Source organism: Arachis hypogaea, chromosome 1, assembly GCF_003086295.3.
Source record: "Arachis hypogaea cultivar Tifrunner chromosome 1, arahy.Tifrunner.gnm2.J5K5, whole genome shotgun sequence".
Classification (NCBI taxonomy): Eukaryota; Viridiplantae; Streptophyta; class Magnoliopsida; order Fabales; family Fabaceae; genus Arachis; species Arachis hypogaea.
Window position 1 is genome coordinate 37,780,373 of NC_092036.1, and position 72,089 is coordinate 37,852,461.

The 72,089-nt window shown below is 33.8% G+C and overlaps 4 protein-coding genes, 2 long non-coding RNA genes and 1 pseudogene across 32 annotated transcripts in view; 5 read left to right on the forward strand and 2 right to left on the reverse strand.

Annotated features, from left to right (window-relative positions):
- LOC112802418 (transcription factor KUA1) overlaps positions 1–1,464 on the forward strand; it is a 5,160-nt gene extending 3,696 nt beyond the window's left edge. For all 4 annotated transcript variants that reach the window (XM_025845635.2, XM_025845643.3, XM_072197632.1 and 1 more), the window contains 2 exons: positions 53–261; positions 650–1,464. In XM_025845635.2, coding sequence (XP_025701420.1) covers positions 53–261; positions 650–1,177 — 737 coding nt within the window. In that variant the 3' untranslated portion in view covers positions 1,178–1,464. The remainder of the gene's footprint in view (positions 1–52; positions 262–649) is intronic.
- Positions 1,465–17,711: 16,247 nt separating this feature from the next.
- LOC112802428 (peroxisomal acyl-coenzyme A oxidase 1) lies at positions 17,712–25,187 on the forward strand. The gene is made up of 14 exons (XM_025845647.3): positions 17,712–18,034; positions 18,627–18,735; positions 18,865–18,926; positions 19,010–19,219; positions 19,465–19,552; positions 19,629–19,791; positions 20,101–20,299; positions 20,597–20,794; positions 21,490–21,621; positions 21,976–22,096; positions 22,251–22,361; positions 23,980–24,049; positions 24,338–24,521; positions 24,608–25,187. Exons 1-14 carry the CDS (start codon positions 17,897–17,899, stop codon positions 24,815–24,817), a joined length of 1,995 nt encoding a protein of 664 aa, XP_025701432.1. The 5' UTR covers positions 17,712–17,896; the 3' UTR covers positions 24,818–25,187.
- Positions 25,188–25,470: 283 nt separating this feature from the next.
- Positions 25,471–27,435, forward strand: LOC140173533 (uncharacterized). Its single transcript, XR_011862712.1, has 2 exons — positions 25,471–26,177; positions 26,864–27,435. It is a non-coding gene; the product is annotated as an uncharacterized lncRNA (long non-coding RNA).
- Positions 27,436–27,590: 155 nt separating this feature from the next.
- Positions 27,591–28,523, reverse strand: LOC112802435 (uncharacterized). The gene is made up of 2 exons (XR_003202406.3): positions 28,146–28,523; positions 27,591–28,043 (listed from the first exon to the last, which is right to left on the reverse strand). It is a non-coding gene; the product is annotated as an uncharacterized lncRNA (long non-coding RNA).
- Positions 28,524–34,422: 5,899 nt separating this feature from the next.
- On the forward strand, positions 34,423–35,602 carry LOC112802441 (ethylene-responsive transcription factor ERF034). Its single transcript, XM_025845667.3, has one exon. It carries the CDS (start codon positions 34,528–34,530, stop codon positions 35,206–35,208), a length of 681 nt encoding a protein of 226 aa, XP_025701452.1. The 5' UTR covers positions 34,423–34,527; the 3' UTR covers positions 35,209–35,602.
- A 5,542-nt stretch (positions 35,603–41,144) lies between these two features.
- On the reverse strand, positions 41,145–47,020 carry LOC112802447 (dihydrolipoyllysine-residue acetyltransferase component 1 of pyruvate dehydrogenase complex, mitochondrial). Of its 24 annotated transcripts, none has more exons than XM_072197704.1 (12): positions 46,655–47,020; positions 45,895–46,022; positions 44,465–44,515; positions 44,176–44,348; positions 43,941–43,992; positions 43,718–43,797; positions 43,557–43,632; positions 43,298–43,347; positions 42,878–42,947; positions 42,267–42,414; positions 41,954–42,034; positions 41,145–41,748 (listed from the first exon to the last, which is right to left on the reverse strand). In XM_072197704.1, the coding sequence occupies exons 10-12, from the start codon at positions 42,315–42,317 to the stop codon at positions 41,245–41,247; spliced, it is 636 nt and encodes a 211-aa protein (XP_072053805.1). In that variant the 5' UTR covers positions 42,318–42,414; positions 42,878–42,947; positions 43,298–43,347; positions 43,557–43,632; positions 43,718–43,797; positions 43,941–43,992; positions 44,176–44,348; positions 44,465–44,515; positions 45,895–46,022; positions 46,655–47,020; the 3' UTR covers positions 41,145–41,244. The 24 variants fall into 24 exon arrangements, with proteins under 24 accessions (XP_072053805.1, XP_072053795.1, XP_072053790.1 ...); XM_072197694.1 differs by having other exon boundaries at positions 46,283–46,865; XM_072197689.1 differs by having other exon boundaries at positions 44,465–44,536; positions 46,283–46,863.
- A 5,729-nt stretch (positions 47,021–52,749) lies between these two features.
- LOC112714788 (small nucleolar RNA snoR2/U65) lies at positions 52,750–52,860 on the forward strand (annotated as a pseudogene).
- Positions 52,861–72,089: the final 19,229 nt, after the last annotated feature.

Here is a 72,089-nt window from a genome sequence, read left to right on the forward strand (position 1 = left end):
ACACATTCATGCAGCATTTTCTCATAGTTTAATTATAATTTTTAATATGTAGGGGTTCCATGGACTGAGGAGGAACATAGAATGTTTTTACTTGGATTACAAAAGTTGGGCAAAGGTGATTGGCGTGGAATTGCAAGGAACTATGTTATATCAAGGACCCCTACTCAAGTGGCCAGTCACGCTCAAAAGTATTTCATCAGGCAAAGCAATGTGTCTAGACGGAAAAGACGCTCCAGCTTGTTTGACATTGTTGCAGATGAAGTTTGTACTCTTGTCTGCAATTACTATCCATGAAATAATTCTTTTTTTTTATTTTATTTTGCATCAGATGAACATTTATGCCACATAATCTACTCATGTTCATTGATAAAATTACCCAATTGTTTTTATTTCTTTAAAGATATAGTGTTTTCTGTTCTAGCTTCTATCATGACTTGGTAGTCATTTGTGATTTGTGAAAATTATCCATTTCCGTTGTTCTTCTGCTTCTGGTTTGACAATTACGAATCTTGGCCGATTCAATGTGCATTAAAATAATCTTGTTAAGACTACTCTAATATCTCAGATTCAATTTGCTCTTTTCTCTTAAACTTTTAAGATTTTCTTTATTTCTTATATTTATTTATATATTTTAATCTTGATTTTGCAGGCAGCTGATGATACTCCAATGGTACAGCAAGACTTCTTGTCAGCTAACCAGTTACAGGCTGAAACAGAAGGCAATAACACCTTGCCTGCGGTTCCCACCCTCGACGAAGAGTGTGAATCCATGGATTCCACCAACTCCAATGATGGAGATTCTGCGCCATTAAAGCCTGAAAACTCTCAACCACCACAACAGCAGTCATCTTATCCGGTGCTATATCCTGCATACTATTCTCCTTTCTTCCCATTTCCTCTGCCCTATTGGTCAGGGTACAGTCCAGAGCCTAATACTGTGAAGGAGGAGACACACGAGGTACTGAAGCCAACTGCAGTGCATTCCAAAGCACCAATCAACGTTGACGAACTCGTTGGCATGTCAAAACTGAGCTTGGGAGAGACTATTGCAGACTCAGGCCCGTCCTCTCTGTCCCTGAAGCTTCAAGAAGAAGGGCCATCTCGGCAGTCGGCGTTTCATGCAACCCCAACATGTGGCAGTTCGAATATGAATGAGAGTGCCATCCATGCAGTTTGAGATGTTTGTTTGTGTTGCAAGGAGGGCATTGTATTCATGGCTCATGAAATGTGGTTCTTGTCTTCTCATGTATGTGGTTGTTGGGATATGTATAACCTTAATAATTGTTTCTTTGCCCCCATGATGGGAATTAACCTAGTTTATTTCCTTTGCTGGTAGGGAATAGTGTCTAGGAAATTACTTAGGTCTAAATCAAAACTCTTTAAAATATGTCCAGTTATTTGTATTTTCAATGTTATTATGTAAAGTTGATTATGCAGTGTGACAATCTATTTCTCTACCCTGAAGTAGTTTTTGTTTTCCGGATTTTGTTGGATGAATAATACACTAACACGAGTACACATTGTCTTAAATACAGTTGAGGGTAAGTAGATATCTATAACAATATATAAAGCCAATACAGAGAGTTGACCATGACTTTGGTGTCCAATTTTTTTGGACTATATTAACCCTACAATAAACTATTTAATAAAACAAATTATAAGGACAAAATAGACATAAAATTTATTTTAAAAAATCTAATAACTTCCCACTAAAATAAAAACAGTTTTGTTACTTCTATTAACTTCCCACTAAAATGAAAACAATTTTGTTACTTCTATAAATATAACAACGCATCTTCCATTGCCTCCATCCACTGCAGTTTGGATTTTACTTTCTATATTTTTCTTACTGTTCTGTTCTTCTCCTTTCTTCAACACTCTCGCCTCCATCCTCTTCCATTACATTCATCCATTGCAGTTGCAAATTTCATTGAGTTACTACTTTTACGCATAACATTTACTTATATCTCTTCTCTTTAGTTTACTTATCTAATCTATATTTTCAGTTATTTCTCTGCTTTTTTTAATTTATTCCCAACTTTTGACGTATGAAAATAGTACTGTATCTCCTTTTATTTTTATCAATTTAATGTAAAAAAATAATTTTTTTTGTCTTATCAATTTGATGCAGAAAGAAAACAGTTTCTTTTTATTTGATATCTGTTTTTATATTTTTATATGTCTTTGACTATTAATAATTGAATGAAAAATTTCATAAATATTTTGTTAATTATTTTTAAATGCTTTGTAATAATTTTTTTTTAATTTTCTAAAATATTGATTATGTAGAGTATTATGTTCGAAATTTGAATACATAAATATTTACTTTAAAACTAAATTAAATTATTAATTTTGTCTACCACAATATTATTTTTTATTAATTATTAGTTTGACAGATAACACAATAAATGTAGCAATATAAAAACTTTGTTAATTGATTTTTCAAATAATTTGACGACCTAAAATAAAAATTTTGTTAATTGATTTTATTAATTTCTTTTTTATTTTTAATCTATTTTACATTAGATAATATATTATTTTTTATTAATTATTAGATTGACATATAACATTTAAATGTGGCAAGATAAGAACTATGGTATACATTTTTTTATTGTTTCAACCTTTATGATTATTTTCTTCTCTTTATTTTTCTATTTCATGAGCCGTGTAAGTTTTAATTTATTATTTTTTCTATATAATATATATATATATATATATTATATATATATATATATATATATATATATTATATACGTCTAACAACAATATATAGAGCCAATACAAAGAATTGACTATGATTTTGGTGTCCAATTTTTTGGACTATATTAATCCTACAATAAACTATTTTGGAAACTAAATTATAATGACAAAATAGACATAAAATTTATTTTGAAAAATCCAATAACTTTCCACTAAAATGACAGTTTTAAAAAATGTAAGACAGTCTGTAAATTACTAATAAATAAAAAGAAAATGGACTGGTATGAATATCAATATCTTCACATTCTTTATCATCTTCATGCTTTGTTTAATTCTATGTTAGTTTTAGTTTATATCGTTTGTTCTATCAATATCTTCATGCTTTGTTTAATTCTATGTTAGTTTTAGTTTATATCGTTTGTTCTGTCATTGTCTTCATTTTTTATCATGTTCATATTTTGTTTAATCTTATATTAATTTTAATTTATATCCTTTTGTTTTGAGTACGTTATCCTTTCAGTAGTTTAGTTTTTACTTTTCTGTATTTTTCTTGCTATTCTATTATTCTCCTTTCTTCAACACTCTCGCCTTCGTCTTCTTTCATTGCCTTCATCAACTGCGGTTGTTAATTTCATTTAGTCTTACAGCGGTTACTATTTTCACATATAACATCCACTTATATCTTTTCTTTTCTTTAGTTTACTTATCTAATCTATATTTTCAATCATTCATCTGTCTTTTTAATTTATTCTCAAATTTTGACATATTAAAATACTACTATGTCTTTTTTTTTATCAATTATAATGTAGAAAGAAATATTTTTTTTGTCTTATCAATTTGATGCAGAAAGAAAACAGTTTCTTTTTATTTGATATGTGTTTTATGTTTTTTATATGTCCTTACCTATCAGTAATTGAATGAAAGAGTTCTATAAATATTTTGTTAACTTATTTTTTTTAAATTATTTTGTAATAATATTTTTTTATTTTTTTAAATATTGATTATGTAGAGTATTATGTTCAAAATTTGAATACATAAATATTTATTTTGAAAATAAATTAAATTATTAATTTTGTCTACCACAATATTATTTATTTTACATATTGGCTAAGTTATTTGATTGGCATATATATAGGACGCAAGAAAATTTGCACCCATCAAACATTCGTTAAAAACATTAATATGTTAATTTCGTAAACTATCTAAGCTATTAATTATGTAGAGTACTGGATTTAATATTTAATTATATAGAGTACTATGGTTGACATTTATTAATTTCCTAAATTGTATTGCAAAAAAATTAGTTAATTTTATATTATTTATTTGTCACATAATTAACATATAAAAGATAAAAAAAAAGCCTACACCTATCAGTAGAATGAAAATTTCTCACACATATTTTGTTAACTTCTTTTTTTTATTTGTATTCTATTCTACATTGGATAATATTATTTTTATTAATTATTAGTTCGACATATAACACAACAAATGTAGCAATATAAAAACTTTGTTAATTAATTTTTTAGAATTTTGTTAATTGATTTTGTTAATCTCTTTTTTATTTTTAATCTATTTTACATTAGATAATATTATTTTTTATTAATTATTAGATTTACGTATAATAACATTTAAATGTGACAAAATAAAAATTATGTTATACATTTTTTATTATTTCAACCTTTATAATTATTTTCTTCTCTTTATTTGTCTAACTCATGAGTCATGTAATGTAAGTTTTAATTTATTATTTTATATATATATATATATATATATATATATATATATATATATTCTATTTTGTAAACCATTTTATTTTAATAGATTTTTTAATTAATTTATTTTATTGTATTTTTCTTTTACTTTAAAAACTTTAAGGGTCTAATAATCTTCCGTTTAAACGATTCTAATTATACGATCAAGAAGTAGTTTAAGAGAATAGGTTTGAATTTTGGTAATTTATTAAGTCTAACCTTTATACAAAAAGTTAAAAATATTCTGAAGTCTGAACTTAAAAAATTATTTAATAATAAAATTGAGTTTGTTCAAGATCGGAGAGAGAGAAAGAAAAAGTTAAATTTTTTTAACTAATTACAAAAATTCACCACCATCAAAGCCATTAAATTTGAGTATATTAAGTGAGGATTAATAAGAAGCAAACCAGAACGATAAATCTAAAAGTTTTTTTATCTCTCTTTATATAGTGTTTCACTTTAAGTAACTATTTTAAATAGATAGTATTCAAATAACAAACAAAATAATAAAAAGATTCGCATTAGATTATGAAAGTTAATCTCATCCTTATAATACAATGGCATTATTTCAAAACATGTAAAATAAAATAATAAAGTACACTTAAATTAATGTGCACAATAAAATAAATGTAAAACTTAGATAATAGCAGTCAAATATGAATAGCAATGGTTGCCTTTTTGTCCCAATGTACTATATTAAATTGCGACTTAAATTTATAATTATTAGTTTAAAAACTTACAATTATTATTTTTTTATTATTTTAGTTAAAAGTAATATATTTTGATATTGTTTTTTAGAATTATTGACATCAAATTTTGATAATTTGAAAAAAAAATTTAAATGCTTTATGTCTTACTTCTTTTAACAAAACTTCAACAACTCATAAAAGTTAACAGGATAGATAGTTATAAATCAAAGTGATAGACAAGATTGAAAGTTGCAATAATAATACTTGGTGATAATTAATTACGGTCGGGTGAAGAGAAGGTGGAAGGAGAAGAAAAAAAAATGAGAAAGGAGAACAAGGTAATATAATAATGGCGATGAGACCATAACAAGTATGTGTATAAAGAATAATAATAAGAAAAAAAAGTGTTTGATATAGTAAAAGGATATAATAAAAATATAAAGTAATAATTTTGAAAAATAACAAAATTAAAGATAATTTAAAAAAATTAAATATAAAATTAAAAAGAAAATTAAAATATTTTTTATCAATTAGAAATATGCATGAAGATAAATAGTGTTTTAAATATAAATTTTTATCTCAACTTCAAATTAAATACTATTAAAAATAAATAACTAAACTTAATAACGTTTATAAATAGTTAATTTGTAAATAATGCTTTTAAATTTTTATTTTGATTTTGTTACCTATAATAACAACATACTAAATTTGTTTAATATCTTATTTAATTTAAATTTATAAATTTTATACGTTCTAAAAGTTAATTTGATAATTTGGATAAAAATTTTAAATGCTTTATTTCTTACTTCTTTTAGCGAAATTTCAACAACTCATAAAAGTTAATATAATAGATGGTTATAAATCGAAGTGATAGACAAGATTAAAAGTTGCGATAATAATACTTGGTAATAATTAATTACGGTCGGGTGAAGAGAAGGTGGAAGGAGAAGGAAAAAATGAGAAAGGAAAATAAGAAAATATAATAATGGTGATGAGACAATGACAAGTATGTGTTTAGAGAAAGATAGTAAGAGAAAGAATAGTGTTTAATATAGTAAGGGGATATAATAAAAATATAAATTAAAAATTTTAAAAAAATAATGAGATTAAAAAAATCTAAAAATTAAATATAAATTTTAAAAAAATAAAATATTTTTTAACAATTGGAATTATGCACGAAGATAAAGAGTCTTTTGAATATAAATTTTTATCTCGGTCTCAAATTAAATACTATTAAAAATAAATAATTAAACTTAATAACGTTTATAAATATTAAATTTGTAAATAATATTTTTAAATTTATATTTTGATTTTGTTACACATAATTTTTAATTGAATAATATTGAAGCGGTTATATAATTATTTTTATGGTCAATAAATCTGACAGTTTTTCAAAACTCGAAAAGTTATTGATAAGAAGATGTATAATGAATTATGAATGATTTTTTCTAAATACACAATTTTTATACTCTCCTATTTTTTTTATTAATTATTCTTACAGTTTGATATTTAAAACGAAAAAAAATAAGCATTCATATTTCTTCTATCTTTCAAAAAAAATGAAGGCCTCTTCATATTTTGATTCATATTTTGACCTACCACTTAAAATATACGAAGACAAATATGAATATTCATGATATTTAAGTAAAAATTATTTTTTGTAAATAACTAACATATATTTTGGTTTATGTATACTCTTTTTAAATTAGGATAATGTTATTATCATTTTTTAAATTATATTTTTTTTGATAATATATATACCTCTCTATTGCGAGCTCTTATAATTTAATATTTAAAGATTTTTTATAATAATTTTAATTTTAATAAAATATGATATAAATAAGATCATATCAATATTAAAATAAAAAAAACTTATCTAATAAATTTAAAAAAAAATATATTAATAAAAAAATAAAATTAATTTCTTAAAAATAATAGAAAAGCGGCTATCGTGCCTGTTGAGCCGCTAGTATGAATAAGGCAGATACCAACGAACCTACGAGTTTAATGGGCTATTTAATGCATATGAAAGCTTTATGGATATTAATCAGTAGAAGTGTACGGTAGTAATAGCGTGTCTCTTGTTAAGTCATGCCATCTTACTGTTTTGATAAATACAAGATGTAAACTACCACCAATAGATTCTCTTTTATTATTAGATATTATATAGTGAGCACATAAGGTGTTTCAACGCCACATGAATTTAAGAATTTTAATACCTACACGATTATTTTATGTAATTTTGAACCAATGTTTCATGTTATCTAAGGAACAAGCAAGTGTTGAAAGGAACAAAGTGTTGAAATGGAGTTCAAAGTTGGTGGTAATAGGAATAGGACTTTTTGAGTTTTTCTTTTACTAACTCACGTACTTGTAAAGCTACTCCCAAGGACAAATTTGTAATACTTTATTTAGAATGAAAAATCAGTCTTTTTCTGATAAAAAACAGACAAATCTACCTTCGAATTAAAAAAATAAAATAAAATAAAATAGAAGAAAAGAAAGCAAAGTACGAAGCGACTTTGGGCTGGAGATATCATCCAGTGTCCACTATACTATTTTCTACTATTTTCTGCCTTATCTTATCCCCGTCTATAGTACTGCTAGCCCAAAAAATAAAACATCTTTTATTTATTTATTTTATCCCGTTTGTGTTGTTGATCTTATCTTTTGATGTGTACGGTATTTGCTCTTTCTATATCCTTTCTGCTCTTTCCAATGAAAATTTTATTTTATATGTAAAGATGTAAAAATATATCTTATTTAAAGAGTTTTAAGTATATCGAAAATACTAGTGTTTCAGTTGTAACATTGGTGTTTTAATTATTTTAACCGTTGATTTAAATTATAAAAATATATATAATATATATTAATTAAAATCAACAGTTAAAATAAATGAAATAATGATGTTTTTGATATACTTAATATTTTTTCTATTTTATTAACCAACGAGTTTTAAATATAATTTTTTTATACTCACGTAAAAATTGTGGGTTCAAATCTCCTTATTTTTGATAATATATATATATATATATACTATTAAATTATTATTAATAAAAAAATTTATTTTAATAAAATGTATTAAAGCTGGTTTGTATTTTTCTTATAAAAACTTTTTTAATTTTATTTTGTAGTTTAAGAGCATATATTTGTTAATTTTACAAATATCTTTTTTTTTTTTGAAAAAGTAGTTGAAATTTGAGAGAATCACACACGTATACTAAAACACTAAATAAATATTGAATTTAGCCAAAAGAAGTTATTATTAAATAAGTTTTTTTTTTCATCCTTTCTATGACCCACTCGCAGAACTATTTTTATGATAGCAAATATGATGTTTTACGAGAAAACGATGCATTTTGATGTTTTATAAGTATGTGATGCAATATAGAAATTATTTTTTCAATAATTTTTTATTTAAATTAAAAAAAATAAAATTTTCATCTAACTCTGCCTATGTTACACTTGCGTTATATAGCCGATTCTAAGTCTGGATAAAGGAGGAGGGTTGTGTTAGATTTTCGACAACCAATATAAAAATATAGTCGAATCCCCATGACATGAATCAAAGACATTATTGTGCAAAAGCTAGGTCGTTATCTGGGAGCAACGTGCTGTATGACTCGAGTACGGTGTCAAATGAGTAAGAGCCGCTGCATCGGTGCCCGGATGTAGTGTTAAATGAGAAAGAGTTCTCTCGTTTTCGTGAATGGACAAGGGTAAATAAACTAGTTCACAAAATAAAAGGATCGAAGGTTGAGATTTGGGACATGGAACATAGGCATTCTAACAGAAAAGTCCATGGAGGTGGTGGATACTATGACAAGGAAGAAGATTAACATTATGTGCCTACAAGAAACAAAATGGGTTGGTGCAAAAGTTAGGGAGTTAGATACTTCTAGTTTCAAACTTTGGTATACAGGAAAGGTGAAAAATAGGAATGGGGTTGGAATTATTATGTATAAGCAGTGGAAGAAGGACGTAGTGGATGTCAAGAGGGTGGGAGATCGGATCATCTCTATCAAACTTGTGATGGAGGGGGGTGCTTTCCATGTGATTAGCGCTTATGCACCGCAAGTGGGTTCGAACGAACAATACAAGATAAGGTTTTGGGAGGATCTAGAGAGTTTGGTTCAAGACATACCTTCAGGAGATAAGATTTTCTTATGAGAAGATTTAAATAGTCATGTTGGGTGAGAAGTGACTGGGTATGGGAGTATTCACGGAGGTCATGGTTTCGAGGTGATCAATGACGAGGGTAAAACTATTTTGGACTTTTCCTCAACCTTTGATCTTCTCATCGTAAATACATATTTTTAAAAGAGAGACAAACATCTTATAAGCTATAAGAGTGGCATGACAAGCTCTCAAATCGACTTCTTCTTGAGGAGAGTCGATCGAAAATTTTGCATTAATTGTAAATTTATCCCGAGAGAGAGTTTGACAACATAATATAGGGTGCTCGTCATGGATTTTTGTGTTGAGCAAAAGTTGAGGAAAAGACATCATACGAAGAACCCAAGGACGAGGTGGTGGCGGATAAAAGGTGATGAACAAAAAAACTTCCTAAGACGGGTAGGAGAAGAGGCAAAGTGGGATGGGAATGGAAGCGCGGAAGAGATGTGGAGGGAGATGGCAGAAGTTATTAGAAGAACAGCAAAACAAAGTTTTGGTGAATCTAAAGGAATAGGACCAAGAGATAAGGAGTCCTGGTGGTGGAATGTGAGTGTATAAGAAAAGATAAAGATAAAAAGGGAGTGCTTTAAAGAGTGGTCTTTATGCCGCAATACAGATAATTGGAAAAAATATAAGGCGGCTAAGAAAGAGACAAAAGCGACTGTAATTGAAGCAAGAACAAGAGCATATGAGGGTCTCTACCAGTCTTTGGGTACGAAAGAAGGAGAAAAAAGTATATATAGAATCGCAAAGAGCCGTGAAAGAAGAACGAGAGATTTGAACTAGGTTAAGTGCATAAAGGATAAGGATGGAGAGGTGTTGGCTTAAAAGGAGAAGATTAATGAAAAGTGGAAGAGCTACTTCTACGAGTTATTTAATGAGGGACAGAAGACTCTTCCGAGCCTTGGTCGGTTATGCACAAGGGAGGAAGATCAAAACTTTGACTACTATCAAAGGTTTTGAGACTTCGAGGTAAAAGAGGCTCTAAAGCAGATGAAAAATAGAAGGGCAGTAGGACCTGATAATATCCCGATTGAGGTTTGGAAGAACCTTGGAGAAAAAGACATCAACTGGTTAACCAAGCTTTTTAATGAGATTTTAAAGTCAAAGAAGATGGCTGATGAGTGGAGAAATAGCACCTTGGTACCTATCTACAAGAATAAGGGGGATATATAAAGTTGTGAAAACTATAGAGGGATCAAGCTCATGAGTCATACCATGAAGTTATGGGAAAGGGTGATAGAACGGAAGTTGAGAAAAGAGACACAAGTAACAGAGAACTAATTTGAATTTATGCCAGGCAGAGCTACCACTGAAGCGATATACCTATTAAGAAGGATGATCGAGAGATATCGTAGTAATAAAAAGGATCTACATATCATGTTTATCGATTTGGAAAAAGCGTATGATAGGGTACCAAGGGAGGTCTTATAGAAGGTTTTAGAAAAGAGGAAAGTAAGGATTGCATATATTCGTGCAATTAAAGACATATATGATGGGGCCACAACTAGTGTGAAGACTCAAGGTGGTGTGATAGAGGAATTTCCTATTGGTATATGATTACACCAGGGATCATCCTTAAGTCCATACCTTTTCACATTAATCTTGGAAGTACTCACAGAGCACATCCAAAAGCCTGTGCCATGGTGCATGCTTTTTGCCGATGATATCGTCCTTATAGGAGAGTCAAGGGAAGACCTAAATAAGATGTTGGACTTATAGAGTGAAGCTCTAAAAGTGTATTGTCTGCGTATAAGCCGTAGCAAGACGAAATATATGGAATGTAAATTCAATCTGAGAAGGGAAAACTCTAATATAAAGGTGAAGATTGGAAAAAATATCCTACGAAAAGTTAAAAATTTTAAGTATCATGGGTGCATCATACAGGATAATGGAGAGATTGAACATGATGTCATAGGATCCAAGCACGTTGGTCCAAATGACGGAGTGCATCTGGTTTTATATGCAACAAAAAAGTGCCTTTAAAACTTAAAGTAAATTCTATCACACCGCTATAAGACCAGCTATGCTTTATGGTACGGAGTGCTGGGCGGCCAAAGGGGAGCACGAACATAAGTTGAGTGTGGCAGAGATGAAGATGTTGAGATGGAAGAGTAGTCATACACGATTGGATAAAATAAGGAACGAATATATAAGGAAGAGAGTTGGAATAGCACCCATTATGAAAAAGATGGTTGAATCGCGTCTCAGGTGGTTTGGGCATATGAGAAGAAGACCGATAGAACACCTAGTCTGGAGGGTGGATGAGATGGAAGATGGATAAGGGGCGAAAGGCAGAGGAAGACCTAAAAAGACCATCCATGAGGTGGTCAAACAAGATCTACATATAAACGGTCTATCTGTAAACATGATACATGAAAGAGCACAATAGCATCGTTTGATTCATGTAGCCGACTCCACCTAGTGAGACAAGACTTTGTTGTTGTTGTTGTCTCATCCAATAATTTTTATTTAATTTTAAAAAAATCACTTAATAATTTCTGATTTAAATTCTTTTCTAAAAAAAAATCTCATCCAAAAATTTCTAACTTTAATTTTTAAAAATAAAAATCTCACCAAATAATTTCTGATTTTATAATTTGCCTCCATATTTAGTAAAACCCTAAAAAACTTCTATGTTTTTTAATTTCACAAAAAAAAATTTCAGATATAAAATAATTTATCACACACGCACCCTTTTGTAAAACGAACATTTTCGAGTCTCCTAATTTTATTAAAATAATATATTTTATTTTCTTATGATTTTCATGGTGAATTGATTTGTGTATCCAAAAATAAAAGATTTTTGTGCTAATTTTAATAAAAAAATTTGAAAAAATATTTCAAGAAAAAAAAACAATATAATAAATATAACACATTAATTTAATATAATTTAGCCTGCAAAATAAAAATTTATAATTAGTTTATTAATAAAAAGATAATACAATTAAAATTTTAATAGACCATAATAAACATATAATGTGCTACACTTACAAATATGTATCACACGGTTCTTTTCTTTTGAGTTTCTTTAACATAAAAATTTTTATATATAACACAAAAATTTATTAATATAACATAGAAAATTTTTTTATATAATCTAAAAACTTTTCCTATACGGCTTAACAATTACTTTTATTACTATTATTTTTTTGGGCCCTTTTTTATATTAATTTTTTTATTTGTATCTAATAATTTTGTGTTGAGTTTTGATGATATTTGATGTCTTATTTTTTGTTTTGTTAAGTGAATGAGTTAATATTCTAAATATATGATCCTTAAAAAAAAATTTGTTTTGTGCACTAAACTTTTTATCTTTAGTATTTTTGCTGAATATATATAGGAAAAAATTATATTAAACTTTTGCATTTTGATAAATACAAATTAATTTTAAAAATTATTTTTTAAATAATTTTAAAAGTACCCTTAACTTTAAAAGTACCTTTAAATACAAATATTTATACTTTTAAAAGTACAAATACTTCTCTTAAAAATTTTACTAAATAAAACCTAAATAATCATGCATAATTGTTGTATAGCCTCAATTTGTCATTATTATTATTTTTCTAATTAGTCAATTTAGTTAACTTAACACCGATCACAAGGTTTGTCTATCAATTACAAAAATAAAAATAAATTATTATTTGTATTTACAAAAAAAATACACATTAACAAATTTATTCATAAAATAACGAAATCAAAGTTGTATTTATAAAATATCAATTCCGTACAACATAACTATCAAAACTCTAATAAACTACCCAAAAATTTTAAAATATTATTTGTACTCACAAAAAAGTTATAAATATTAACAAATTTACTTTTACTCTCTCTCTCTCTTATCAATCTATTATCTCCTTTCTTAACAACCACTAGCTATCACTCTCATCTTTATCGCTACTGTGAATTTCAACCACCTACATCGCAACCTTCTCCAATCCCAACCAAACTATTGTAGTCCGACACCCACTCGCAACCCAATTCCAACCGTACTACTGTAGCTCGACCTCACTTCAACATTAACTGCGATATTCTCATCACCACCGTTTTTTTAGTCCCACAATTTTATCTTTTCACTATTACTAACACCTTTTTTTATCTCCAGCTACAATCGCGTAGTCCTACCATCACTAGCATCTTATCATTCAATAATAATTTGCAACAACATTCAATTTTATATTTTTAATTTATTTTAAAGAGAAAATATTGAGAAAAAAGAAAGAGACCAAGCAAAGAAAGAAGAGAAAAGAGAATAAGGAAGAGGGCCATATGGTGGGGAAAGGAGTTGGAGAGAAGATCTAATATGGAGAAGGAAGAAGGAGATGGTTGTGGCATATGAAGGTGATGTCGGTGACGTTGGTGTTGAGTCATGGGAGAAGAGGGACGGTGCTGAAGACCCAACCTTAACAAACCCGAAACGCAATGTTAGGTCAAAGCTCGTGAATCTCTTGGGATGACGGTTTTAGATGTAGACACAGAAATTGTCAGAATTTCGACTTCAAGCGATATATTTGGTAAGGTGAGTTATCATTGCTTCCGCCGTAAAGAGGCTGGCAAGCGAGAGTGCTGAGGTTAGAGTAAAGCTTGCAATATTCAGAACGATTCCTCAACCTAGTGCCACCACTGTATTACTTTCACTTTTTTAAATTTAAGTCCTAACAAATCTGCTATCTCACTACTTTAGTCTTTTTTTACATTTAATTTTTTATTGTATCTAAAACTATTTTTGTTTTTATTGTTGTTCTTTTTATTACATTTTTTTAAATTTTAATATAGAATTATTTTTATTTTTATTATTGTTATTGTTATTACATCTTCTTCTGAATTTGATGTTGTATTTGGTGGTGATAACGGTGATGGTTGAGAGAGAGATAACAAAAATAATCATGCTAATGATGCACTTATTGATTCAGTTAATGGTGAAAGGTGTTATAGTGATGACACTTAGTTTTGGTGGTGATGATGATAGTGTGTAAATAATTTATATAACTATGTTATGTGTATATAAAATATGTGTTAAAATATAAAATATATAGTAAAAATGAATTTACAATATTTATTTTTATATATAAATATACAATTATTAGGGTAAATGACGCATATAAAAAGTATAGGGTGGGTTTGCACAATTCCACCAAAGTAAAAAACATTACAAGGTTCTATCAAGAGCAGTAGTTTTTTATATAGTTTAAATTGGTGCAATTCGAATCACACATGCATAGTAATTCGAATGATACTGATTCAAATTACACACTCTCACATACTAATTTGAATCAACCTAATTCGAATTACACACACTAACACACACTAATTTAAATCACTTTGATTCGAACTAGTCAATTTGTCGTGTCCATAGTAATTCAAAAACAGACTGTTTCGAATTACACCCTAAGGAGTTCAAAGTAACCTCATTCAAATCACTATTCCAAATCCATACCCTATTAAATCTTAGAGAAAACGACCTAGTACGACTCCAAATCTATACCCCATGCATGATTCGAATCAGTACAATTCGAACTATCAAGAATGCAAACTCTCTCACTAATTCGAACAGCATTGATTCGAATTACTAAACTTTTTAGTTCGAACAGCATTGATTCGAATTACATAGAGACATGCTCTTTGTTGATCCATGTCTCTTTTTTCTGTTTGGGTTAATCATGTAATATCTCATGCAAACCGGCTTAATACTGTCATTTGTCCTAATTATTAATTTAAAAATTAATTTTTGATTAATAATTTTATAATTTAAAGGGTAAAACCAAAAATATTAAATTTAGATTGATTGATAAAATTATAATTTAGTTGAAATATTAAAAAATTAGATAATAATAATATTTTTATAATTTTTTGAAAATTTTAAAAATAAAAATATACTTTACCTAATTAAAAAAATTTATATATTTTAATTTTTTAATTCTCATAGATATTTGATACGAACCAAAAAAAACTTATTCAAGATAAAAAAATTTAAAACTTTAAAAGTTCATCTTTATTAGGTAGTGTTTGGTAGAGAGACAGAGACAAAAAGATTGAGACTGAGAGATAGAGACTAAGAGACAGGGATTGAAATAAATCTCAGTATTTTATTTAGGGCAAAATGGGAGACAGAAATTGAAATAAGAATGAAACTCTAATTTAATTTGCACAAAGGATAAAATTGAAATTAATTAATTGAAATAAAAATATTTTAGGTATAAAATGTTATTAAAGTTTAGTTTCTATCTTTAAAAATTTCAGTTCCTTGTGTCCTTATTTTTAGAAGTATTGAAATACTGAAATTTTAAAGACAAAAACAAAAATTTTAGTATCAATTTCTGTTTCAGTTTCTATCTTCAAAAATTTTAGTTCATTGTGTTCTTATTTTTAGAAGTATTGAAATACTGAAATTTTAAAGACAAAAATAAAAATTTTAGTATCAATTTCTGAACTAACAAACATGATTCTGAGTAATAACAAGTCAATGAAATTTTTTGCGGGGAAATTTTGGGAGGGGGGGTTGGTTTGGTTTTGGTGGATAATAATATAGATAATTATGGTAATGATGACAATGATTGGTTGTATTAATGGTGAAAGAAAAAGGTGTTATCGTGATCGTGCTTGTCTTTGGCGGTGGTGACTATAATATGACTCTGTATAATAATTTTTATATAATTATGTTATCTGTATAAAAAAATTAATTGTTAAATTAATTATTTTTATAAAATATGTATTATAATATAAAAATACGATAAATTATATTTATATATAAATAAATAATTATTAATTTAAGAGTTAAATTTTTTATTAACAATTTTATAATTTAAAAAGTAAACTAAAAAATATTAAATTTAGGTTGATTGATAAAATTATAATTTAATTAAAATATTAAAAATAAATAAATTAAATAATAATATTATTTTACATTTTTTAAAAAATTTTAAAAATAAAAATATATTTTGCCTAATTGAAAAATGTATGTATTTTAATCTTTTATTCTCATAGATATTTGTTACGAACAAAAAATACTTATTTAGGATAAATGAAAATTTAAAGAGTATATACCCATTTTGGTTTTTAAAAAAATTCAAATCAGACATTTTAGTCTCCAACTAAAATTAATTACTCGATTGGTCCTTAATAATTAATTCCATCAGTCAAATGATCCATGACAATTATAACAAGGGACAAAATGATCCGTGACCCCTTTATTCGAAAACGACGCTGTTCTTCCCCAATTTTTATCATATCTTGCATAACACTAACATTTATACTCTCCTTCACCTTCACAGCCTTCTTTTCGATCTTTTCTTTCCTCCTCTTTAACTCCAAGATTAAGCCATGGTGTAATTGTCACACATGTCGCACCTACCTCAACATGTCATGGACCACACACTTCCTAAATCATTGTGACTGGTACATCCACCTCCTCTGCACTTCACCCACCAAAAGCATCCACTTTCAAGTCTGATAACATCACCTCCAACCCCAACAATGTTCACGACATCCTCAAGACCAAGTTCCACAACTACTCCAAGGGCACGTCTTTCTCCACTCTCCGGCAAGCAATATAGATTGTTTGGACATTAGGACATCATGAAAAGATTCTCCTTCGACATCATATGCAAATTTCCAATTGAAATAGACACTGAGTGCTTCATTCCTTCTTTCTCGGAGTCCAAGTTGACAGACAACTTCGACCTCGCATCCAAGCTATTACAACGAGTAATGTCGTCGTTGCCGCTCATATGAAAACTGAAGCAATTATTGAACATTGGTTCAGAGAAGAAGCTGAAGGAAGCGATCGGAGTGGTGGACAATGTGGTCATGGAGATGTTAGGGCAGAGGAGGAGGGAGATAGCATCGACGACGACGAGTCTTAACAAATCAGATTTGCTGTCTAGATTCATGGGATCCATCGAAGATGACAACTAGTTGAGAAACATAAACATTAGTTTCCTGAGTATGAATTGGTTGAGAACAAGTTGATAATTTTTTTCCTTGTGAACGTTAAATTTATAAAGTGTGCATTGTGTAGTTTGAAGTTACAGTGTTAGACTGTTCGTGTTACGCGAGATATGATGGAAATTGGGAGAGAACAATATCATTTCTGAACAGAAGAGATCAGTGATCATTTTATCTCCTATTAGAGTTGTCAGAGACTGTTAGTAAAGGACTTAAATGACTGACAAAATTAATTGTTAAAAATCAATCGAATAATTAATTTTAGTTAGAAATTAAACTGTCCAATTTAAATTTTTTTAGAACCAAAATGGATATATACTCAAATTTAAAATTTTAAAAGCACAACTTTATCAATTACTCCAAAATGACAAGTCAACCATTATTTTTTGGGTTGACAGCGACACGTGTAAAAAAAAAGTTCAAAAGCAATATTAATTCAATTCAACAAATTAAAAGCAAAAATAATGAAGGGAGCCACTAACCCTTGACGTCATTGCACTTGGTTTGGTTGTTGGATCACCTTAAAAGCGTAGCAGAAGGTCGTTCGTGAAGGTCTCTCTCTCTCCATAATACAACTCTCTTCTTCTTCTTCTTCTTCAGTTTCATTTTGAACAGTTGAGAGAAAATAAAGAAAAAATGGAAGGAATAGATCACCTGGCACCGGAGAGGAGCAAGTCGCAGTTCGACGTCGATGAGATGAAGATCGTCTGGGCTGGCTCTCCCCACGCCTTCGAGGTCTCCGACAGGATGTCTCGTCTCGTTGCCAGCGATCCCGTTCGTCTCTCTCTCTCTCTCTCTCTCTCTCTCTCTCTCTCTCTTCCTTTTCCTTTCTGATTTCCTTTGTTCTGTTCTGAATTTTTATGGTTATTTTTTGATATGATTTGCTCCTTGTTCCTCTATTATCTTGCAACGGTGCATTTGCTATATTATCAGATTTTCTGCTGATCCCTCGGTATCCCCCGGAGTTTTCAACATTAAGACTTTTTTCTACTGTTGATGAATTTGATTTTATTTTTTTTAATCAGTGCACGCAATTTCGATTTTGAATTTTCATTTTGAGAACAAATCATTTATGAAATGTGGGAAAATAGAGCGTGGAATTTGTAATTGGCCGGTTTGTCTGGCTACGAGATTTTATTCTGAACCGGAACGTGAAAGCATGTTTTGTTAGCTAAGCTATTTGTTATGAGAATTCAGTGTTTAGTTAATATTTCTAATGTCACTGTACATAAAAGATGCTTGGCACCCGTTTCTACATTTTTATTATTGTTATTATTATTTTAAATTTTATTGGAGTTAGCTCATAAGTGATTACTTTGTATCCAGTAGTAACTTAGAACCTTGAATTTTTTGTTTTCGTTTATAGGCATTCAGAAAGGATAATAGACCCATGCTTGGTAGGAAGGAGTTATTTAAGAACACTATGAGGAAAGCAGCTTATGCATGGAAAAGGATTATTGAGCTTCGTCTTACTGGTGAATCTTCTCTTCTTTATTTGTTTTGCAATTGTGTTTGGTATAATTTTCATTTTATAGAATAGGAGGCCTTTTTCACCATTTCGATATTTATCAAACTTTATAATTCTGTTAGTTGTATTCTTACAGAAGAAGAAGCTTCCATGCTTAGATCCTTTGTGGACGAGCCTGCTTTCACGGATCTTCATTGGGTACAATACAATTCAATTTCTTGTCTTGGTTGCATTTTTTATTTTTTTATTAGGATAGATCTAAGCAGTTAGTTCTTCTGCAGGGAATGTTTATTCCTGCTATCAAAGGACAAGGCACTGAGGAACAGCAGAAACAGTGGTTGCCTTTGGCTCAAAAAATGCAAATAATTGGTTGCTATGCTCAAACTGAACTTGGCCATGGATCTAATGTTCAAGGGCTAGAAACAACTGCAACGTTTGATCCAAAAACAGATGAGTTTGTAATTCATAGCCCCACATTGACTTCCAGCAAAGTGAGTAAAATCAATGATAGATCATAAGAGCATTTTCTGTTAATTTACAATGCATTTTAATGATTTAAGATCCACTAATCTTAAGATCTTATTTTGCCAAGTCATAAGCAAAATCAGGGGATAGCGGGTTTGCACTTTTTGAAACTGGCTTCAATTTTAAAATGTTTTTGCCTTTTTGGAAAACTTGCTGTTTCCACAGTGTTATTTGGATATTATTATCACTCTTTTGATGCCATTGTAAACAGTGGTGGCCTGGTGGATTGGGTAAAATTGCAACGCATGGTGCTGTCTATGCTCGTCTACTTACAGATGGTCGAGATTATGGAGTGCATGGTATTTGTCAACCTTAATCATCCAAAATTCTTATTTATATTGTCTCAAATTAATTAACAATATGTCCAATTTGAAGGCTTCATTGTCCAGCTCCGGAGCTTGGATGATCACCTACCACTTCCAGGCATAACTATTGGGGATATTGGAATGAAATTTGGAAATGGAGCATATAACACCATGGACAATGGGGTTCTACAGTTTGATCATGTACGAATTCCAAGGAATCAAATGTTGATGAGGTTGGTTTCTCTTTTGCTGTTTTACCTTGCCTCAATAGGGTTGAGTCTAATGATCATACTTGGGAGGATTTTTTAATTAATACATGATCTGCAATGATTGTCAAGTCCTCCATTCTTCATCCACAAAATAATAATAATTACCATGAACTATACTCTTTATCTGTGGGGGAACCTCTCATCCTCTTCTGGAAGGTGGAGTGGCAAAGTTATTTTTGCTTAGAATTGAGTTAAATGGCAAATTCTAGAGGAGGATCCATGACAATATATGCTTCTAGCAGCCTGACTTTCATCTCAATATAAATTGGACAGGGTTTCACAGGTTACAAGAGAAGGAAAATATGTACAATCCAGTGTTCCGCGACAATTAGTTTATGGTACTATGGTATATGTGAGACAAACCATTGTGTCGGATGCATCAATTGCATTGTCTAGAGCAGTTTGCATTGCTACAAGATATAGTTGTGTTCGCAGACAGTTTGGTGGAAAGAAAGGAGGCCTTGAAACACAGGTAGGCTTCAAAAGGCCTTTCTTGGAAAAAAAAAGTAGTCACACTTTCGACCAATATATGCTCTTCTATATAGTTTGTGATGTTGGATTACCTACTCATCATGGACATGAATTGTGTGACATTGAAGTGTGCATTAATGCCAGAAAACACATAATAATAACCGGGCATTCAACATTATCTTCATGTGTTCAAGAGAAAAATGAGAAGTCTATGTTTTTCCTGTCGGTGACTTTTTCAGTTATGTTTTCTTATCAATAGTATAACGTTTCTCACTTTCTGCTATATGTTTCTGTCTAGGTGCTTGATTACAAAACACAACAAGCTAGGCTATTCCCTTTGTTAGCTTCTGCTTATGCTTTCCGATTTGTTGGTGAATGGTTGAAATGGCTTTACATGGATGTCATGAAAAGATTACAAGCTGGTGATTTTTCAACATTGCCTGAGGCTCATGCGTGCACTGCAGGCTTGAAATCCTTGACTACTTCAGTGACTGCTGTATGTGACTCTTAATCACTAATGCTTATTACAGGGACAATTGGTCTTAGTTACTGACTTTGATTTATTATTTAACAGCTTTATATAAAAACCATAATAATTAGAATGTAGAATGTGTTTATACTTTTGAATGTTGATCATTGTGGGGCACTATTTTTGCAGCCATTTGTGATGTGAAGTCCTTTATTTAAATTCTCACCAGTAACATTCACAAGATTTATTCCTGGGTTTTTCGTGATAATATTATACTTTGATAGTCCTGTTGATGCCTCGTTTCTTACTCTTTACATGTTGAATCATATTTTCTGCCATCATATCTTACGTTTCATGCTTTATCAGATTTCTGATCTTTTACTGCTTATTTCTTTCTGTTGTCTGAAATTTATTGATGGAATGAAGGCATTAACGTGTGTGATTAAGAGTTAGGAAGAAAACTTTTATATGAATTGTGATTCATCATGCATATTAGTTCTACATCTAACTCTCTTTCAATTCAGGTGCATAGCATGCGAGCTTAAGATATTTTGTTCACTTAATAGTAAACAATAATTATCTTATTTTACTGCATTCTGTCTAAAGATGTTATTGTTGTGCTATTGTTATTCTTTTATAGTGCTCTGATACACTCCATTCACTTTGGAGCATACATGAATTCTTTGAAATTATAACGTAGTTAAATTCATATCAACTTGCAGGATGGGATTGAAGAATGCCGTAAATTATGTGGTGGCCATGGTTACCTTTGTAGCAGTGGTCTCCCCGAGTTATTTGCTGTCTATGTTCCTACCTGCACTTATGAAGGAGACAATGTTGTGTTGATGTTACAGGTTTGTTGAATGTCATTTAGCTTATACCATTGCCTGATTTTTATTCTCTAGTATTTGACATGCTTTCATAAATTGCTGTGTGTGTATATATGTATATATAATATATAGTCTGTAGTGTATTGATATTAACAAAAGAAAAGTAATTATCATTGTTATTCTAATATATTCTCCCATGTCTGGGTGTTTTCATGGTTGAGCTTGAATAAGTCTCTATTGCGTGCCTGTGTGCCTTCTACACTTCTGTGCCTTAAGTTTTTACATCATGGTGCTCTCTGATTTGGGAGGTTAATTGAATATTATTAACTGAGAATGACCGTTGAATCATTTTAACAACTTTTAGAAAATCCGATGTAGGTGGCGAGGCATCTCATGAAGACTATAGCTAAATTGGGCTCTGGAAAAAGGCCTGTTGGTACAACAGCTTATATGGGACGAGTGGAACTACTGATGCAATATCAATCTAATGTTCAGAAAGGTATAAATGTATAACAAAATATTAAATTAGATTTTGTTGCGAAATTTAGAACTCCATGTTGATATCCTAAAGTGGATGCAGTTTGAGATGTTATTAGTTACTCTAGCTGTGTCCTTCAGAAGCAAAATTACAGAGTTTTTTGGATTACTTGCAGCCGAGGATTGGTTGAAGCCTAATTTTGTCCTGGAAGCATTTGAAGCTAGGGCTGCTAGGAAGTCGGTTGATTGTGCTAAAAATCTTGCCAAGTTTTCCAATCCTGAGGAGGGTAAGTAAACCCGTTTGTAAATAGATCTATAAATCCTTTTATTTCTTTGAATTTTTGGTGGTTGAAATTGGTTGCATGGGCCTGGGAGTGGTTTGTTATAATGATTTAACCTGTGGCATAGAATTAAATAGTAAATTTAATAAGTTTCATAATTACAATATTATAAATTATTTTAGTGCATATTGGTAAGAGCTAGGTCACACTAGCTACAAAATTGTAAATTGTAAACCAAATTACACCATAATTAATGAAGTCACAGTGTGATTCAAGTCGTCTCTCAAAGAAGGGGGGTGTATTGTGGTTGGTTGAGTCTAGAAGTGGGGGTTTTAGATTTTTGCAATAAAATAAAAACGATTTTAAGTAAGGTTGAAAAGCAAATAGAGTCAAAAACGAAGGTAATTCAAGAATTGAAAACACTAGCACAAGGGTTCTCAAGGGTTATCAACTCGGCATTTCATTAAACACAGCATGCATAAATCAACTTCCTCTGTTATTATAACCTCTTGATCATTAGTCATGTCTAGAATTCGCGATTAGCAACCATGAATCAAAATCTCAATCCCTAGGAATTGATAACCAATCCAACATGAAAGATAATTGTATTGATAATTTTTAATAAAGAATTCCTACCCTTTACAATTTACCAAGTATATGACAATTAATCAATTAACATACACCTAACAAATTAATTCATTATACTTAAATATCCAAAATCATGAATAATGATGCATAACAACCCTAATCTACCCACATTCTCATATTAATGAATATAGACGTATAAATAGAGTTGAAGGAAGATAGTAGAGAAATAAAATCATGCTTTAAAATGAAATGGATTTTAGGGCATCTCTGTAAATCCCTTGTAATCCTTGAGCCAACATGTGTTTATCCCTCCATTTCCAACAATTTACAAAACTTTATGAAATCACATTCATAACGAGAAAACTATGAAAGCTAGAAATTTAAGCAGAAAGGGTGGTGTAATAACTATGTAGAACACTAGTTCAACAAGAAATTCAAGTGTTGTAAGTGCGAAAATGGAGAAAATTAAAGAATATTGGAAACTCAAAGCAAAGTGCTGAAAATACCAATAGTGACAAAGAAGCAACTCTTCCTAAGTTAAAAATGGCTAAACCTAATTGCCCTCCTCTCTTTGTTGGAGGCTCCAACCCTGCAAAATTAAAAGACAGATCCCCTTGATTCTGGGCGAGCTCCCTCAAGCCAAGTGGGTTAAGCACCACCTGAGAGATCTTGTCCAGAAAGCTTACCCTTGCACTCTGCTATGCTGCTTTGTTCCTTGCACTTCCTTTTGCTTCTGCACTCTATGTCTGTCAAAACACTTGGAGAAAGCATATTACGGGCCTGCGTGTGAGGTAATACAAAATTAACTCAATTATCAAAGCAATAAATGCACAGTTTAATCATTTCAATCAACAAAGAGGCAAAACACAAGAAGTGAATCAAGATGATGAATGTGGGAAATGATGCATATGCAATATTAATGCGCCCAAAAAATTTATAAAACCATGCATCCTACTACATATGTTTATGAGTGAGTAATTGTTTGAATGCAACATCAGATTGCTCTATGTACACTTAATGGTTTTTATTATGGCAGGTTTCCTAGAACTTTCGGCTGAGCTGGTTGAGGCAGCAGTTGCTCATTGCCAGTTGATTGTTGTTTCCAAGTGAGATTCTTCCTGTTTCATACTGGTCCTACATAATATTTGTAGTTTATCTGTAGCTGAAGAACCCTTTAGGTGGTGTTTGCAAGTTTTGACTTTGGATTATAAGGGAAAGAAGAGAAGGTTATGAAGTGTAAATTGGAAATTACTCCTTTGACCCTTCTCTTTCAAAACTCCAACTCGCAAACACATCTATAGTGCAAAGGAAATTGGTAGTTCACGATTTCTATACTTGAAGCTAGTATTTGCTTGAAATATTCTATTTGTAAGTTGATGAAGGTTGTGTTTCAGATTTATTGAGAAGTTGCAGCAAGATATACCCGGAAAGGGAGTGAAACAGCAGTTAGAAAATCTTTGTATCGTTTATGCCCTGAATCTTCTTCGTAAGTATTTGGGTGATTTTCTTTCAACTGGCTGCATCAATGCCGAACAGGCATCACTTGCCGGTGAACAGCTAAGGTCCTTGTATTCCCAGGTTTGTGTCCTCAACTATTGCAGCCTTCCGGTGTCTAGGAATAGTTTATTATATGAAACTGACATTATTATATATGCTTGATTTAGCTGCGTCCGAATGCTGTTGCGCTAGTTGATGCGTTTAACTACACCGATCACTACCTTGGTTCGGTTCTTGGCCGCTACGACGGAAATGTGTATCCAAAGCTGTACGAGGAGGCATGGAAGGATCCATTGAATGATTCAGTTGTGCCAGATGGTTTTCAGGAATATGTTCGACCCATGCTGAAGCAACAACTTCGTAATGCTAGACTGTAACAAGTTTATGACTAGATAGTTTAATGGCAAAAAATAAGGTTTTTTCTTTTAGGTGAAGTGGCAAAAAATAAGTTATCGATACTTTAAAAGGTAGTGAAGGGAGGTTGTTGTGACTTTGGGTCGGAATTCTTTATTCGCCCATCCCCTTCCAAGAACCGGAGAAAAAAAAAAAGGAAAAGAAAAGGTTTCTGATTTAATTAATATTATTATTTGGGAGCACTAATAAAAATGTTGTCATAGGTATGTTAGAAATTCCTAGCAGATTTGTTTCCATTCCTATGGTGACTACTATACGTGATAAGGACTTACAATTCGTTTGCACTAGAAAACAATTATCTATTTATTTATTTATTTATTTATTTATTTATCACATCTATTTTTTCAAACATTATTTATTCCTTGAGTAATTACCTAATTCAGTTCTGAAGATTACTTTAGTTTTCGGAGAAAATCAATACAAAAAAAATATCTCATCAGTTCCTGGTAAGATTTCTCTGATTGTAAACGGAAAATGATGAAATGGCACAATTTGATGCTTACGACGTGTCAGAGTGACATAAATGGATAAATCAGTCCCCGTCCAGATTAGCAAAACGACGCTGTTTTTGGTCGTGGACGATAAGTCTCCCTTCTCTTGTGTACTTGAGTCATTCATCTTGAAAAGATCCCAAATCCCACTCCTTTTTCAGTTCTTTACAAAGAAGTCCTACCTCGTTGGAACTCATCTCTAGGACGGGCAATTGGTTTAAAATTCTTTTAAAATTCTATCCTATCCTACTTGCGGGTTGGAACTCATCTCTAGGACGGGCAATTGGTTTAAAATTCTTTTAAAATTCTATCCTACCTTACTTGCGGGTTGAGAATTTCTCAACTTTAACCCTACCCGCACCTTAAGGTTCTAAATCCTATCTAATCCTACCCACAGAAAAATAAAAAAATAATAAAAAAAAGATTATGGGTTCAACATTTACATTTTCTTTATTACATATATAATTTTTACATATATATTATATAATATAAGGAGTGCGGATAGAATAGGGTATACCCTGAACCCGTACCCTATTCTACCCATAGGTAAACCCGCACCTTACTCGCACCCTACTCTACCCGTAATGGGTCGGATAGACAACCCTACTCGAACGGATTGGTCCGGATTTGATACCCGCCGCAAATAGGGTATAGATTGTCAGTCCTACTCATCTCCCACTTCATCTCTATCATTATCATCTTCACCAACGTTGATCAATTTCAGCATTCCATTACCGTTAGTGACGCCGCGTTCTGAAACCGTGAGTACTGAATCGGGCGCAAGAGTGACTGAATTGGATGTGAGGACCATTCAAGACTCGCATTGAACAAGGTGAGAATGGTTTATATTCTTATTCTCTAAATATTCTCTGAATTTATTTATGATAGTGTAGATTTGTTTCTAGTTTTTGGTTTCCCTAAGAAAAGGGGCCATGGTTTCTGGTTCATATTCCAAGTAATACATGATCCCTCCCATGTAGAGACAAAATAAGAAGACCAGTACCAGTTGAAAACATAAAACGAAGTAACCCGAAAAATGACGAAAACATGCATCAGAATGTGGCATACATAAATGAGTGGTTTAGCCACGGATAGAGAATTAGCTCCCTTAGTTACATTTTTAGTTCCTAATAGCTGGGCATGATACAATGGTTAGGTTGTTGTTGCCTTGCTACCTAAGGCTCGGAGGTTCAAAATCCAAGATACACAATTTATGTCCTCAACCTCATGCATTAGGTCACCCTTTTGTTACATTCTTGTTTTTTATTTCTTAAATCCCCTTAAATAAAGTTCGTACATCATCTGATTACCTAGATGGACACTCAAACTAAGACAAATACCATAAGGTCTCAAAACCAAAAATGAGTTTCATAACAATTTATTGTGAAGTAACTTGAGGAAAGGCATGAAACCTGTACAGAGCATTATAGTGTATATTCGATTTTGCATGTATGTTTCTTGCACTTTGTCTGACTGTGCTAGTAGGCAAATTAACGTAACTTTGTTTATCTATTGTAGAACACTAATTGCACCTTCTTCGTCACAAGGTGCAGCAAATTTTGGAGCAATTGTTTCACGTAGTGCAAGACCTAAGCAGCCAATCATTAGACCACATCGTCCTGCACAAATCCAATCTAGCACTCCGCCCCCTATTCCACCATCTAGAACAACTGAAAGCGACTCAGCAGAAACACTTGCAGCAACAAGTAACAGCACTGCATCAAGAATGTTCCGATTTATTCCAAATCCTGGTTTCAAGCATCTGTGGAAGAAATGAATATGCCTTGGTTTTTGATGTAACAGTTTGGTTTGTATTTTGGTTATGATGTTTCAAGTTCATGGATCTAAACTTGAAGTACTCTTTATGGAGGGTTTGATGAGAGATTGTTATGGATAAAACTCATTTTTTGGATCTGTGTTTCGGTTGATGTATGCCTTAATTCTGATTTTAGTTTAAGTTGGCTACAATATTGTTAAGTTGCTACTGTGACAACTTTGCTTTTTTTACTAAGTATAATGCGTGGCTTGCATGCTATGTTTTGAAGTTGCAACTTGACATTAGAGCAATATATTGGCTGTTATAAATAATGGTGCAAAGTTTTTTTTTCTTCTATATTTGCTGTTATAATAATTAATGATGCAATTTTTTTTTTCTAATTCATTTGCTCCTTTTAGTTTAATTTGCAACCTACCATAGCAACATCATTAAGTACTTTTGAATTTACAATGGTCATCCAGAAAACAGTTTTGAAACAAAGTTTATTAGGGGATATATTGCTTAAATTTACTGCATCTCACAATCATTCAATTCACAAAAGAAAAGAGAACAAATTTAGATACAAGACTCAGTTTCAATCAACTCTTAGAGTGATTCTAAAATATAACTTACAAAATAGCTATTGCAACTGACAAACTCAACACTAATAATGAAAAGAATATGATAACAAACACCACAGTCCAACACCTACTCTTGCCCTCAACTTTTGGGACTATATTTTTTTGAATCTCTAACAAGTCAATTCTATTTTGTTACTCCATAACTTTATGTTCCAAACTAGCATCATCAGCAGAACACATGGTTGAAATATTAGCAACAATCTCACCACAACCTATGGCAACATTATCCACAGCATCATCATTTAATTTGATGTCAAAATATGATCAATCCATATAAAGAACTTGCAATGGGAAGCTTTTCCTGTTCAACCAAAAATATTATTCAACACAAATCTTCCAGAATGTAAATTACTAGAAACCCTACAATTGTTTACTTTATATAGTAGGGATAAAAATAGTCTACCCGAATTTTCATGAGTCCTTGAAATAGAGATTACTGCATACAAACCGCATAGACATTTCGGTGTTATCCTTTGGTGATTGCAACTTTGCCTAGGCTGTTAATGTCACTGTCTCTGAGACCACTGCAACTATAGCCACCCCATGTCTCCCTCCATGTGATTCGAAGAAGCCGAGCTTCCTTTGCTTGGCGTTATTGCAACTCAACTTGCATTCCAATTAGAATCACTAAAATCAAGCTGCTGAATAACTAGGGCTTCAAAATCATTAAGGAAGAAGATGGAGAAAACACTTTGGAGAAGATGGAGAAGACACTTAAACGACAACATCTCTCACTTTTTCCCAGGATTGTTTTGTCCTTCTTGTAATGTGGACACTGCCACATGTGCGAGTTAACGAGCCAGCTTAACATTTTTCATTGGTAGGTCACGCCCGAGAAAAGGTCCCATTGATTTATCTACCAGAAAAAAATTTCGGAAATGTTTTTGTGTATTAGTTTTTTTTGGAGACTAAAGTATTCGCTTTTAAAATCCTCGAGAAATGACTTGGATAATTACTCTTATTTCTTTTGATGTCTTTTGTCAAACCCAAATTAAGTATTTGTTCCATATTTTTTTTTGTTTTTAAGGTAAACTGGAATTTAATGAATATCAGATGCTTCAAAATATTTAAAAGGGCTAAATAACAAATATTTTAAGAAACTCCTTCAACCCATGTATCATTTAGTGTGATAAGAATTTTATAGCTAGGAATGCACAATCAAATTCTCATATTTTTTTACATGAAAGTACTGACAATTTCTAAATTTATTTAAAAATAAACTTCCATTTGTATTCATAAATTTTATAAATATTGACAAAAGTACCCATCAAACAAAAAAAATTAATATTGCAACGAAGAAAGATCGATTCTATATAACAACAGTACACAAACTTTAATTTTTTGTTAACTTTTTTAATAAAATTCTCAAATTATCCTCCTTTATTTTTTTTCCAAATTTCGATCATTCTCGTCCCTCACTACCACTAGCACGTTCCTTGATTACTACTGCCTCTCCTTCCTCTCTCCATTGCCACCACTCATCCTAGAAAAGCCTCCATCAATCATCAAATGAAATCTTAGAACAAATCCTGGAACCGGTCCCAATAAGCAGAGCCAAACAAGCATTGAATGAAATTAATAACCGCATTCAACGCGACAATCCTCACATCAAAATTCGTGGTTGGAGAGATCAAGCATTAGAGAAACAATCTGTGAAGATGCTTGATGTGAGGCGTGAGTGACTCTTTGATGTACTGCAGCAATTACGCGAAGATGAGGAACGAGGATTTTTGAGTAGGTTTGGTGCCGGAAACGGAGTTAGTTCGATTTCATGATATGAGAAAGATAACTATCGACTCAGTCGCGGATTCTTGACAAATCCTAAGAACAACAAAGATGCGTCGAGGCTTGAAGACGAATTTGAGGCAACTAAAATTTTGAGGGCAAAATTTCTATTTAGGTGGGTAGGATGTAAAACTCCGATTAAACAAAAATTAAATAAATCATTAATCTAATATAGGCTGACGGGGGTGGAAAATGTAGCCATCGTAATTTAAAAAATTAAATATGATATTTGGATTCAGAGGATTTTTTCCGAGTGAAAAAATATAATTTTCTGCAGAAAAATATACTTTTCTGTGAATGGTTATATGATGATATGACAGAATACTAACCCTGCAAGAAATACAAGCTATCTTACCTACGAGGTGTACGGAGCACTCAACTCTGTGAGGTGTACAGGGCACTCAACCCTGCGAGGTTTCCTCTGTCTGCGAGGTGTACAGGGCACTCTCCCTGCGAGATATACAGAGTATTAACTCTGCGAGGTGTACAGGGCACTCACCCTGCAAGACTATGCAATATAGCGAGTAAACTGCAGAGAGAACAATGTCCGGGTTAGCTACTGGATGTATCGGATTCGGCTGTATAACCGATAGATGATATCATTGGCCATAAGACAGGCATACATCATTTGCATATGTTTTGATTTGTTTGGGTTTGTTTAATTGTCTGGTTTGCCTAATTGTACATATTACATGATTATATGCTATTTGTTTTACTTGAATCTTACTTGTGTATTACTTGATTGCATCACTTGTGTTTGTACAACTGAGAGGTCCCTCATGCTGGTGTTGGTTGATGCTGAGGGCTGGTATTTGTTCTGGTTATGATGCTGTTTGATTAGAAAGTTGAAGAAAGGCGAGAATCGTTGACTTAGACTTAAAAATCCCTTAAGATAGTTGCCAAGTTATGGAGTAGAGAGAATAATAAGATGGATATGATGAGGTGTGAAGTTAAGATGCTTAGTGAGTTCTTATTATAATGCATTGTATTTATTTGACACTTTTACCGTATTGGGAACCCATGGGTCGGTGGTTCTCATTCTGTATATAATCCCTGTTTTTCAGATGCAGGTCCAGGTGCTCAATAGTGAGCTGTGGTTTATCTGAAATATAGCGAAGATAATTGGATTCTACTTTACTTTTGTTTAGAATTTCTCCGTTCTAGTTTTGAAAAAAAATTATTATATGTATTTATTCCTTTTTGAAAACTTGCCTATAGAGGCCTTGATATATATTTTGGGAGAGAGAGAAAACTACTATTGTCAATTGATTTTATTTCTGTACCATAGTCAGCTTAAACTTCGCAGGTCGCGACTAGTGGCTATTATACTTATGTCTAAATATATATGTATCTTGTCTCTATTCTATTCTTCCTTACCATTATACCTTATCTTGATTCGCTATCCGAATATGTTTTATCTTATGTTTTAGCGATATGTGAGCATCCGGATTTGTGATTTTATTTTACTCTTTTCAGACTTCTCGTTAATACTTCCCTTCAAGTCATATATAATTATGTATTATAATCCACTTTGAGAGTCGTACCACCTTATTATCATTGACGTATGACACGAGTATAAGGATTTGAATATCAGGGTGTTACATTCCACCACCTAATAAAAGCAAATCTGGCAACGGATATATTTTATGTCACTAACGCAACATCTATTCTAGTCATATAAAATAGTAATAAATCTATAAAAAAAACCCTAATATAACTGTATGACTATTTATTTAAAAGAGAAAAATAACGACATTAACTTGGAAGTCGATCGCTCCAGCAATATGTCATGTCATATTCAGGCAGTTGATATCGGCATCTCATACAACTAAGCGCGTCATAATGTCTAAATACTTCAATAAATAAAGGGTTAAGTACAATTTTGGTCCCTAAGGTATAGGCCGAAAATTTTTTTCGTCCCTAACCTTTTATTATATAGAAAATCATCCATAAGGTTCAACGTAATTTAAAATCGTCTTTCGGACTAAAATACCCTTCTCTTCTTCTTCTTCATCACATTATCTCTTCTTCTTCCTCAGAAAAAAAGAAGATACAGAGCCCAACCACCGCCACATCCATCTCTTCCCCTCTTACCTGGACTCCCCCTCCTCCCTCTCCCCTACCATTAAAATCCTTTGTCACATCATCGCCACCACTCCCTCGAGCAATCTCTCTACGACACGTAGCACCTAGCCTTGCAGCACCTTGCTTCACAGCACCTTACCCTCGCCATCGCTTAGCCCTCGCCCTCGAAGCACCGCAACTCACGCCCTAACCTCTCCGCGACTCACCCTCACCTTGCAGCACCTTGCCCTCGTCGTCGCTTGGCCCTCGCCCTCGCCCTTGCACCCTAGCCCTCCCTCCCTTCCCTATCCCCTCCCTGGCTCCCTGCCCTCTGCTGCCCTTCCCATCCTCTCCCCTTCCTTCGCTTTCCAAACTTGCCTCTTTCCAAATCTGTTGAAAGTGCAAACTCTCAGTTCGATAGTATTAATGACGAGGGTTCTAAACCATACGTCCCTCACAATTTCATTTTCTTTGGGGCAAAATAATGTTGTTGTTGTTTGCTGGGACATTGGGATGTGTGGTTACTGTGATATAGCACAACCTCTTCGAATCAAATGCTAACTCTATGATGAATTCCTCGAATTCAATCTATTCTCTATTCACTATTCAATCCTAATCCTAATAGCTCATTGGGCCTTGGCGTGTTTCGGGGGGTTTCTCTTTGCTTTATTTTGTTTGGCTTGTAGGGAAGTGAAGTTTTAGGTTAGTTATGTGGTGAGTCTTTGGTATGATCTGTGTTATCGGTTTTTGTGTGCTTGGTGCCTTAGTATGTTTATGTGGTGTCATTGCTGAAGGAATTTTGGAGATGATGATAGTAGGTGGTGGTTGTGTCTCTCGTATTTCTTGTCATCGTTGGGGAGGTGGTGGTTGTATTTCTCGCGTTTCTAGCATCACCGCCGCGCCTCCCTTCTCCTTCCCTCTCTGCCCTCTGCCGCCCTTCCCCTCCCTTTCTTGTTAATGTTTGTTTTGACAATGATGATAATTATTTTCTTATTTTTTGTTAACGATGATGGTTTTGGTGATGAATTGATGTTTTATTTTGATTTATTTGAGGTTGTTGTTGAAGGTTGTTTCTTGGTGCATATGGTGATGGAGTAGTAGTAGATGGAATAGTGGTGGTAGTGGTGGTGGTGAAAAGAGAGAGAAGGGGTAGTTTTGTCATTTAAAAAATTAATCTATCTAAAAGGATGATTTTAAAAGTATATTGAATTTTAGGGACAATTTTGTATGTAAAAAAAGGTTGAAGGCTAAAAAAATTTTCAACCTATACCTTAGAAACCAAAATCGTACTTAACCCTAATATAAAAAAATGTCTAAAAAAAAGAGAAAAGAAATAAAAAAGTGAATGAATGTGACAGAAATCACGCCGTACACGAATTTTTTATATAAACAACGATTATGCATATCTCATTTATATGATAAACGAAATAATTTTAAACATATCTCGTTTACAATTTATCTCATTTATATGGTAAAATTGAATATATATTATGGGAAGCATTTCAAGTGCACCGGGAGTACCGGTGCACCAGTTGTTTTAACCATTGATCTAAATTATAAAAAATATATATAATATATATTAATTCAGATCAACGGTTAAAACAACTGGTGCACCGGTACTCCCCGGTGCACTTGAAATGTTTCCTATATTATGAGACCCTAAGGCCCATTTTTGTTTTGGATCCCCACTTTGATTTGGAGCTAAGGATAAATACACGGATATGGACAGTGTGACATCTAAGCTATCATCAATTATATGATATGATGATTATACAAAGAAAAATGCCACTAATAATGTAAGATCCACTTGAAGATTAATATTGGACACTAATTAATCAAGCTGTTAAATGAATACGATCGAAATGACGTCACACCAAGAAAATAAATGAACAATATCGCTACAGGAATAGTACATTTAATTTGGATAATCAAGAGAAAGCTAGAGAGCTTAACAAAGTATTTTCTTAGCAATGTACACGAAAATTTAATTTGTACAAGAACGGACCAAATTTGAGGAAATTATTTATATAAAACAAATTTTTATGCCTTTCTGTATGGCCACTTTTACGTTTGGTAATTGTCATTACTCATACTTAATCCAAAGTTGTAGTAAATAGTGTTATTTGTGTCATTTTTCTTCTTTTTCATGTTTTTATTTGGATAATTCTTCGATTCACTGTCTCACGAAAAAAGATCCTCTAAAGTGACAATATTAGTAAAGTAGTAAAGTGATGTTTTAATCATTTTTAAATTTATAATATTTATTTTTTCTAAACTTCACTATCTTAATTCAATGGTAATTAATGATGTCTAAAGGAATAATAAAACTTTAAAAGAGTCGGATTCTTGCCTCACAAGGAGGAAAACAGATGATGACTCAGTTTAGTGTAAGTTGTGTATAGATTAGTCATTAGTGTGTATTGGACAAAATATTTATAAGAGAGAATGATAGTGAAAAAAATAGTATCAATATTTTATGTAATATATTTTAGATGTGTAATTTAATTGGTCATAAAATATTTATACATTTTTAGAACAACTACTTGTTTGGTTTTTTATACAACTTCAACCACAATTTTTTCTCATTGGTTTCAAATGACACAATTTAAGAAGTATTTGTGCTACTAAATTACCACGTTAAAATTATCCATAAGATTAATCTGGTTTATAAATGTCCAAACCGTGACGGCAGAAAGAAAGTGAGATAAAAGGAATACAATGCAAAGTGCACACAGAAGCATTTGTTTGTTTCTTTTCAGCCGGGCCCATTTCTTTAATTAATATGTGAAAGAATTATAAGTATAGTTCACAGCTCCACCCACCTCAACTTAATTCAAAGCTCTCGCTTACTCACCACATATATTTCCCCTTCACTCATTCCATCACACACATACACACACAACAATCTCTCTTCTCACTTTCCATTATTTCCTCCAATGGACATGGAAGAAACTGTCCCTTTAGAGAGCGAAACACAACCAACTACGTCCTTCTCTTTCCCCATTATACCCTCCACGTCCTCCTCTTCCTCCTCCTCCAAGAAGAAGAAGAAGGTAGTTTTGAAGAGGAGCAATGATGGGAGGCACCCAACTTATAGAGGAGTACGAATGCGCCAATGGGGAAAGTGGGTATCCGAAATTCGGGAGCCTAGGAAGAAATCTAGGATTTGGCTTGGAACTTTTCCCACGGCCGAGATGGCGGCTCGAGCTCATGATGTGGCGGCTCTAACAATCAAGGGCAGCTCAACTTACCTCAATTTTCCTGAGCTAATAGCCGAATTGCCTCGTCCGGCTAGCAATTGCCCTAAAGACATTCAAGCAGCCGCAGCCAAAGCGGCCGTCATGAATTATCACCATGAAAGCCATGACATAGAATTAGAAGCCGAGTCCGAACTAAGCCAAGTCGAGTCTTCTTCAAGTCAAACTCAAATATCATCAAGTTCTACTTCATCATTATCGAAGGGTGAGGATGACATGTTCATGAATCTCCCTGATCTATCATCAGACTTGAATCATAGTTCTGATGAGTTTCATTACCTCTCGGCTTGGGTCATAGCTGGAGCCGAAGCCGAACATCTAGACTCAGATTTCCGGCTTGAAGAACCGTTCTTATGGTAGCCTTATTAAGTTACTTAGTATGGACAACCTATGTTTCCCTTTACATTTTGTTGATTGTGCTGCTTCTTTTTCCTCTTTTCCTTTCGTTCCTTTCACTTTTTTGGTGGTACTCTATCCACTACCTAGAACCTTGAAGCCCCTAGCTATAGCATCTACTTTAATTTGGTCCATGGCATGTCATGCGTCATCGGCCAATTGCCAATTGCCAATTGCAAAGTTTATTTCCACCCACAAAATGGTCAAAATTTGTTACTATAGATTGATTGATGTGCCTCTTCACTTGGCTGTTTCCTTAATTCCACAACGTATAGTGGGGTTTTCATGCAAGGATTTTGTAAATATTAGTCCTAATAAAAATATTGCACTCATCAATTGTGTTTGATACGGTAATCGAGTTGTCCATCATCGTCTTTTACATTTGGATCTCTTAATCTCCAGATTCTCATGTCTTAAATTATATCAAAATTACTGAAAAACAAGTGTTTTTTTTTATTTATTTTAAACATTATTGGTCAGAATTCCATTTAATTATGTATGAGGTTAGTTTGTGGAATAAGATTCTCAAATGGGTATTTCCTTTTACGGATTCCCAGTTGTTGTTTCTCCTGGCTTATTTAGAATAATAAAGTGTTGATGACCACGTTTTGTTGTGAGAATTCTTTAAAGTTCTAATACTAATGTTTGTCGTTATAAAATTATTATAGCACTATTTTTTAATTAAATATACCAGCTTTATGCTTTTATCTTTGACTTAAAGCTGAAAGGAGAGGCATATCATAAGGTGATGATATATCATTATGAAAAAGTACAAGAGGCCAATTAGTGGTAGAGCTAATTGTAATAAATTAAAGGTGATTACTACGGTGTCTAAAAGTGTTTGTCTAATTTATAAAAAAAAGTTAAAAATTAATATTTAATTTATAAAATATAAAAATAAATAATTATTAAATATTCAAAAGTTGCCATAAAAAATAAGTTAGGCAAACATTAAGCATCATATCATTCACCTAAATTAAAATAGTACTCAAAAAGTCATTCTAATCGTAATTTGTCTTTCACTCTCATTCCCAGTTGAAAAAAACAACCACATAAACTCTTATCTCTCTTTATAGTCGCACGCTGCGCTGTCCAGCCGCTGAGTCTCGTTCCACCTGTGCCGCTGACTAACAACGCCATCCTCCTTCCGCCGCAACGTCTCTTTTGCAAAGCCTAACACGTTTCAATGAAGAAGGTCACAAATCACGCTTCCTCTGCGATATGCACAGGACAGCGTGCATTGTTCTAAAAATCAGATCGAACCAACCAGTTCGACCGGATTATTGAAACCAGTCATCTGACTGGTCCGGTTTGACTCCCAGAACTATTTTGCAAAAATTGGTGAAAAAAGTGGCTGAACCAATAATTAACCGACAAACCACGCAAACCGAACAAGTTTTTAAAGGCTCCAATTTTTTATTTTCCTTAAAACGGCATCGTCTTGATGCTAAAAAAAAAATCTAACCTAATGTGATGTTCCCCTCCTCTAGCAAAGACACACACCACGCCTCTTTCTCTCAACCCTAATTTCCTCTTCTTCTAACCAATGAGAGAAGGCACTCTACCATCGTTACCACAAGCGATGCCGGTAGTGACCACTAATGGTTGCCACCGTCATGGGTCGAAGCTTCTATCGGCAGCATCGTCGTCTGAACTCAGCAGCCTCTGTCGTCGGTGTCGTCTGGTTGTCAGAAGCAAGATCTGAAGATTCTGTCACCGTCATCGTCTAGTCAGTTCGAAACTTCTGTCGTTGGCCACCTTTGTCCTGCGAGCTTTTGTTCTGTCGCCGTGGACTTTAGGCCTCCTTTATTCTCTGCCGTAGTTTTTTTTATTTCAATTAATTTTTTGTTAATTATATGAATTGATTATTCTGTATTGTGGATTTTGGATTCTGAATTATATGAATTAATTATTCTGAATTTTGGATTTTGTTGTATGTAATTTGTAATTTGAATTTCTAGATTTTGGATTCAAATCCGCTTCTGAATCCATGGCAAATTCCTTACTCGATTCAATCAATCATGACATCCGCGAACATGTTCTTGCATTGATCTGCATATTCTTCCTTTTGTTAATCTCCCTATATGTTGTGTTCTTTCTGGCAGCATAAAGTCACTCTTGGTATATGGTGAAAATTTTTAGAATTAGGTCATTGTTGAGAATGTAGTTTAGAGAGTTTTTTTTTATTGGTACCATTTATATCTAAATAATGGAAGAACCTTGTGTTAATTACTATGAATGTGTTATTACTATTAGTACTTTTTTTGAGCATCTAAATGTATCTAGTGTTAATGCTTCTGGTTTCATTGTAGAAGAGAATTATATTATGCATTAAGAAAAAATTGTATCCACTGTACTTATCTCTCTAACTTTTAATTTAGTGTTTTGAGTTCTTATAATTGTGCAGTCGTAATTTTACCCGTCTTTAACTAGTGTACATTAGTTGACCAAACCTTATTAATAAATTTTTAAGAAAACTACTAATATCTAATCTTGAGGTGTAGCACCTTTTAGTCTCATGTCGAGGTATAACTCTAAAATTAGTTTTATATTAAATTTTTTTACTTAGAAATTATTGAATTTAAATATTTAAAATTATAGATTAAATTTTTAATAATTTTATTAAATTTTTAATAATTTTATTTAATATTTAATTAAATCAGTTGAATTTTGGTTGAATTTCGGTTGAACCATTGAATCAGTAAACCAATCGTCTTATCGATTTATTGACTGGTCCGGTTTTCGCAACCTTGACGGCGTGTGAAATCGTCACTGCTCGTGGCACCGACCAACGACGTCCCTCCTTCCTCCGCCATCAATTGCCGCAACACTTCTTTTGCAAAATCGCACTTGCGCTCGCGTTTCAACGAAGAAGAAGACTGCGGATCATGCCTTCTCCGCGACTCGCTTTTCTTCTTTGTCGTCTTCTTCTTTTTGGTTTCGGATAATTCTTTTTACTAGTTTTGGAGGTTTAATTTCTTTTTTGTTAAGTTTTGGATATTTTTTTTCTTATGTTTTGGATGATTTTTTTAAAATTTTAGATGTTTCTTTTTATAATTTTCGGATGTTGTTTTTCCAATAATTTGTTGGATGTCTTTTTGTTAGTTTTCGAAATTTTAAAAAGATTTTGAATATGTCATTTTTTTAGATTTTGAATGTTTTTTTATATAAGTTTCAAATGTTTTTTTATTTAGAAATTTTTAAAATAATTTTGAAATTTTTAAATAAATTTTACGATAAATTTAAATGTTTGTTATTGTTTGGTGTTAATTTTTTTTAAATTTTAGAATTTTTTTATTAAGTTTTGATATTTTTTATAATAATTTAAATTTATGTTTCCTCCACAAAAATTAAAAAAGTTTTACTAATTAACTACAATTAGCTACATTCCTAAGTGATTACCTAACAAGATTACAACATTATTATATAACGCATAATAATATTGCCATTAATTACTCATTTGAATCTTTTTGGCCGCGTGTAATAATTTATTATTCATATTTATAGACCAAAGCTGAGATGTTCCACATGAAGCAGCATGAGATATATAGAGGAGAATATCTTTTTCCTTCTGACCCGAATAAAGACGCCACTGATATAAATAACTTTGCTAATACTTTAATAATGCACACATAAGGAATATATATGCTTTCTTGTGAAATGGGTAACTTCTTCTATTAGTACTTCACCACCATCTGGCTTCATCATATCTACGTACATTTCTGTTTCAAGTATTAATTGCTGAAATAAATTGATATAAATATAGGATGTTTCTTTTTCACCTAATAATAATGATAATAATAATAATAATTTAACTTTTATACATTATTAATATAAAAGAAGTATACAAAAATAACTATTTGAGTATTGTTATCTAAATAAAAGTAATTAATTTTTAAACTCATAACTTAAAAAATATTTAAACATATGAATCTGATAAAATAATCGTGTGTAAAATTTTATATATTATCGGTGCATTAAAATTAAATTTTAATTAAAAATAGTCTTTTAACTTCTTAAATATTAACCGGAATATAATAGTGTTTCGAGAGTTAACTGAAACGTTGATTTAGACCTAAACGTGAGGTCTAAATCTCTTAATATAGCAGTGTCCAATTTTTTTGGTGTCGAGGTGCCGTCTGTCCGAGTTTCTCATGAGGAGGTGGGGGTGATACCTGCAAGAGACTTTGATGCTTAAATTAGAAAGGGATTTAAGCAGGTTTTTAGTAGATTAAAACGTGAATATACCTGAGGGGTATCAGTGTATTTATAGTAGAGTAGATAACTACCTTTATTGGAGTAGTTCCATCTATATTGATGGATAACCGTTTTCTTTATCTTGGGAGTTTGTTAGGATCTATCTTTCAGAAAAGATAGAGATAGTTGGAGAGATTCAAGGAGGTAGTTACTTACTTAGATAAGCATAAGCTGTCACTTTTTATTGTGTCCAACCTCTTTAAAGAGGTCGGGTATGCAGTAGAGACCACCCTCTTAAGTGGGCCTTTCATCCTTATTGGGTCTAGCTTTTGTGTTTTGGGTCAGGGTATGAACAGTGCCCCTGCTTGAATCCTGAGCTTTTCATAGGTCGGGGTCGAGCATTTTGTGACTTCTGCTTGGCCATAGTTTGCTTGACTTTGAGTCTTAGCAACTTTGTTAGGTTATTAGTTTCCTTTCCTAGTTCCGACTTCGAGTAGTCGGTCTTTATTAAGTTACTTTTACAGTTCGTTTTTTATCCGATCTCATTGTGGTCTCTTTGTACAAGTTGTTTATACAACTTCTTACATTAATTTGTGCCTTGTTGCTTCATCTTGCCGACCATTCGAGGTCAGGCAATGATTTTTGCGATTTGTCGAGCTTAAATTAATGTGTTCTAAATAGGAAACTTTTGAAAAAAGAAATAGAAATTTTTTATTAAAAAATTTCTTTATAAAAATCTGTCTACTAGGGGATTGGGTACCCCTAACCCTCGTGCTAGTGCCTCGTTAAAAAACCCTTATAGTCGGAGAAAAGAGTACACCAATACGCGAGATTTGCTACTTAGCTGTAGTACTTCTTTACGTTACAAGCGTGTAACAGCCCAAACCACCCGCTAGCACGATATTGTCCGCTTTGGCACACAAGGCCTCAAGGTTTTGCCTTTGACGATAGGGATGATAGCGGAAGCCCCCTACACTCACTCGTCAAAACACATCATGCTAGGGAGAGGTATCAACACCTTTATAAGGCATGCTTCGTTCCCCTCTCCAACCGATGTGGGACCTTACAATCCACCTCCCTAAGGGAATCCAGCGCCCTCGCTGGCACATCGATCTAGGCCTGGCTCTGATACCATCTGTAACAGTCCAAACCACCCGCTAGCACGATCACTACAAAAAAATCTGGTAAAAACGGCGGTTTTTTTGGGTAATTACGGCGGTTTGAACCGCCATTATTACCATGTACGGCGGTTTCAAAAAACGCCATAATTCAGAGTGCCATTTTGGTTATTACGGCGATTTTTTGAAAACCGCCACAATTTCCTGTGGTTAAAATGGCGGTTTTCTGCTGGGTTAAAACGGCGGTTCAAACCGCCGTTATTTCCAGGTTAAAACGGCGATTTAAAGGTGGATTAAAATGGCAGTTTAAACCGCCGTTATTACCCTCACAGAGTGACATTTTATTCGGTTAAAATGGCGGTTTAAACCGCCATTATTTTCCTCACAGAGTGGCATTTTGATCGGATAAAATGGCATTTTTGAACCGCCGTTTTTACCCTAATAGTGGCGTTTCAATCGATTAAAATGGCATTTTTGAACTGCCATTTTAACTCTAACAATGACATTTTTTTATCGTTTAAAAATGCAGTTTCAACCATCTTTTTACTATGTTAAACAAACAATATTTTGTTTAAAATGTTCCAATAATAAAAAATCATAATCCATAAATAAAATATTATGTAACTCATAAAATATTAAACATAATATATAATATTTTAGTATTGAAAATCAAAAGTAATAACTCCTATACAAATAACCTAGTAAGGATACTTCTCACTAAAATACAACATGCCTCTAAAAAGATTTGAGGAGCCTTTCTCTTGTTTAACAGAAAATTCATCAGACCAACCTTGCGAATTTGACTATTGGGAAGATCTTCATATGCATCTGACTGCTTTGAGGCAGAAGCAGACTTTGACTCTGGTGATGCTGCAGATTGTTGATGACTTTGAGATGGTGATGCCTTCTCTTTAGCTGAATAAGATTTTGGAGTCAATTTTCCGGATTTAATTGCAGACAGAACATTCCCTTTCAGTAAAGTGCCATGTGGACCAGAGGCATTTATTGTCGATGCATCCAATCCATATTCCGAAATTAGCAACTTTGCAGATGGGCTAATTCTTTTTGAACTAGTTTTCTGTGGTTTCACCTCAGTTTTAGTATCATGTTTGGTGATCTGCTCATTTTTGCTTGCAGATCTGCTACCACTAGAATTCTTTACAACTTCAATATCACCTGCATCTTTAACCTTGCATTACACCAAGTACCATTAAGTATTTTTATAATCCAGTGCATGTCATGAAGAAAGAAAAAGGACAAACGAACCAACACGTAGATAAAATATTGTTAGAAGCTCCCTTTCATGGGAACAAGAACAAAATGTTAAGATCCTACTCTTACATAAATATACTTTATGTTGAATTTAAGTTACAAAAAAGAATTTCCAGACTTACTGTTATTGCAATAGGTTGTCCAACTGCCACTTCTTTTGAACCTTCTAGTGCAAGTATCTTAGCCAAGTATCTAGAACCCAGCTGATAGGCATGAGTAAAAATAAAGCATGTTTGATAGATCAGAATAAATAAATAAATAAATAAATGTTTGTAAAATTTGTGCTAAAAGTTTGGTCTGTAAACAGAAAACAGATAATAATAATAATAATAAATAAAAATAAAAATAAAAAGATATACATATGGAAGGGATTGTAATGTAATCTACCACAAATTGCATAAATGAACGAGACTAGAGACAATTCCCAGGACTCACTTTTATGGAACTGTATCTTACTGATTGATGAAAACTAATTAGTACCAGCATGTCCGTAAAAGAATATTTATTACCCTTCCTCCATACTTTCAACTTCAAGGGTAGCTTTGTCTGTCTCTATCTCACATAATATGTCACCCACTTCAATCTGTTAGATGAATTATATGTAAATGCACAGCAGACAAAAGAATATATGAATATTACCGAGCATTCATAACCTTTGGACTTATACTAAAATAAGCAACTTCATGGCAAGTGAGTATAGTTGTATAGAAAGAGAATACACCTATGCCCAAGCCCAATTTGCAAGCTTACTTCAGGGGAAAAAAGAAAGAAAAAAAAGGTGCTATTTAAGATATCTAATGGTGTGTGTAATGATGGAGTAAATTGGAATTCAAATACAAGAAAATCATGGTTCAGATCATGTGAGGCAAATAGTAACTTCAAAAGTTCTTATATTATCATCATTCAAAATGAAACATAAAAGGAATTTTTTATTCGGACAAAAAGGTATGAACGAAACAATTAAAATTAACCTTTCTCAGAATACATAATGAATTCACTTTAGAGATGTATAATTTGCAATGATTGGAACTTAAAAGATTACTCACTGTTATTGCAATTGGTTGTCCAACTGGCACATCCTTTGAACCATCAGGTACCAATATCTTAGCAAGAAATCTGCGGGCATCATACAATTACTGCCAAGTTTTCTATGTATACAAATTTGCATGTCTCATGATCTAAGCTCTAGGGTAAAAGCTCAGTTGCCAATAATGCTTCTAATTTGTTACTAGTGCCCCCAAAAGAAACGGAACACACATTGATTTTTGAGATGATAACAAACTCTAATTTAAGCATTAGTACAAGTCATCCATAACTCATAAGGGAAATATGAAAAGAAGGATAAGAAAATTACCCCTCTTCAAGACTTTCAAATTCAAGTGTAGCCTTGTAAAAACATGATTTTATGTACAAACAATTACATGCAATTAAATGAAGACTAAGTTAAACTATAAACAATTACTCACTGTGAGTGGCCACCCCTTCAAAGTCAAATTGTTGCTGCCTTGATTTGATCCTGACAGAAGAAAAACTCCCGTTAACTAAATCTGTGCACGAGAATTGTGCAAAACATCATAAAACTTTCATCATTAAATACCAAAATATTCTCAATAGACAGGGTTAATAATAATAAACTGTAAAGAACATACAAGATAGGTACCAAATACCAGTTCAATGGAATAATAGAAACTAGTTACATTAGAAAAAGAACATGATCAGTAATACCAGGCATTCCTATTAGTGATCCTTTAGGCCCCGCAGCTCTGGGATTTAAAACAGGATTAATCTCACTCTTAATGTCCTGTTTCCAGATGACAAGTTAGAGGAAAGCAACTATCAACCAATGTAAGAAGTAACCAGAGAACACTCTAATAACAATAGCATACCGGAGTAGACCCTGGTAATTGCTGACTACGACCTTGGAACTTGTGGAGATATCGCACCAACAACACCATGCAAAACTTGCCTAAATTCAAAAAATTTCAATGCAAACAAAGTCAACATCAACTGCTATAGAGAATACCATGACACACTATAGAAAACATAATTAAATGCCAACAGAATGTGTGTGTGTGTGTGTGTTAATTTTCAAGGGTTTAAGAAAATCACCCTGCGGCTGCTGTTGCTGCTGCTGTTGCTCCCTAGCTTTAATTAATTGTGTCTGCAAAGTGAGTTTCAAAAAGTACCATAAAAGTCAAGGGTCTTTCAAATAAGAAAAAGTGATAAATTGATCACAGTTCATTTCAAGAAGGGAAATCAAGAGGTGTAATGGAAAAGTAAGGCTAAATGGGAAATATTATTAAACAAGTAAACTAAGAAGTTGAGATATAACAGGTTCAAACACCTCGTATAAAATGTAGAGACCCAAGAAGCCTACTAATCATCTATTCAATTTTTCTTTTCTTAAATTTGCTCATGCATTCAAAGTTGTCTGTAAGCAACCATTTATAGCTTGGTATTCTTGGGGATATGTGGTGCGGAATATGGACATTAATATCATGGCATAGAATCTCGATCCTGTTAAGAAAAAGAAGGCAGAAGTAAGAATACAGCAGCTAATCAATGCTATGGTAATTCACTCAAATTTGAGAGGAGCAAGGGCATAAAGAATTCATCAATAGCTTATCAGTTACCTTAGCTGGCAGAGAAGATATTCCAATATAGCTTAGATGGAAGAGAAGCCTCTGTAATTCATACTTAGTTACCTTATTTGAGAAATAGCCAGGCTCAATTGAAGGCCATTCAGGTTTTCATTAAATAAAGAAACTGAATTTATATAGTTATCAAGCTTATAGTACAAGTGAATTCAGAAATAGTACATTGATCCCCTATATGCATTGAAGCTAGGCATGGCCTAATAAATTTATTGCTTGATTGATTGATTGATGGTTCCCCTATGAACATTCTGATGGTTTCCCCAAAATTGCAATTTGAAAGACAAAATTTGGATATTTCAGGAATACAAAATTACAGCAAGAATTGGTATTATATATGTTCATTTATTGCAATTGGAGGGTCGTGGTTCATACTTTTGTGAAGAGTGGGCTTGGACCTTGGCATATTTAGGAGTTGGGAACAAGTGAAACACACAGAGACAAACAAAGTTGGACATGATAAAAGGAAAAAACGTTTAGATTAATTAAAGGTCCACCACTGCGCCTAGATAGATTCAATATTTTCTTATTTCTTATTTTCTTGTTTTCTTATTATTGCTTAGAATAAATTATTTTTGTTTCATTACTTTGACGTAAAAGGATCCTTTTGACTTGATAATATCATGCAACAACTAATGTAAGGCGGTTATGGACATTATTTCCCCTTTATTCTTTTCTGGTACATTGACCACCAAGATTTTTTTTAATTGTTTGTAAAATTCTCAATTCTAAAAGAGAAATGAAGTCAGCACTCAGTATTTACAATACTATAAATCCAAAAACTACAACAGTTTAAATAAAAAAATCAAAATAGAGACTAACACACCCAAATATGATAATACAACAATGAAAGCAAACACGATATGTTCTGGATGGTTTCAGCACTGTGGAAGGAAAAGGTCAACCAAATTGGTGATTGGAGGAAAGTAATTGAGTAATTGAACACTATCTTTGTTATTAGTACAACGGCTGCAACTTTGTGCATTTAAAGAACCAAAATCACAACCAACTTCCTAATCAATGTTCATTATGCTTCAGTCTCAACTACTTTTCACTTTTTTCCCCTCCGAGAGGTAGGCATTCAACATAAATGTTCATATTAGCAACAGAATTTGCAAATGCGCTTTTTTGTTTTTCTTATAAAAAATTAATGCAAAAAAAAGGAAATCAAATCTTTAGTATTTTGGTCATTCCAAATCGATTCATTTACTAGTAATTAAATGTAATTATAATAAAAGAAGTAGTAAAATAGGATTGATATGGTGTGCTAGTGACAACATTGCTCAAAAATCTGTTTCCTTATTATTGGACCAGACACCAAAACCAGTATGTTCTTTGTGAATTTCTGATGAGAAGAATTAGATACTAGGGATTTTTGTATATAACTAGTGAGGTGAATGCCTACTAACCTCAAGTTAAGGTGACTCTATTAACTTGAAATTGACTTCAAATTGTGCTGCATTTTGGAGGTATTGCATCGTTCAGGAGAGCCAGAATGAGCAGTGACACACTCCACAGTCCTAGACCCTCTTCCTCTCTGAGTGAATGAGAACAGCAACAGAAATCAGATACAGGATAAGCAATTTTCTTAACAAAATTAAATTTGATAGCTAAATTAAATACAAAGCATCTGAAATTTTGAACACAAAAATCAATATTAAAGTGCCAATAAGAAACATGATTGGAGACCCAATGTGTTAGCAAAATGCACAAACAATACAATGAACATACACACAGGGATTCTGAACCAATAATAAAATAATGATATAAAAATTCAAGATGAACTTAACAACTTACAAGAGGAAAAACAACCACTACCAATATCTGTACTGCACCAATCTCAAGACATGTACCAACTATTGGGAAACCATAACTAAAATGAGGTTCATTATCAGCTACACAGAACAGAAAATCTAAGACACAAAACGATTAGGAAGAGTGATTGAAGTTTTTAGGAAAGTAATAGGTCATAGCTCCATATTTTTTAGTTAAAAATATAAAAATTAGGAAGAGTGATGCATGTAGACGGGAAGGAATCATGTGGAAAAATTAATCAGATAAGCTAAATTAATCACAACTTGTTGATTTTGGATTAGAATATATTGTTAACCTAAGAAATTGACGGCAGATCTGAGATCCGAAAGAAGACTATAGGTGAGAGCAGTTTACCTTCGAGATCTGAGATCTGAGATGAATGCAGCTTACCTTCGAGATCTGAGATCTGAGATGAGTGCAGCTTACCTTCGATTCCATTGAAGAGGAAGCGACGGTGGAAGAGGTAGCTACGGAGAGAGAGGATCGGAGGACGAGACGAAAAAGACCAGAGAAGAGGGAGATCAGAGATAGAAGGGAGAGCGAGCCGTCATCTGTTTCAATAAGCTAGGATTATTGTAAATTTTCATTTTATATGTGTGATAAACGGCTGTTCAAAACCGCCCTAATCACCAGAACCGCCACCAAATACAAAACCAATTATGGCAACAACAAAAAATGCCATAATACCCGGATATTATGGCGGTTTTAAAAAATCGCCATAATATCAATGCCATTTTAAACCATTTTTTTGTAGTGGATATTATCCGCTTTGGCACACAAGGCCTCACGGTTTTGTCTTTGACGATAGGGATGATAGTAGAAGTCCCCTACACTCACTCGTCAAAATGCGTCATGCTAGGGAGAGGTATCCACATCCTTATAAGGCATGCTTTGTTCCCCTCCCCAACCGATGTGGGACCTTACAAAGCATGCCAAAACCTCGAGAGTTTCCGCCCTTGGAAGTCAGACACTTTGTAGTAACCTTCGTCTAGGACCTCAACTATTTTGTAAGGTCCTTTCCAATTAGTAGCCATCTTTCTTTCTCCCGATTTCTGTACTCTGATGTCATTTTGGATCAGGATGAGGTCATTGGTGGTGAAGCTTCTCTTAATCACCTTTTGGTTGTATCCTAGAGTCATCCTTTGCTTTAGGGCTTCTTCCTTAATCCGAGCTCTTTCTCAAATTTTAGGAAGAAGATCGAGTTCTTCTTTCTGTGCCTGAAAATTAACTCTTTCGTTGTAGAATATGACCCTAAGTGATTCTTCCGCTACTTCTATGAGGATCATAACTTTCTTCTCTGTGATGTGCTTTCTTCATAGAAGCCATCCATCTTTATTAGTATGCAAACAACGTCAAGTTCATTGGCAGTGATGTAATTTGTGAGCAACCAATAAAAGATGTGCCATGAGAATTTTCAGTGTTATTCACTGCTACGTTGTAATTGATTTGTGAATCCAATGAAGAAAAAACTAGATTCATCAATCCATTGTCTGATTAGGTAGCATTCAAATTGGCTGATACTGTATTTTCTGGCATAAGATAGAAAGAAAGGTTTTATTATTTTTATCAACAATGTTTTTCATTCCTCCTTCAATTACTGACCAATATAGGACATTTTATTTATTTATTTTTCTTCATAAAACCTATGTATTTAGAACATGCAATTGCTCCATTATCATGAGTGAGTATAATGATTCTTTTCAAGGTTGTAAGTAGGCACATATGTCGTTATCCATCCTATTCACGAGGAGATTGAGATCAGTCACGTTTTCTTTTCTCCCTTTCTTTCTTTTTTTTTGACGATGGTGATGAATTTGCGACTTCCAATCCACCATGGTTGGTGTCTACGAGTGCATTATCCTCGTCTTTGTCGTTTTTATATTTAATCCAATTTTACTGTGGAAGTAGAATCATCATCCCTATTTGATATCTTCTGCCCATTGGGAGAAGTTTTTATGGAGTTTCTAGTATCCATAGAAATTGTATTCCAACTTCTTTTTAATATGCTTGCATCATATTCATGTTGAGTGGTTGTCTGACCATTTTGTTGATCATTCGCCATTATTAAGGGTTAAGTTCAAGTCCCCGACAACAGCGCCAATGTTTCGACGATTACCTGAAACGTTGATTTGGGCCTGAATGTGAGGTGTAGATCCCTTAATATGACAGCATGTGACCTCTTTAGTGCCAAGGTGCTGCCTATCCGAGTTTCTCGTGAGGAGGTGGGAGTGGTACCTGCAAGAGACTCCGATGCTTAAGTTAGTAAGGATTTTAAATAGGTTTTTAGTAGATTATAACGTGAATATACTTGAAGGGTGTCAGTGTATTTATAGTTGATTAGATAACAACCTTATTTAGAGTAGTTTCATATTTATTGATGGATAACCGTTTCCTTTATCTTGAGAGTTTGTTAAGATCTATCTTTCAAGAAAGATAGAGATAGTTGGAAAGATTCGAGAAGGCAGTTACTTACTTAGATAAGCATAAGCTGCCCTTTTTTATCGTGTTCGACCTCTTTAAAGAGGTCGGATATGCGGTAGAAACCACATTTTTAGGTGGGCCTTTCATTCTTTTTAGTCCTGTCTTTTGTGTTTTAGGTCAAGATATAAACAAATAATATTTAAAAAAATTAAAAATCCTAAACTGAACAAAAAAAGAAAATTAAAAATGACATAAATATCAAGAATAAAATTCAACTTTAACGGTACAAAAAATATAACTATTTTGGCATTTGCATATTTGGCAACCTTTTTTTATCTTACAATAATGTTATTTAATTTAGCACACTTGAAAAAAAGTAGCTATTTAGACATTAACTCCACCATTATGAGTTCAAATTGTTAATTACTGCATCATTATTTCTCACGTATGTACTCTATCCACCTTTAAATGTAAGAGATGTTTATACTACCATTTTTAATATGAGTTTACATCTACATCATTAGTTCAGACTAATTGAGATATCCCATAACTTAAAACCAAACTTATGCCATTTAACGAGGTTAGATTAATTTAAAAGTTTGTTAAAATATTCTTTTAACCGACGCATAATCATGAGAACAAAACAAACAATAATACAAACGATTATACAATCATCTATGCTACAATCATATTTAGTGCAAAAATTATGCAATAATACCTATATTAAAATGTAATTCCAGTAAATTTGTAGGTATAACAAATTTACATGTTCATCCATCCGTGCATCCATAAGTCACTTATACAAGTATCAAGTAGCAAACAAAATCCATCGGCAAGAGAGATCACACGGTAAAAGAGATTATTTTACCTCGCTTAGTTTGTAATTAAAATTTTTTTCTTTGGGCTTTAGCCCCAATCCAATAAAAAATATCTTATATATTCTCTCTAATCAAGCCACCAATAAACAAACAGCAATTACTTATATGAAGATGCCAAAAATATTTTTTTATGATTCTTGTTTAAAAAATATAATTTATTTGTTTAATAACACTTTAAATAAAGATAATATTTTTACTTTAAATAAAAATCAAACTCTACAATTTATTATTTAATAGTTAAAATGATATATCTTTATATAATAACAATTATTAAATCTTTATTAGAGTAGCACCTAAACAATAATCGTGTCATGATCAACCATTGCGAAGGAATACCTGGCAAGGACACTCCTAACTGTTGCTGTCGGGTGCGGGTCCTCTAGCATCGGGCCTAGGGGTGTCCATATCTTTCTTAGGGTCCTCCTTGTTAAAATTCGATGAATGATAAATGATGTCAGAAGAAAGGTCCTCATCTCTAGAATCAGAACATGTATCGAGGCAGATATAGGCTCTAGAGACTAGAGCTGAGCTGGCTGAGCAATTAGGGTAACTACAGGAACCGGAGCAAATATTGGGTCGGGTGTGAAGACTGGAGAGTGTGCCAAATGCATCTTGATTCTTGAAGCCATCAAAAGGATGTGATAGATCAAAATCGGGGTGATGTAATGAAGAGAGTTCGAATGACAATCGAAAAACATGTACATACGCAAAAGCCAAAGGTGCTGCAATAAAAACGCTCTCTGCCACAGGATCTAAAGGATGTCCGTGAAGATGATGATCATACCCATTTGAACCAACACAGATAGCGAGAAGAACACAACAATATAATGTAGGGGTGAGTTCATGTCTTAGTAGGGAAAAAGGGCAAAAAAAAATATAGCCACCTCTTAGATAGGTTAATTACAAGATTCATAATGCTAATCAATAACGGTAATCCTCTTCTAAATAAAGATTTAGACATTTAGTTACCCTCTATTATATATTTAATAATTATTAGATGAAATAAGTTGTATTATTATTATTATTAATACATGAATTTTGATAACTTAACTACTTAATTATAATAAAACTTTTTTTTTTTTTTTACAAATAACAAAACTGACTAGAGAAGTCCCTTTCTATAGATTTTTGTGTTTTTCAAATTAAACCGTCTATTTATTAATTAGTTCTAAAAAAAAACTCAAAACCTAAAAACAACAAATAAAAAATTCAAAAGACAATTCTTCATAATCAAACCACAGAATTTTTCTTAATCGAAGAAATATTATATTTTTTATTGAACAGTAACATAGTTAATTAAATAGAATGCGAGCCAATTTAATATAGGTCCTTTTGAAAATTTGAGCATGGATTTACTTGGTTTTTTCAAATGTTGAGAGTGCAGAATATGTGTTGAGAAGGAAAGAAAAAGTGCAGGCACATTGTGACACACTGAGTGGTGAAACATTTGATATTTTGATGGCACAAAAATAGAGCTTTTTCTAGGTTAGTACTGTTTTAGTATGTCCTGATCATGATGTTCTACATGACAATATTAGATGAAGACAAGAATTTTTCAATTAAAAAAAAAAAACTATGGCTTCAATGGAGGCTAATTTTTTTTATATTGGGTTGTTATTGGTGTTTTTCATTAATATTATAATATTTTGGTGTAATACAGTATTATGGGATAAGAAGAAATTTCAAATAAGACAAAAAAATTAAAAAAAGTTAATAGAAATCGTGAATTACGATTTCAAGTAAGACAAAAAAATAAGAAATCGTGAGTCACGATTTCAATTTTTTAATTTAAAAAAATGTGATTTATGAAATCGTTATTAATGATTTCTTTTGTTATGCAAATCGTAAATAACAATTTGTATTATGCATCACACTTGTGAAATACACCTATTTTAACTCATATTATTGTATTACACCATTTCATTCATCATATAAAAAATAATTAACTCCTTCAATGGAAGAATCGTCTTTTGGTTTTTTTGTTTTATTTGTTCTTTTTAGTTTTTTTGAAACTAATTAATAATGGACGATTTTAAAAACTAAAAATTATAAAATAATTTTTTTAATAACTCTTTAATTTGCAAAGAAAAATTTTATTATGGTTAATTGATTATCAAAATTCAAATTAAATTAGAAGTTAGTGTTAATTATAGGGTGATTGCTACGGTACGATGATAAATTCATACGTACCGATACGTTTAAAATATGGACAAGTAATAACAAGCCACGTGGATTATGTCTTCATCTTCCTGGATTTTTCACCAGCACACTCTCAACGAGCTTTTTTCTCATTCCCAATTCTGAGACTCAAACTCTCTCCTCTCTCACTGCCACTAGAGTCTCTCTCGGTCTCACTAGAGTCTCTACTCGTTCACACAGTCACACTCACCGGCGTCTCGTTGCTCATCTCCTATCGTCACCAGCATTTTAACGTCTCGCGGCCTTCCCTGGGCTCCTCCTTGCTGGCGACAGAAGCACTCGTCGGATCGTTGTCACTCGTCGTCTTCTGGTTTCAAGTACTCGTGGATCGTGGACCGTCGTAGGGTCATCACTTGCTTCGTCGCTCGTCCTCTTCTGGGGTCGGGTCTTCTTCGTCACCTAGTCGCCCTTGGTAAGTCCATGCATCATCACTTCCCCTATACTCCCTTTTCCAGACTCCCCTCTCCCTGTATTTTGAGATGATGTTGAATTGGTAATCAATTAATTTGTTAGCGATTGAATCTTGAATTTGTTGCTGTCTTGCTGAATAATCACCGAGTTTAATTTTTTTTGTCTTTGCTAAAAATCATCAGAGTTGAAGTTGTTACTGATTATCATCGAACCTTGAATTTGTTGCTGGCTTGCTCAAACACCTCCTATTATGTTTTCTATGCACTACTTGTGTATGTTACAATTTTCATATGACCGGGCTTACAATTTGTTGTTGTCTTACTCAAAAACCCCCTATTATATTTATTTCTACAGTTTTCATATTGTACATTGCCTCATGATTTCAGTTTGTTTTTGCATGATATACTTCAACCGATAGCTTGTTTCCCCTGAATGAATTAAAATAAAAAACTGTAAACTGAACATATACCCCATTCGGGTATTTGGATCAAATAAAAGCAAACAAGCTAAACCCCCAACTGACAAAAGGAAAATACAGCCAGTCTTATGATTGGACCAAGAGCAAGAATGTTCATTTGTTTCACATTTTGATAGGAACCTGGGGGTTTTAATACACTGTGATTTGCGGAGCCGTTTTATGTGATTACATTCTATTTTATGTAATCTTTTTACCAAAAAAAGGAAAAAGAATCTGTATCCCTCAACCATTTCTTAATGGATGCAGTGCTTTGAGATAGTTAATGGTGTCACTGAAGTTGAAGGAATAGCAGAGGAGAAAACTGCAGGTGCTGAAGAGGACGAAGGTATTAATTACAAGATCACACCTTTTTCTTAAATAGCATTTCAATTCATTCACTGATAACATTTTGATTTGGTTTTGTAGAAAAAGGAGTACCTGTTTTTTGGCTCAATGCAATGAAAAACAATGAAGTGTTAGCTGAAGAGGTTAGTTAGTGCTATCAATAGTAACTTCTTTTTTTTAAATGTTTATTTTATGTCTTGCAACCAAGTCTTAGTGTTAGCTTAAGAGGTTAGTTAGTTCTATTCAATAGTTACTCCTTTTTTCTTTTAAATGTTTATTTTATGTCTTGCAACCAAGCTAATTTTAAGTCTTTGTGAAATAGATTTCAGAGCATGATAAAGGTGCTCTCAAGTTTCTCAAAGATATCAAGTAGAGCAGATAGACAACCCAAAATGATTCAAGCTTGAGTTTTATTTCGATACTAATCCTTATTTCACAAACACTATTTTGACAAAAAAATATCACATGATTGATGAGGATGAGCCAATATTGGAAAAAGTAATTAGGTGAAGACCCCTTTAATGGAAATAATCAAATCCATCTCAGGCATCAAGGTTATTCCTCTTTTAGGCCTTCATTTACTTTATAGCAAAGTGTGTACTAAAATTTTTTGTTAATGAATAATTTGTAAAGCCACATTGATCATATATAACCACAATTAGTTATTTGAAAAGTGTATTTTTGCGGCTTTCTCTTTACATCTCAAACTCAGTTTTTTTTTAAAATATATATATTTTTTGGAAGTTCGATGTTTGAGTTCTTTTTTTAAGTCAAACCATTATAAAAAATATGATAACTTTTATAGGAGGAAAGATTAGGCCCTGGTTAGGTCATTTGTTTTTTGCAACCCTAGTTGTCTCTCTTTATCATGATTTTCTCTTCCACCTGCTAACAGTATATATGTTCTCACAATCTGTGATTACTTTTAAGCTTTGGTATTCACCTTCAATCTAAAAGATAAGATGTGGCTTGTTACTTTTGTAGGTTCAAGTCTGTGAAAGAAACCACCAACCCATTGATGAGGTCATGGTATGTGAATACATAAACTTATCTAGTTGCTTATGAATATTCCATCCTCTTTTGAAAACTAGGAGATAATTGGAATGTGGTTGCAGGTGGCAGTGACTTTGGTGGAGCTGTCGGTTAATGGTTCTATTATGGGTACTGTTGAAATTAAGCTTCCTGAAGAAGGAGTAGGAGGCCTTGGTTCTATTATGGGAGAGGAACAATAACTATGACCTGGCTTTACTTACATTTTATTATTGTTAAGACATTGACCAATTTGCATTCGATGTTGTGGGTTTACTTTATTTAATTAAAAACAAGAAGTAAACAAAGTTGAACAAAAAGAAAAGACTTTCAATTTCCTCAACGATAAACCTTCCCTTAAAGCACATAATAGTTAGCAAATAACAGGGCATTTTTCTTGCTTAAAATGTGGAATCTACATTGCTCTGGTCAACGTCCCTAACATTTCAAGGTCACCAAAAATGATCTTGAATATCCTTATGACAGATAGATAGATAGATAGATAGATATAGGTGTTAGACAAGAATGTATATAAGAAAATCAAGAAAAAGTAGACCGATCATGTACTTGCTATGTTGATAAATCTGAGTGTAATTCTGTTATAGCAATCACGAACATATCTATTTTGCTAGAAATCATGGATGAGTAATTTATTGTGTTTTGGCTTCGCAATTCTCTTGATTAATTAACTAGAACATTAACAAGATATACAAAAAAAAGAAAGAAACCGGGGGGGGGGGGACTAATAACTTTTCACTAAAACTCAAATGAACCAAAAGTTGAATCAAATACAACAAATTTGTTATTTATTATCATATATGAATTGCCAGAGCCAAAGCAATATATTGTACAAATAGAATGAAATGATGGTGCTTCACTTTATCAAATTAGTTATTATCGTATTAAAACTGTTTTTCAAGATAGTTAATTACTTTTTTATCCACTTGAAAAGCCTTAGTCAAAACTTCAGGAGAAATAGGTGGAGTGGATCCAAAAATAGCATTTGCAACTGTAATAACACCTGGATTCTGACTGCTAAGACCAGAAATAGCAACAGCGTTGCCATAACTGGAGAGATTCTAACCAACACCAAAGTCCAGTTTCCCCCATAACAAGAAACCAGTGCTTGGGGACTTCTAGAAGGGATCATGCCTTAATCAGAAATTTACGATTTTCAGTATAACCAATCCCATAGAGGCAACCTGATGCAAGCCAAGATCCTGATTTACAAGTTTCTAAGGAAAGTGAGACTTTGACAACAACTTCAAAACCCTCCCACTCTGTATATGGTGAAATTGAGAAAATGATTGCAGATCTTCAGTTTAAAAATTCAGGAAAGGATCTCAGAGCCCTTAAGCAGAATCTGGAAGTAATGCAGAGATACAAAGATTCACTAGATATTACAAGAGACCAGGAAATAAATTACCCTTCTGACAGAGGTCTGAGTGAAAGCTCGGAACTACAGACCCCAAGACAACATACCAACCTAACATTTGTCACTGATGATATTTCAAGTTCACCCCGGGGTAGAAAGTTTCCAATTATCATCATGAAGCCAGCATAAATCTCAAGAAAATCCAATGCCGCTACCAAAGAAATGACTAATGGCAAATCAGGCCGCATCAAGTTTTCTACCAATGATCCCAAAGATGGAAGATTGCTTGACAATATTGAAAGTCAAACAGTAAAAGGATGCAGTTCAATAAATCCTTTTAGTCAACGCTTCTATTCTGCAGATAAGAGTAACATGAAGAAAACTTCAAAATTAATGCAAGCCTCAAAAGTCCCTTAGGTCATCAATGGAGAGGACACCAATAACTCCAGCCATACAGCAGAGACTAGAAGCCCAAGAGTACAAAATAAGTTTGGTTTTGAGAAGCGTTCACCTACAAACCAATCATCAGAGTCCAAAAGTAAAAGAAGACAACACAAGCAATCATCAGAGTCATTGTCCCTAAGTTCCACCCCTAAGCAAAAAGTTTGTACCTTGCAGCAATGAAATGAAGGCTTCACAAGATCCGGTGTCAAAAGAGGAACTTTAAGCATCAAGTTGATGTTATTTCCTCCAATGTTGACAGCAACAGAAGCATGGATTCTCACCGTGACATAGAGGGCACGCAAGCTGATCATTCTGAAAGCAACAACAACATTTCCATTCAACAGGTGACTCACATGAATCAAAATGTAAGTATTTCTTCCTCCCATTATACAATGGTTGCCCATAAGCATAAAGTACTAGGTTTAATATTCTTTCATTGATCAGACTGCTACAAAGGAGCTAAGCAAGGAAAGTGCTATGGCCATGATAACAGTTACTTCAGAACAACAAAGTCTAGTTTCTGTTCTTGATCTGCAATTTTACAGTGAAGACCGACCTTCTCCAATTAAAAAGAATACAGAAACCTCAAAAGATTTAGGTATATTCTACACTTAAGTTTTTGTGATATTCACTTAAAATCATCTATAGGAAAGGAGTTTGGATTACATTTTAACTCTTTTATATTTATATTTCTACAGATGAAGCTTTAGCCACTCCTAATAACATAGGGCATGCATTGAACCTTCCTCTTTCATTCAATAACACAAAGGCCAACTTCAGCAATGGAACCAGTGATGATGACCTTCAAACTCAGAATTTGGATCAAGTTCTTTGGAAAAATGACGATAATAGCGAGAAATTAACCATTTGTAGAGAGAAAAAAGATTTTGACCGTAAATACAAAGCAGAAGTATTGCTCACATCAAGGCTGCTCAGTAGCCCCAGCTTAATCCAGGCAGTTCATTCACCAGGTCACCTGATAAACCCCAAGTTGTTCTTTGCACTTGAACTATTGAAGACAAACAAGCTGCAGTTCAATATGAAGCACAATGCTGGGAAGATTCTTAGGATAAATAATCTTGAAGAAATGCAAAGAAAACTAATATTTGATGTTGTCAATGAGATTCTAGTACAAAAAATTAGTGTCTTAATATATGTATATTTTGGCTAAAAAATAAGTTTGAGATTTTTAATTTGCAAGGAAACAGAAGCCTAAACCAGTACAAGTCATGTGATGATAAATAAATATTTGAGCCTTAATCATTTAAAGAATCTTTACAACTCATGAAACAGCTTGAGTTATATGAGAAAGTAGCAAAAAATTTAACTTTATTAACCAAAATATTCAACTTCTTAGCAGTTATTTCTCTCAATAACTGCATAGAATTGCTATAGAGCTTTCTTTGACATGAAGCTAGCAGAGAATTTGATAAGTAAATAACTCAATTGGAACTTCAAATTGCATAAATTAAAAATATAATATATAGATTATAACTCTATAGCTTTTTGTTGTTGATGACATCATTCAAAAGTCCAGCCCATGTATTGCTATCACGGGGTCCACTAAAATATGACGAGATATGTAAAAACTGAGGATATGATGTAATTCCGGCAGTAGAAGGATATTGGTCGAAGTACGCCATGCCATTTGGAACAGGATGAAAAGGAATAGGGAGGACTCCACCATAAGGTTGATAAGGAAGGACCACTGGATAATGATGAATAGGATATTGTGGCAATCCTGGTATCTTGGTTGTGGCTGCATCTGGAACTTCGGTCGCTTCTATTCCTGATGTGTTGGTCTTATCTTTTAATGTCTCTTCACTTAGACTGATTTCTTCGGTCTAAACATAAATCACAATTTTTAAATAATTACAACACAGAATTTATGCAAAGTGTTTGTCTCACTCGCCCTTAAACTCTCGGTTGCACTTATGGTATTGGATTAATATAATTTAAATTCAAATTAAGACTTTAATTTTCCTTCTTGAATTATCTAATATAAATTATTAGATATGCAAAATGTTACCTTCTGTCGACTTTTTTTGCCATTTGCTCTAATTTTCGGTGTCTCTGTCAATTTAGATACAGACTTCTTGCTTCCACAACCCTTGAATTTTTTGTAACAGAATAATAAGAAATAATATAAGCACTACGAGAATAATATGTTGCAAATTTGAATTGAAATGACAATAAATTTGATAGATGGTATAACATGGACAAGTGCTTACTTTAAAATTATTTTTATTGTGCACGGGTGTATTTTCTACTGATTTTGTGTTCTGAGAGGGAGTCTGTTTATTGGCATCACATTCTTCAACCTGCTAAAAAAATTTTAAAAATTGCTCAAAATATAGCATTATTTAATAGTTCTGCGAAAGACACTAAAATAATAGGTAAGCATAAAGTATATCCTTAAGCAAGGCATTATATTAATACCATTGGTTCATCTTCAGCATTTGAGTATTCAGCGGGGGAGTCCTCTTTGGCGAGTAATAGACATGTCCTAACGAAATGTCTGCCTGACTTACACTGCGAACATCTTTGCCTTTTTTGGCCTTTTGGAACCTTTCTTGGAGCCCCTTTTGACTTCACAACAGCTGGATCACCTATTAGCGCTGAAGTAGGGGAAAGCCTCGCTTGTGCATCACCTTTATTTTGCACCTTAGAAATTAGCTTAAGTAACTCACCTGAAATTTCCCTATAGTCTGCTGAATTTTTGGAAGAAATATCACAAAGCTTCTAACAAATAGATGCCATTGCACCGCGTCTAAGTGTGGGCGCTATATCATCAGCGGTGTCTTGCTCGCCAATTGAGCATATAAAATCACTCTTTGCATCTCTTGTCCATCTTTTCAGCATAAAAGATGTAGGGACGCATTTTGCATTGCGATGCTTCAAGACCCCAAAGATGTGGGAGCACGGTAGTCCACGAGTCTCAAATAGCCTGCACTCACACGCAAACAGGTCCTTGTCTTTATTGTAAGACACTTTAAATTTCCATTGCTGATTAAAATACTCACTCGTGCTGTACTCAACAATGTCTCCACTGTTTGGGCATTCAGTCACATTTAAAGCACCTACTGCTTCTATCTCATATTTCACAAGTTTGAAAATATTTATAGTATAAAGTTCAGTAGCTTGTTTCTCAAAACTTTCCAAGCACGTAGTCAAAACAGGAAACTTATAAAAGGTTTCAAAGTCAGCAGTAAGATGGTTGTTTTGGTAATGCCTTAGTACTTCACTAAATTTATGCATGAATTCAAGGAGACTGGTTTTACTGTCAACATAGTTCTTCAATAATGAATGAATTCCCTCACACTGTAATGTAGTTCTTATGCGGCCAAAGAAGTGCTCCCTCAAATATGCGGTAGCCCACTTCATTATGTCATTATAAATGACTTGGACCCATTCATTCTCGGCAAGTCCGTATTTGCATATGATCTCGTTCCATCTCTGTTCAAATATTTGTACGGTAAATTGTCCATACAATAATACACTAAAATCGTCCCAAAAATGCTTTTTTTTTTATATTCTGTACCGCATTACGATGGAGATGCCATGCACAAAGGCGGTGTGGTATACCAGGAAATACTTCTAAGATAGCCTCTCTCATAGCACGGTCTCCGTCTGTCACAATGCCTTCGGGTAGTTTTCCTGACATGATTTCCAAAAATTCCTTCTGTGCCCACTTGAAAGTTTCGAACTTTTTATCTGAGAGCAGAGCGCATCCAAAGATAGTCGTCTGGCCATGGTGGTTGGTCCCCTGAAAATATGACTAAGGGCTTGTTGTATACATTTTTCTTGTAAGTGGTGTCAAAAGCCAGTACATCGCCAAAACATTCGTAATCAACAACGCTTTCTCCATCAGCCCACACCAAATTATCCAACCTACCATCCTTTAAGGTGAACTTTCCTAGATAACGGGTCACTATCTGCCTTAGAAAACAGATAGGCCAATGCAGCAAATGCATCACTGTCTTTCACTTTGCCACGCCTAGTCTTACTAATGTGGTTATGTAAGTCTTTGCTAGTAAAACCCACTTTATCATATCCACCTTTTTCGGAAACCATGTAACCCATTATGTGGTAAGTTTTAACACCACATGCTCGCAAGCTGTCTGCTTATGTTTTATCGGCCGCATCAAGCCCACGATTCGCGGCAATAAGATGTCTGTACTTAGGTGGACACAGTGGATGATTGTGTTCACTCTCAAAGACACTAACTTTTCACTTACCCGTTCTATAGTGACGAATGAACCGAATCCTCACCTTGCAGTTGGCACGAGTAATTGCCCTATGCTCCCTTTGTCGATTGTCCCTTTTAAGGTGCCTCCAATATCTTTCTCCTGCTTTATTGCAAACCAAATGTCTTGTATTAATGTTGCCATTAGCATCCACCGTCTTCAAGTCTTTTCGGGACACAAATTCATAGCACTTGGCATATTTGGCATAAAATTCACAAACTTGAGATTCTGTATCAAACGCCAGTCCCCATATGTCTTCGATGGTCAAATCAGTTATCAACTTTTCCAAACCACCAGCATTAATTATATCTGCCTCTGCTTTATCTACAGTTACATCCACCATATCATCACTTTCATTGGAACTGCACTCATACTCAACACTTAAATCCTCAGATTGATCACCATCCTTATACGACTCTTTACCATCATTCTCCATGACTGAACTTAAAATTTTAACATGTTAGGTACTAACTAAATGCTAGGAGAATGGAATAGGCAAAATGAACTAAACTTTTTTTTTAATTAAAATTATTGGTCAATCAAATTCTATGAAACCTAAGAGCTATTGGTGCATAAGAGTGTTAAAACAGTTTTTCATACTTAAAAAAATTATAATAAATATGTGGAAGTCTAAGCTCAACTTCTAGGTGTTTTCACAGTTTTCTTAGTCATCCCTTACATTTTCTCAACAGGTTTAATTCAATTTCCTTCTGAATTTCTTGAATTTCTATGTGTGATTGATTTTTCCTTTTTTTGCTCTCAATTTCCCATTAGTTTCTTATAAAGTTAATTCCTTTATCATGTGTTTTCCAGTTACCGTTTACTACTTGTGTAACTGATTATTCTTTTTTTCTTTTTTCCTACAAAAAATCTAGTTTTCTATGAATATGATTATGGAAAAGAGAAGCTTAACATCATTCAATTGTTAGGAAATATGGCTTCGGGCAAAGATGAGACAAAGGTAGAATTCTGAAAATAAGGCAACATTTCTTGTGAAATTGACTGTATTTGTTGTTGTTAATTACTTAGTTATCTTTTGTAATAGTACTATGCAGGAGAAGATGGCAGAAACCGAATTTTTATCACCAGTGGTGAATTCTCTAACAAGAGATGCAGAAGAGAGGAGGGAAGTAGTGGGACTGCTACTAGAACTCTTTGATCTTCCTGTAGTTCGAGGGCAAATTGGAAGAATTCAAGGGTGCATTGTAATGTTAGAATGATCTTCCTGTTTGAGGTTGCCTTTATTGAGTTCTCTCTAATCATTCTTTCATTCATTATTAATTTTGGTGAAGCAATTTTGAGCTTGCAATATGATAATATCTTAGGTTGGATTGATAATTGAGGATAACATTTGTACAGCAGAGTGTATAAACCACTCAAGTTATTTATTTTATAAATAAAAGTATCATCTTTTTCTCTTCTTATCCTTAAATATGTTGGCTGATTTATAGGTTTAGTAGTTGTATAGTTGTATTGTTTCTAGGAAATATAATAAAGCGATCAATTTTCTAGATCAGCAACATAATAAGCATAAAAGTATATCAAGCAATTAAACCTGCAAGAGAATCCAAGCATGCAGCTGTTACAAGGCACCCTTCCAACTTTAGTAAGGAAAGCTTTTGCAATCCTGAAAATGAACTAGGACATCATCGAAAATTAATGAAGAATAGATAATTATGAAATACTGAAACTCAAGAATTCTGTTCAAACTTGCAAGCTGAGATGCTATTATGTTTGGTTTAGTAACTTGTTCTTGCCACTCAGGTCTCAACTACCTCAAAAGCAGTCCCAAATCATTTGCAATAATAGTGATCTATGCTTCATAAACTATTCAAATTATCAAAATCAGAAACATGAATCGCATTATTCACAATCTAGGAGAGGCATACCAATTTCAAGAAACGCATAATTGGCACAATTTATCAAGCATACCAATAATAAATATTCAATCATCTACTTATCTAGTTAATTCAATTTATTTTTTGTTAAAAACAAAGATGAAAAAACTATTTTTTCTATAACAAAAGATTGGTCATAATCAAGGTCTATATTCATGTGAGAACTTATGTAACGCTATAATTTCACTTATAAAAGCATGCCAAACATCTCTCCTCATTTTACCTCCTAAATCAATGAATTCCAGTATCCTGCTATTTGAAAAAAGCATACTTATTGTGAGCAGAAAAAATGGAAATAGCAGAGTCAAAAAGTGTAGACCCTAAAGGCCCAACCGTTGCATTCTCTACCTTTAATCCTTATTGTGTAAGATCCATTCTCATGGCTCTCTTCTCTCCCAACAAGTCAACTATTGGAATGTGTATTTGACGTTATCAATAGAAAAAGATAGTGATCCCTTTCTCCTTGTAGAAGAACTATTCTAAACCCCTCATTCTACTCATAATGAACAAATAGAAATTCTAACAAACTTTTAACAAAATTTTCAGCATAATTTCAATAAAGATTAATAAGATTTTCAGCTAATCACAATTTTAGCAAAATTTAAGCACAATTTTAACAATTCAATAGCCTTAGGTGTTTCTTAGTTGAAAAAAATCCAACAATACAATATCACAACAATACAATCCAATTACAATATCACAGTAAACTACAGCAACTCACTGCAACCCAGTATCTCAAGTCTCAACAGTCAAAATTATTCAACAATTATTCGATTCAGTAACAAGTCCATAGATTAACTAACAACAATTATTCAGCAATTATTCAACCAGTAACAACAGCAAGGTTCACAGACTAACTAACAAGTAACAAGAATTATTCAACAATTATAGTTTAAAAAAATTAATACCTAAAACTAAATGCCGGAACAGAGCAGAGCAGATCAGTAGCAAGAAAGGAACATGGCACGACTGAAGGGCTGACGCGATGGAACAGAACTGGCACCGTCGAGACAGTGGCTGCGCGACGGAGGCAGAAGGCGAGGCCGACGACGGTGTTTTTGGAGCTCAAATGTGGCTGCACGATGGAGGAGAACGACGTTGCGACAGTGGCTTCAAATAATTAATACAAGAAAGAACAAGAAGAAGGAAAAAAAATCACCCTAGGATGGAGCAGTTCTGAAATTCTAATAGTACAGGGAAAGGGAAGAGCTTTAAACCGTGACGGAGATGGTTGAATGGAGGCAGACAATGGCGGAACGGTGGCTGAAAGGCCACGGAACAGAGGCTGAACAGAGGCTGGAACACGCGGCGTAGAGGACTGAACAGAGGGCTAAGCAGCTCGAACAAGGGTTTGCCAAAAAGGGCAGAACGAGGGTTGGCCAAAAAACAGATGCAGTAGCTTGGCTAACAAGGAGGCGGATGCGCGTCAAACAAAGGCGACGTTGCACCGAAGCTGTTGCAGCGGCGGTGGCTGGACGTTGAGGAACGGCGACGAGAGATGGCTGCTTCGGTGCTTTGGTGAAGCTGCGTTCGAGTTCTCTTCTGTCTTCTCTGCGTTCTTCAGTATGTTTGTTCAGAGGCCAGAGAGAGGGAAGTGAGGGAGTGAGGAGGAGCTCGGTGAGAGGAAGGAGGAGAGTGGCTGAGTGAGACTGTGAGAGAGAAGGGGCCAAGAAGGTGCTGCGCGTTTTGGTTACTGGTTAGGGTTCCTCTAACCAACGGCACCATTTTGAGCAAATTTTAGAAAACTGGTCGGGTCCCGGTTCGAACCATGATAAATTATGAATTTCAAAATTATTTTTAAATATCATTCATATCTTTTTGAATTATATCCTTTTCTTGTCATATTTATCTTTTATAAATCATATCTTTTATCTTATATCTCTTTTCTATTTTCGAAAACCCACCCCCCTCCCTCTATATTAACTTTCGGCGCTCCTCTCATCATCCACCACTCCACACTTGCTCTCCTCCTATTCCTCTTCTCTCTTTTCTTTTGCTTGAGGACAAGAAAACCTCTAAGTTTGGTGTGCTTATCCGTGATCACAAAAATATTCTCACTTTGATCATGGCCCCCAAGGGAAAACAACCCAACCCAAGAGGCAAGAAAGAGAATATTCCAAAGCCACTTTGGAATCAAGGGAAGTTCTTAACTAAAGAACATTCAGACCACTACTACAAAATAATGAGTCATAGATTAGTGATCCCGGAAGTTAAATTTGACCTGAAGGAAGATGAATATCCAGAGATCCAAGAGCAAATTCGAAACAGGAACTGGGAAATCCTAGCCAATCCTGAAACGAAAGTGGGAAGGAACATGGTTCAGGAGTTCTATGCTAATCTATGGCAGACAGACAGGCAAAGAATAATTGGAGCCGCTCTCTATGACCATCGGACCTTAGTCAGAGGAAAGATTGTTCATATCCATCCTGACAAAATCAGGGAGATCTTTAAGCTCCCTCAACTGAAAGATGACCCAGACTCCTTTAATAGGAGAATGATGAGGGTAAATAAAGGTTTGGACAAGATTCTAGAGGATATATGCATCCCCAAAGCCAGGTGGACCACCAGCACGACTGGCATCCCAAATCAACTCAAAAGAGAAGATCTCAAACCAGTAGCCAGAGGCTGGCTGGATTTTATTGGGCGTTCCATATTACCTACCAACAACCGTTCTGAAGTTACTGTTAAAAGAGCAGTGATGATTCACTGCATCATGTTGGGAAAAGAAGTAGAGGTTCATCAACTGATCTCGTGTGAACTATACAAAATAGCAAACAAGAATTCCAAGGACGCTAGATTGGCCTATCCAAGCTTAATTTCTATGCTCTGCAGAGATGCTGGAGTGAAGATGGAAATAACAGAGTATATCTCAGTTGAAAGGCCAATCACTAGAATATCAATGGACAGACAACAGCTGCAGGATGATCCAATCAAGAGGAGAGCACAGGAAGTCCTCCCAGAACTTCCTCAATTCGAATATTGGGAACATATTGAAGCATCTATTTCCAAATTGCAAGAAGCTATGAACCAAATAAAGGAAGAAGAGAACAATCAAAGTAGCATGCTTTGCAAACTGCTTAAGGAACAGGAAGAGCAAGGGCGTGATCTAAGGGAGCTGAAGCGCCAGAAATTAATCCTTGAAAAGCACCCCACAGACTAGAGGAACATCTACTTCTCAAAACACAGGTTGTTGAGTTCTAATTTTAGCTTTAACTCTGTGATAGTGTTATTATAGAAAGTTACCTTAGAAGATATATAGTAGTAGTAGTAGTAGTAATTAGCATATCTATTCTGGTTTTATTTCCAATTAAGTTATAATTTATTTTTTTCATCATCATCAGACATGAATAAAGTAGTAGATTTTTTTAGAATAAGGAAGTAATTTATATTTTTCGAGTTCTTAATAATAAAAATTATAATTAATTACATGTGGTGGCAATACTTTTTGTTCTCTGAATGAATGCTTGAACAGTGCATAATTTTTATCTTGAATTTTATGAATATTGGCTCCTGAAAGAATGAGGAACACGAAAAATATTATTGATGATCTGAAAAATCATGAAATTGATTCTTGAAGCAAGAAAAAATAGTGAAAAAAAATTACAAGAAATCATTGGATCAAGAAAAGGAATAAGAGCCAACAGCCCTTAAAACCAAAAGGCAAGGGTAAAAAGGATCCAAGGCTTTGAGCATCAATGGATAGGAGGGCCTAAGGAAATAGTTCCAGGCCTAAGCGGCTAAATCAAGCTGTCCCTAACCATGTGCTTGTGGCATGCAGGTCTAAGTTAAAAACTTGAGACTGAGTGGTTAAAGTCATGATCCAAGGCAAAAAGAGTGTGCTTAAGAGCTCTGGACACCTCTAACTGGGGACTTTAGCAAAGCTAAGTCACAATCTGAAAAGGTTCACCCAGTCATGTGTCTGTGGCATTTATGTATCCGGTGGTAATACTGGAAAACAAAGTGCTTAGGACCACGGCCAAGACTCATAAAGTAACTGTGTTCAAGAATCAACATACTACACTAGGAGAATCAATAATACTATCTGAATTCTGAGTTCCTATGGATGCCAATCATTCTGAATTTCAAAGGATAAAGGAAGATGCCAAAACTGTTCAGAAACAAAAAGCTACAAGCCCCGCTCATCTAATAAGAATATGAGCTTCACTTAAAAACTCTAAAATATTATTACTTCTTAATTTCTTTTAATCCTATTTTATTTATCTAGTTGCTTGAGGACAAGCAACAGTTTAAGTTTGGTGTTGTGATGAGCGGATATTTTATACGCTTTTTGGGGGTAATTTCATGTAGATTTTAGTATGTTTTAATCAGTTTTTAGTAAAATATTATTAGTTTTTAGGCAAAAATCATATTTCTGGACTTTACTATGAGTTTGTGTGTTTTTCTGTGATTTCAGGTATTTTCTGGCTGAAATTGAGGGAGTTGAGCAAAAATCTGAGTCGGGTTGAAAAAAGGACTGCTGATGCTGTTGGATCCTGACCTCCCTGCACTCGGAATGGAATTTTTGGAGCTACAGAAGTCCAATTGGCGCGGTCTCAACAGCGTTGGAAAGTAGACATCCAGGGCTTTTCAGAAATATATAATAGTCCATACTTTCCACGAAGATAGACGACGTAACTTGGCGTTGAACGCCAAGTACATGCTGCTGTCTGAAGTTAAACGACAGAAAAACGTCATGATCCGGAGTTGAACGCCCAAAACACGTTATAACGTGGAGTTCAACTCCAAGAAAGGCCTTAACTCGTGGATAGCTTTAGTATCAGTCCCAGCACACACCAAGTGGACCCCAGAAAGTGGATTTCTGCACCAATTATCTTATTTCACTCATATTCTGTAAACCTAGGTTACTAGTTTACTATTTAAACAACTTTTAGAGACTTATCTTGTACCTCATGACATTTTCAGATCTGAATTACATACTCTTTGACAGCATGATTCTCTAAACTCCATTGTTGGGGGTGAGGAGCTCTGCAGCGTCTCGATGAATTAATGCAATTGTTTCTATTTTACTCAACGTGTGTATGGTCCGATCTAAGATGTTTATTCGTGCTTAATTATGAAGGAGGTGATGATCCGTGACACTCATCACCTCCCTCAACCCATGAACGTGTGCCTGACAAACACCTCCGTTCTACATCATACTGAATGAACTTCTCTTAGATTCCTTAATCAGAATCTCCGCGGTATAAGCTAGAATTGATGGCGGCCACTCTTGAGAATCCGGAAGGTCTAAACCTTATCTGTGGTATTCTGAGTAGGATTCAAGGATTGAATGGCTGTGACGCACTTCAAACTCGCGATTGCTGGGCGTGATGACAAACGAAAAAGGATCAATGGATCCTATTCCAACATGATCGAGAACCGACAGCTGATTAGCCGTGCTGTGACAGAGCATCTGGAACGTTTTCACTGAGAGGATGGGAAGTAGCCACTGACAATGGTGACACCCTACATACAGCTTGCCGTAGACGTGCTTTACAAACAATTGAGTTGAATATTACATTGCAAAAATTCAGAGGACAAAGCATCTCCAAAACTCCAACATATTTCCCATTACTGCATAACAAGTAACGATTTTATTCTCTTTTATTTTTCCAATCTAATAATTCCAACTGATAATTTTGATTGACATCCTGACTAAGAATAATAAAATAAATATAGCTTGCTTCAAACCAACAATCTCCGTGGGATTCGACCCTTACTCACGTAAGGTATTACTTGGACGACCCAGTGCACTTGCTGGTTAGTTGTGCGGATTGCAAAAAGTGTTATTGCAATTTCGTGCACCAACGACCCAGTGCACTTGCTGGTTAGTTGTGCGGAATTACAAAGTGTGATTGTAATTTTCGTGCACCAGCAGCCATTCAATTCTATTTAGCACGTGTGCGTACGCGGACAAGTGCTGCGCATGTGAAATGGAGAAAATTGCATGCTCACACGTACGCGTGGCCTACGCATACACGTGACCTGAAGTTTCTGCATATGCGAATCCCGTCATACGAGGCCATTCGTTTCGATTTGGTGTGTGGTGTGCGTAAATTGTGATCATCAACAATGGCGCCAAAGACTTGGAGCTCTCAAATGTGAATCACACTTTGTCACAACTTCACACAACTAACCAGCAAGTGCATTGGGTCGTCCAAGTAATACCTTACGTGAGTAAGGGTCAATCCCACGGAGATTGTTGGTATGAAGCAAGCTATGGTAATCTTGTAAATCTCAGTCAGGCATATTATAATGGTTATAATGGATTTCGAATATAAGAGTAAATAAATCATAAAATAAAGATAAAAATACTTATGTAATTCATTGGTGGGAATTTCAGATAAGTGTATGGAGATGCTTTGTTCCTGTTGAATCTCTGCTTTCCTACTGCTTTCATCCAATCCTTCTTACTCCTTTCCATGAAAAGCTGTATATAGGGCATCACCGTTGTCAATGGCTACTTCCCATCCTCTCAGTGAAAATGGTCCAAATGCCCTGTCACAGCACGGCTAATCATCTTTCGGTTCTCGATCATATCGGAATAGGATCTATTAATCCTTTTGCGTCTGTCACTACGCCCAACACTCGTGAGTTTGAAGCTCATCTCAGTCATTCAATCCCTGAATCCTACTCGGAATACCACAGACAAGGTTTAGACTTTCTGGATTCTCAAGAATCTGCCAATGGATTCTAGCTTATACCACGAAGACTCTGATTAAGGAATCCAAGAGATACTCATTCAATCGAAAGTAGAAGGGAGATGGTTGTCAGGCACGCGCTCATAGGTTGAGAATGGTGATGAGTGTCACAGATCATCACATTCATCAGTTTAAAGTGCGAATGAATATCTTAGAATAAGAATAAGCGTGAATTGACTAGAAGAACAGTAATAATGGCATTAATACTCGAGGTACAGCAGAGCTCCACACCTTAATCTATGGTGTGTAGAAACTCCCCCGTTGAAAATACATAAGTGATAATGGTTCAGGCATGGTCGAATGGCCAGCCCCCAAAGTCTAAGAACTAAACGTCCAAAGATAGATACCAAGATGTCTAATATAATAGTAAAAAGTCCTATTTATACTAGACTAGTTACTAGGTTTACAGAAATAAGTCTTAGTGCAGAAATCTACTTCCGGGACCCACTTTGGTATGTGCTTGGGCTGAGCTTGAGCTTTACATGTGCAGAGGCTTCTCTTGGGGTTAAACGCCAAGTTGTAACGTCTATTTGGCGTTTAACTCTGGTTTGTGACGTGTTTTTGGCGTTTTACTTCAAAATGCAGCATAGAACTGGCGTTGAACGCCAGTTTGCGTCATCTAAACTCGAATAAAGTAGAAACTATTATATATTTCTGGAAAGCCCTGGATGTCTACTTTCCAAAGCAGTTGAGATCGCGCCATTTGGAGTTTTGTAGCTCTAGAAAATCCATTTCGAGTGCAGGGTGGTCAGAATCCAACAGCATCAACAGTCATCTTTCAGCTTGAATTAGATTTTTGCTCAGGTCCCTCAATTTCAGCCAGAAAATACCTGAAATCACAAAAAAACATACAAACTCATAGTAAAGTCCAAAAATGTGAATTTTGCATAAAAACCAATAAAAACATCCCTAAAAGTAGCTAGATCCTACTAAAAACTACCTAAAAATAATGCCAAAAAGCATATAAATTATCCGCTCATCACAACACCAAGCTTAAATTGTTGCTTGTCCCAAAGCAACTAAAAATCAAATAGGATAAAAAAAAGAGAATATACTATAAACCTCAAAATATCAATAAATATTAGTCTTAATTAGATGAGTGGGACTTGTAGCTTTTTGCTTTTGAACAGTTTTGGCATCTCACTTTATCCCTTAAAGTTTAGAATGATTGGCATCTCTAGGAACTCAGAGTTCAGATAGTGTTATTGATTCTCCTAGTTAAGTATGTTGATTCTTGAACAGAGCTACTTTTATGAGTCTTGGCCGTGGCCCTAAGCACTTTGTTTTCCAGTATTACCACCTGATACATAAATGCCACAGACACATGACTGGATGAACCTTTTCAGATTGTGACTTAGCTTTGCTAAAGTCCCCAGTTAAGGTGTCCAGAGCTCTTAAGCACACTCTTTTTGCTTTGAATCACGACTTTAACCACTCAGTCTCAAGCTTTTCACTTGGACCTGCATGCCACAAGTACATGGTTAGGGACAGCTTGATTTAGCCGCTTAGGCCTAGATTTTATTTCCTTGGGCCCTCCTATCCATTGATGCTCAAAGCCTTGGATCCTTTTTACCCCTGCATTTTGGTTTTAAGGGCTATTGGCTTTTTTTGCTTTCTTTTTCTTTTTTCTTTTTTTCTTTCTTTAATTTTTTCGTCACTTCTTTTTTTTTTTACATTTCTCTTTTTCATCATTCTTTCAAGAGCCAACAATTTTAACATTCATAAACAACAAGATAAAAAATATGCACTGTTCAATCATTCATTCAGAAAACAAAAAGTATTGTCACCACATCAATATAATTAAACTAATTTCAAGGATGAATTTGAAACTCATGTACTTCTTGTTCTTTTGTATTAAAAACATTTTTCATTTAAGAAAGGTGAAGGATTCATGGAATTATTCATAGCCTTAAGATATAGACACTAGACACTAATGATCATGTAATAAAGACACAAACATAGACAAACATAAAGCATAAAATCGAAAAACAGAGAGATAAGAACAAGGAAGTTAAGGAATGAGTCCACCTTAGTGATGGTGGCACCTTCTTCTTGAAGGACCAATGGTGTCCTTGAGCTCCTCTATGTCTCTTCCTTGCCTTTGTTGCTTGATCCCTAGTGATTTTTGTGCTCCTATCCTTAGTTGCTCCCAATAATTGGGTGGAGAAAAATGTATCTCCTGAGGTATCTCAGGGATTTCTTGATGAGGGAATACCTCATGCTCTTGTTGAGGTCCATGAGTGTGCTCTCTTGATGTGCAGTCAAATGCTCTACTACTAAGCTATAGACCCTTGAGATGAATCTCTCCATCTTCCATGACTCGGAGGTGGAAGCATTTGTCTTCCCTTTCCTCTTTCTAGAGGTTTCTCTGGCCTTAGGTGCCATAAAAGGTTATGGAAAAACAAAAAGCTATGCTTTTACCACACCAAACTTAGAATGTTGCTCGCCCTCGAGCAAAAGAAGAAAGAATAGAAGGAGAAGAAGAAGATATGGAGGAGAGGGAAAGAGGTGTAGGTTTCGGCCAAGGGGAAGAAGAGAGGGTAGTGTTGTATGAAAATGAAGAAGGATTGAGGGGTTTATATAGTGGAGGGAGAGGGAATGAGGTTCGGTCATTTAGGGTGGATTTGGGTGGGAAAGAGATTTTGAATTTGAAGGTAGGTGGGGTTTATGGGGAAGAGTGAATGGATGTGAGTGGTGAAGAGGTGATGGGGAAAAGAGATTGAGATGACTGGTGAAGGGTGTTTGGGGAAGAGTGTTATTGGATTGTATGAAGAAGAAAGAAGGTGATTTGAGGTTGGTGGGGATCCTGTGGGTTCCACAGATCCTGAGGTGATCCTGTGGGGTCCACAGATCCTGAGGTGTCAAGGATTTACCATCCCTACACCAGTTAGGCGTGTAAAACTAGACTTAAGCTTGTTTCTAGCATTAAACACCCAGATGTAGCATGTTTCTGGCGTTAAATGCCCAGATGTAGCATGTTTCTGGCGTTTAACGCCAGCCTGATGCTTGTTTCTGGCATTAAACGCCAGCTTTACTCAAGGTACAATCCTGGCGTTTAAACGCCAGACTGCTGCTTGTTTCTGGCGTTCAACGCCAGATTCATGCTCTGTTCTGGCGTTGAACGCCAGCAAGATGCTCCTTACTGGCGTTTAAATGCCAATAAGCTCTTCCTCCAGGGTGTGCTTTTTCTTTCGCTATTTTTGATTCTGTTTTTAATTTTTGCAATTATTTTGTGACTCCACATGATCATAAACCGAATAAAACATAAAAGAACAATAGAAAACATAGATAAATAAAAATTGGGTTGCCTCCCAATAAACACTTCTTTAATATCAATAGCTTGACAGTGAGCTCTCATAGAGCTTCACAGATCATCAGAGCATT

Bases quoted from the DNA above. Each gene is read 5' to 3' on its own strand.
- LOC112802447 (XM_072197704.1), bottom strand. From the start codon at position 42,317: ATGCTGGTACTAATTAGTTTTCATCAATCAGTAAGATACAGTTCCATA. The intron at 42,035-42,266 runs GTGAGTCCTGGG...CATGCCTATCAG, and splicing joins TAAGATACAGTTCCATAAAA to CTGGGTTCTAGATACTTGGC. The intron at 41,749-41,953 runs GTAAGTCTGGAA...GTGTAATGCAAG, and splicing joins GACAACCTATTGCAATAACA to GTTAAAGATGCAGGTGATAT.
- LOC112802441 (XM_025845667.3), top strand. From the start codon at position 34,528: ATGGACATGGAAGAAACTGTCCCTTTAGAGAGCGAAACACAACCAACT.
- LOC112802428 (XM_025845647.3), top strand. From the start codon at position 17,897: ATGGAAGGAATAGATCACCTGGCACCGGAGAGGAGCAAGTCGCAGTTC. The intron at 19,220-19,464 runs GTGAGTAAAATC...CATTGTAAACAG, and splicing joins CCACATTGACTTCCAGCAAA to TGGTGGCCTGGTGGATTGGG. The intron at 24,522-24,607 runs GTTTGTGTCCTC...TGCTTGATTTAG, and splicing joins TAAGGTCCTTGTATTCCCAG to CTGCGTCCGAATGCTGTTGC.